The sequence below is a fragment of the Perissodus microlepis genome, chromosome 10, assembly GCF_051167445.1.
Source record: "Perissodus microlepis isolate ML-2025 ecotype Zambia chromosome 10, ASM5116744v1, whole genome shotgun sequence".
NCBI classification, from domain to species: Eukaryota; Metazoa; Chordata; class Actinopteri; order Cichliformes; family Cichlidae; genus Perissodus; species Perissodus microlepis.
This window is the reverse complement of record NC_140470.1, coordinates 32,467,491-32,536,436: the sequence shown is the minus strand read 5'-3', so window position 1 is coordinate 32,536,436 and position 68,946 is coordinate 32,467,491. Positions and strand designations below refer to the sequence as shown.

Below are 68,946 nucleotides of genomic sequence, written 5' to 3'. Positions count from 1 at the left end.
GATGAGGCTGAAATCGCTCGTAAACTGAACAAAATAATAAATAAATAAATAAATAAATAAATAAAGGTGCCAACTGGAACCAAAAGTAGTTCTTTAGACTGATGCCATAGAAGAACCGTTTTTGGTGCCACAAAGAACCTTTCAAACAATGGTTCTTTGAAGAACCATTTCTTTCAGTGATTCATTGAAGAACCATTAAAGGTGCCCCAAAGAACCATCAAGAAATGGTTCTTTGGGGCACCTTTAATGGTTTTTCAAAGAACCTTTTTAAAAATGGTTCTTTAAAGAACCATTTTAAATCTTTCAAAATAAAATGTATCCTATATTGAATTTGGGTAGGGTAAAATAAATACGAGCACATAGACATATATTAATGGTTTATTGTCATTTCGTAGTTACCAAAAGACAAAAAGGCATTTTAACCCTCAGCACAACATCACTACTAATACATGTCACATATTAGTCATTTAAACAGAAATAATTAAACATTTTTACTATACTATAAATAAATATATATAAATACTATATCTATAGATAACACAATTAATACATGTATTGTTTAATTAATAAAACATCAGAAAGATAAAAACACATTAGAAATAGCAATAGCTTCATAACAGACCAATAAATCAAGACATTTTCATCAGCAGATGTTTGCATGTTCAGTAAAAATATTTCAACAAGTTTTTGATTAAAATGATCAATGAACTTCAGCGTTATATTAGGTAAGTTTCATGTTGGACTCATGGTTCTTTGTTAGTCCAGTTTAGGATGATGTCTCTGACGTATGTTTCATATCAAATATATGTCATATCAAAACAACCCCACACCTGCAGTTGTTTCAGTTTTTCACTGGTGTTTCCTGTCAGCTGGTCAACCTCACTCAGGTGGACATCTATATCAGCCAACCAAACGACAAGCTCCTCCCTTTGTGCTTCAAATCCCTCCCACTCTGAGACAAGGAGCTGAGAGAGAGAAAACAAGGGTCAATTATAAAGAAGAGAGAGAAGTGAAACCCTCCTCAGAAGGTCTGACTCGCATACCTGCAGTCGACCTGTGATGGACTCCAGTTTGGCGTTCACGTCATCCCAGTGGCGGCCTCCCTCGCTGTTGCCAGCAGCCGAGTCTGCAGGGTGCCCTGGAAGAGCCGAGTTAATGTTCGACTCCTCCTGGTCAGGCTCTCCAGCTGGATGAGCCGAGGTCTCCCCTCTCGCTGCTGCCTCTGAACACAGAAACACAAATTGCATGTGAAGCAGGAGGTGCAGATTTTTTTGGAGGTATTTAGAAAACTTTTTTGGCCAGCGGACGACTGTTGTCTTGCAGAAAGTCAAATCAAATGTATGCGATACACAATCAATTCCCAAGAACACATTATAAAAAATAAGTCCAGTTCTTGCCTGATTTCAACTGAATTCTGCATCAAAACAGGGTAAAACGAGTGTTTGCAGCAAATGTGAGCACAAAGCCTCACTTTGTACCAGCCTGCTATTAAAGTTCTCCTCTATGCAGACGACTTTCCTGTTTTCAAGGCACAACTTGGATCTGCTGTACAAATCTTATGGATACACGCTAAATGAAACAGTAGTGTGCACGACTCCAGATTCTGATCCCTCATCCTAATATGGTCCCAAAAGGCTCACAACAACCCACATAGCAATAAAGCAAATGTTGAGGCTTCAAAATACAAAGTCCATAAACCAATGGCTGACATAGGTTTTATCATAACGGTGATAAATGTACAACATATGTTCTTAAGACTAAAAGTATAACACAGATTTTAGTCTGAGAGATGTGATGTTCATTTACCTGCAGATGCACTATACGTGCCTGCTCCATGGATTTGAAAGATCCCCGTGGGGAAATTCCTCTCTGCATTTAACCCATTCACTCGGTGAAGCAGTGAGCAGCCATTGGGCGCCCGGGGAGCAGTGTGTAAGGACGGTACCTTGCTCAGGGGTACCTCAGGGTAGCTGTTCAGGGGAATCGAACCCCCGACCTTCCGATCATGGGGCCACCACTCTACCTACTGAGCTATCCCTGCCCCTGCATCCCTGATGCTTTGCACATCACTATTTAATACACGAAGTAAGTGAACTAAAACAAGTCATCTTTCTTTGTGAGAGGACCACATTAATGAAACAAACCTCAATGACATCATAGAGATCCCTAAAGATGCTCCTGCTGCTTCTCTTCCTCCTCATCCTAAGCTTCCTTCTCCTTGTCCTCGACTTCCATCCAATTGTAATTCAATCTAATTGTGTTTCTCCCTCCTCTTCCTCATTTTGTTGGAGCTGTGAACAGAATTAGTGTGAATCTGGATTAATTTGTGCAAACAAGAAAAATCTACAGCTTTTTGGTCAGAGGTGCTCTTGTGATTTAAGCCGGGTAGATTTATGTGTTGATGCTGCCTGCTTCAGCTCTACGACTGGCTGCTGAGTGATATTTACACCCCGGCTGGATTACAAACTTTAACCACGTGCTGAACTTTGGCCCAGCGTTGATACGACTTGTTAGTATAATGACCTCTTCTTGGCTTAATGTATGATGGTGGATAAATGTAATGTACAAAGAAAATTTAACTATATTACAAAAGAACATCTATCTTGGTAACATCAAATGACCGGAGCATAATTTTCAACTAGTCTGAAAATAAGTTATACAGGAACAGTCACAGACACACCTTCTCATGTGTCACATTTCTATTCATTCAAAACACTTATGCATAGCTGTGTTTTATACAGCTCTTACAGACTGCAAAGTACAGGCTGATGTGAGTATTTAATGTACGGCTCAGCTCTACTGAATTTCAGAGTTTCTAGAGCAGACACAGAGCTCATGTCAGGCTTCAGGTGATTTTAACAATATTATAAATTTTAATTTCGGTCTAGCTGACATTACGTTATGTACGCAGCTCGCAATAGAACCACGTATTTTAGAAGCCAGAGGTTCAAATTAGTTGGTAGCATCTTCACTTAATTATAACAGAGGTTCTGTTAGGAAAACAGTTCTGTATACCGGTGTTGTGCCAAAAAGTGATTGTCTGCAAACGTAGTACGCGTACTTCAAGCGTGCAGACCCTGAATTGGGATACAGCCATGCATACATGTTTTGGTTCGTGCAACTGGTCCGTCGGGTTATTGTCTCCCCAGAAACATTTCCGTTGTGTCTTGTGTGCTTTTGCAGCGTTTTTCTTTTTGCAGCATTTTTCTTTTTGCAGCATTTTTCTTTTTGCAAGTGTTTTCTGAAGTTGCAGTCCGTTTGGCCTCTCAGGGCCACCGTACATTAACATTAAAAATGTCTTTTGTAAGAGTAAGCTGGCCAAGAGGACAGAAGAAATGGCAGCAAATATTACAATAGTTCAGTAAAAATATTTTAAGTGGGGATAAAGGACCGGATTGGTTATAATGTAAGTACAATAACACAGAGTTGTAAAGATACTTGAAAAACAGATAAGTTTTTAATTCTGTATATAACCCCTTTGTAAACTCTGTTCATCGAAGTCTATTTACGAAGATACATAAAGATATTACACATAAAAAATACACAGAAACATTGGAAATCACTTTTTGGCACAACACCAGATACTAACTTGCGTTAATGTCAACGGCTAACATAGCTAACCGTTATTGTTAGCACAACATTAACAGCAAGCTACGATGACGAGTAACAAAAACAAAACAGTAAAAAGGTTCTAATGAAAATGTTTTACCTTTTCAGTACCTGCCGGTCTTTGAAGCTCTGGATTCTGGGACTGTTGGAAGACTGTTCTCCGTTTCGCTGTCACCGTCAGTGAGAAAATGTTTTCTCCCTTAGAAAGTTCAAGTCCCGCCGGACGGGCAATCTGTCTGCGCGTGCGCATCCCAACGACTGACCCCCTCCGTCCGCTGCCTTTGGCGAGGTTGCCATAGTACCACGTGTTCTAACGTCTCTCTCTCTCTCTCTCTCTCTCTCTGTCATTTATTTGGCTCGAAACACATATTAACAAATTGCTCAGTGATAAACAAGTACTGAGATCATTTACCTAAGCAGTGCGCTTTGTCAAAACTAAGTAAGTGTGTCGGTGTGTTCATTACACATACGTGTGTTCATTACATTGACATTCTGTTGTGCAATTGTTATTTACTTGTATTTTATAATTTGACTTTACATACTGCTGGGTGGTTTGTAAAGGTTACAGTAACTAGTATTATCATTATGCTATATTTTCTAATATATATAATAATCTCAAAAGTATGCCTTGAAGCAGAAAATAGTAATACTTCATTAAAATTTAAAACAGTACAGTATTTGGATGTGTGTATTGTGTCTACTGTTTGTTAACTCACCATATTCATAAATGTCTTAATAATAAATTCCATATTCTATCACCACATTATTTGTGATCAGTGGGTTTGCGGGGTTAGGGGTGTTGGGGGTAGGGTCTTTAGGCTTTGGCCCCCACCCCTGCCACCAGTATATTTTTAAGCATTTCTAATTTTTATTTGAATATTCAGTTTCCTACCATCTGCTCTTAAAGGGTAATCACCAGGTAACCCGCCCTCCCCCTTCGCACACACATGCACACAAAGAAAACACACAGTATAATTCACAGCCTCATTATAGTGAATAAATATTTATGCCATTTACACTATCAAACTTAGATTGCTAAGGATGAAGAACCTTTTGTTCTTTAAAGAACCATTTGTAATAGCTGAAGAACCATCCACAAAATAAAAAGGTTCTATGATATATGATGGTTCTTTAAAGAACCATGAAGACATCTGAAGAGCCATTTAAGAACCATAATTTTTCTGAGAGTGGGACCAGAATCACTAAGAAAACAATTGGTAACACGCTACGCCGTGAAGGACTGAAATCCTGCAGTGCCTGCAAAGTCCATCTGCACATGTACAGGCCTGTCTGAACTCGCCATGTTTGGAGGAGGAATGCTACCTATGACTCCAAGAACACCATCCCCACTGTCAACATGGACATGGAAACATTATGCATTGGGGGTGTTTTTCTGCCAAGGGGACAGGACAGCTGCACTGCATCAAAGAGGAATTGATGGGGGCCATGTATCGTCAAATCTTGGGTGAGAACCTCCTTCCCTCAGTCAGAGCATTGAAAATGGGTCGTGGGTGTGTATTCAAGCACGACAACGATCCAAAAGACACGGCCAAGACAATAAAGTATTGGCTCAAGAAGAAGCATGTTCATTTATTTATTTTTCTGGCAGACTTACAAAATCATCAGGGGTTCAAATCATGTTTCACTTACTGTATATTTATTGAAAACAAAACACCCTAAAAATGTTTGGGGACCAAGTGGGAAATGTTATATATTTGGATCAGTCAGTGTCAGTCTGAATAGATTTGTACTTTATCCAGCAACCAGTTTTTCACATGCTTATATTCAGTTTTTCAGTTTGTCAAGTAATGGAGTCAAAGAAGTCTGCTTCCTCAATCATTCACCAGCACCTGTAGGTGTGATCCTGTGGCTCTGCACTGTGTGAGGTGGATGATGAGGATACCAACGCTCATGGTGGCTTTAGCAGAATGCGAGTTTATTCATTTAAATTTTTACAGTTACAGAAGCATATTTATGGTTCGTTGTATCCCTTTGTTGTTGGACGTAGGGTTTTGCGTTTTGGGATGATTAGGAGTTTCTAGTTTGCATTTTTGATAATCTGGTATTTTGGTCATTTATTCTGTATAGATATTTCACCTTCTGGTTATGGTGTTATTCTTGCTTTCCTGGTGCTTATTATTCAATGTCTTTACTTCCCTGACTGCTTTTGTTAACAGATGGATTAATCCTGTTGTATTCCCATTCTTTTGCTCTGTCTTGTTTACCTTTTTGTCTCCTGTGGCTTGTGTGTCCTGAGCCCAAGTCTGCACTGTCTACACTGCCATCACATTTCACATGACCAGCAGATTCCACGCAGCCCGTGCCATGTTATAAAAAGCTTGAGTTAGGAGATGACGCTTATACAGCAGATGTCTGGGGACAGTATGGAGAAAGTGAAAGAGCAGATCAAAGACCTACAGAAGGCCAGTGAAGGTAGAGGATGATGCCAGGTGAGGGACGTACCAGCAACAGGAACAGGAAGCCTCCTTCAGGTTAAATTATTTCCAGAACAGAAATGAGAAACGAACACTATTCATGGTGATGTTTTTGTTTGTTTATTTATTTATTGACAATTATTTTTAATATTACTTTCTCTCTATTTAATGTCACTTCTCAGCTGTGTTGATGTCAGGCTGATGTTCCAGATGTTCTAACAGCTGTTTTTTCCATTTAACAAAAACAAATATCCCACAGGTATTTTCACTGCACCAGTGAGAGGAGCCTACCACTTTGAGTGGCACATATACGTTGCTTCGGGTGCTGTGTTGTACAAGAGTGGAAAGAAGATTTTCATTGCATATGAACACCTGCGATCTGGGGCTGGAAGTTCCTCTAATTTTGCCTCACTACTTCTGGAGGTTGGAGATCAGGTGTTTTTGCGTCTCATTGCTGACACAAGAGTGTTATTATATTATTGTCTAAAGGCGAAGAAAGATGCCCAACGGATTTACTTTCCATCATAAAAACCATCATACTACCTTCAGTGGTCATCTGCTTTTCACCATGTGAGAGGTGTGACAGCTGCAACACGTCCTATTTGGGTTGTTTGGAGCTTTGCCTTTTCTATAAATAAAACAGGAAGTAAATCAGTCTCTTGCACTTTCTGGGATGTTGGAATGACTTGTTTTATTTGGTCATTTTCATTTTCTACTTCTCCTCTGATAACACTCAATCAGAGCATAATACCCACACAGGTAATGGTCTTTTTATGGATGCTGCACAAACATTTCATTATGTGTAGACTTGTTTTACAAAGTTGAACTGTGGACAGATGCTATCAGGGAAAGTTTGATGAATACAAAGTGGAATTGGTCAGTTTACATTTGTTGTTTAATAAAGCTTTATGAAGCTGAAGTGGCATTTGGTTCACACGAGACAGTCTGAAGAATTAAAAAGTATTATTTCTGTAAAATTACAGTAGCTGACTGACATACCAAGACCTGTGTGATCAAGACCTGCGGCAACACATCACTGCGCTAAGGTGAATTTGAGGTTCCTACAAAATGAGCTAGAGCATCATCAAAATCCACATACAGTAAATATAGTGATAACAGAAGCCCCTATGGTGCCAGCAAGAGAGCATCGAGGTCATATTCATCAAACTAACAGTTGGTTTTAAACTGCACGATAAAATTTCACTGTGAATCTGGAGCTCGAGAACAGTTCAATTCAATTCAATTCAATTCAATTCAATTCAATTCAATTCAATTGTATTTATATAGCGCCAAATCACAACAAAAGTCGCCTCAAGGCGCTTCATAGATACAGAGAAAAGCCCAACAATCATATGACCCCCTATGAGCAAGCACTTTGGCGACAGTGGGAAGGAAAAACTCCCTTTTAACAGGAAGAAACCTCCGGCAGAAGGGTAAGATCAGAATATCTCTTAGCTGCTGATATTAGTATTTAGATCAAAGTACAGCCTCACACAGCTGCTAGCACACCAGCTGTGCAGGCTTTCATCTCTGTACTATAACTGTGACCTGACGGTGATGTTTAAGGTGATTTGAGCTGGTTGTTGGAATTTGGTGCTATGTAAATAAAACTGAATTGAATTGCATTCATGTTCTGCTGTCAATATGTTGATATTTCTTTTGAATTATGAATTATTCATTGGTGCCTGGCTTCATTTGCATCTGTTCCAGGTTTTCCAGATGACAAACGTTCGGCTTCTTCCAGCTCTCAGACCTCTCTCCAGTCCTTTAGTCTACATTTCATTGGAACTTCAGCAGAGTGAGAAGAGGGAACCATGAGACAGAGAGCTCAGTTTGTATTCGCAATGTGTGTGTGTTATGAACACCACTGAACTATAACTTTATTAGTACTGTCATACATGAACAACAGGTGACCCCAGTTTAAGGAAAACACTGGAAATCACATCATAAATTAACAATTAAACAACAACATAAGCGTGTGGGACAGCAGGAGGCTGAAAAACTCCTAAGTTGACTTCTATAACTAGCCTTGTGAGGGCGCTACTGGCAACATGTTTTAATAGGTTACATAACTCTTCCATGCACAGAGATACCTGAAGGTGCTTTTGTCATACAACACACGGCAGCTGCAGTCCTGACCCACTGAAACTAATCATGTGAATCATTAAAAGTTGACGTAATCACACTTTTCTGAAACATTTAATAGAATGTAAGCAGAGGTGGAAAGCATTCTCAGACGGGCGATTATAATGTTCACAGGGAGTGTGGGTCACACATCAGTTTGGTGCACACATGTGGTCTCAATTACCCAGTCTGAGATTCCTGAAACACTTCCCAGATGGAGGAAAAAGGACAGAAAGTTTGTGAGCAAAGCTTGAATCAGAAGTCCTCGTTGTGTGTGATGTCCTTGTTGTTCTGGACTAAAGTTTCTTAGGCTACGTCCACACTAATGCGTTTTCGTTTGAGGTTGCAGGTTGAATCGTCTTGTGTTTCACGCATGTGCAGGACTGGAACGTAAGCGTTTCAATGTGGATGCGCAACTCTGTGAAAACGACTGAAAATGCTAGTGTGGACGTGGAGTTTTCAAATCTATCCGAGCTAGTGTGGACGTAGACTTAAAGCTGCAGGATGCTGAGGAGAAACACTGACATGACTCCATCAGCTCAGTTCACAACATTTTAAATGCAGTAATGTAAATGAGTACATTTGTACTTTAATGAAATGCTGATAATTACTCTGCAGTCCAGACTCACCAGCCAACACCTCTGAGTGTCCATCAGAGGGCGACAAACACTCAGTGATATCCGCCAGAGGCAGCAGAGAAACTTCAGCTCACATGTGGTGTAACAGCAAAGCGCACACGATCACTTTAAATGCAGCTGCAGACGGTCTAATTGTAATCTGATTACATATCATGTTGAAATTCAGATTGATGTCAAACAACATTTTAAATGTTTACATTCTGAGCCTCAATATTTTTCTACTGAAAATCAGCTAAATCAGTCTCAGTGGGTGGAGCCAGAACCAGATTCCCCTGAAGGAATCCGAGGCTCTGTAACAGGGCAGTTCCCAGATGGATCAAGGATTCACACTGGATCCGGTTTAGCGTGAGTCATTTTCCAGATTACCCCGGATAAACCCCCGTATCATAGCTGCTGATTTTGTCCACAGTCTAAAATTAAACTGAAATATGTCAAATCTATCTGTCCAACATACAGACAGCTCTATAGTTCAATGTTTATTTTAACATGTTTGCTTTTACTTAAGTCTTGAAAAAAATTCTGCTTCTTTCTTCCATCAGTGTGAAACGGTCACTATCATTGACCTGGTGTGTCCGTATCAGTGAAGACTGAGATTAGATTAAAGATGAAATCAGATTTATCTTCTAAATCTTACTAATTGTTTCCATAATGGCAGAAATAACAGAGTGCGATAAAAAAAAGAAGAAGACCTTTTTGCAGTTCATTCTTTCTCCCCTCCTAGTATCACGAGCATATTCATATTCCTCAATCCAGTGGATTAAAATGGACGTTCTGGCCTTTACTTATCTGTTGCCATGGTGAGTCATGCTCTTCTGATGATGGCTAATTGTCAAACTAACTCTGACCGGCCTTTCTGGAACTAAAAACACTGACTTGGCGATCTCAGATATAATAAACTTGAGTTTGTGAACCTGCTTCCTGGAGCAGAGCCCTGATTATTCTGTCAGTTTGCTTCATTTTGAAATGATTGTCTGTCCTTTTGTGTGTATTTAACTCTTAATTGTCATTTTTTCCAAATGTAAAATTAAAAGAATTTAATGTTTTTCCATGATATTTTCTGTAAATTGAAAGTAAAAATTCAGCACAAGACAGAAGTAAGCAGAGTCCTTCATGAGACTGATGAATGAAGCGACTGCATAAACGATCGCTGTGACAGAGAACAACGTCGGATTAATGTTACATACTGTTTACTCAGGAAGTCAAAGGGAGCCGACACGTTACAACATCAGCGTGAGAACAGAACAGGCGCTTTGGCAAAGCACACGGCAGGTGGATGTACCCACGAGCTGATTGCAGGCGAGGGTTCAGGTCTGCTGACACCTGGGATCTAGATAGATATCAGATAATGTGGGAAAAGACGTGGCAGTGAAATTAATTTGTGTTGTTAAAACATGTTGGACACAAAGATCCGAGATGTTTTTTTTTGGTAAATCCTGATATCCTGAAAAGTTTTTTTATGATAGAAAGCTTGAATTTTGTTGTCCTGACAAACAGTCTTTGGGAGTCTTTGCAGCCTTTGAACCCATCTGTCACTTTCTGTGAATTTGAAGCTCGTGTTTTGGTTCAAAGACCTCATGGAAGAATTCAGGAGGAAACGTCACCTGACAGGAAATCTGCTGAAGTCAGCAGTAAGAAGGAGGTTGGAGGTCATGTTTATACTCGAGTGAAAGCTGCCACGTCTTTTTTATTGCTAAGGGACAAAAGTTCGGATGGAGGGGTAGATTGTCTTTTCTACAACCAGGAAGCTGCAGCTGTGACATTCCCGATACTGGCATAAAACTATAATAAGCAGCTGTGCCTCCTGTCTCGACCCCTTCTTCCTTTAAAAGGCTCCGTTTATTCCAAAAAGTGGGAATGCTGAACTACAAGTTAAGTATATAAATAAATAATCAGAAAAAAGTCAAAACAACTGGAGAAAAGCAAAGGTACTCATGGTGAAGGTAGCAGAGCATCCCAGGATTAGAAGAACCCAAAGATCCGACAGAGACAAAGAGAAATACTGAATCCAAAAGTAAAACAAACAGTATTAAAATGCTACAAAGTCCCCGATCAGTGAAAATGAAAATAAAAGCCTTTAAAATAGTTCCATTTAAAAACAAAAAAGTTAGATTTCACATGAACAAACTGAAAATGAAAAAGGTATTAAGATATTAAATTCAAATTAAATTTGACCGCAAAACAAAAGAAAAAAATCAACTGCCTAGATAAAGTTGATTTAATAATACATGTATAATACATAACAACCTGTTTTGTAAAGAATATAAGGAGGCTCACATAACACAGATCAAAAATGCTGATCCAGCAGTTTGAAATCGTCACTGTTCAAAAAGTTTGTATTTCTTTTTTTAGCGTGTGGTGAGCACGTTCTGCTGAGCCTTCATGAATGTCTACGATATGAGCCGTGGTTCAAATGACAATTTGCTTTCTCAAAATCTACAAAACCAACAGAGCCCAGATGAAGATGAGTTTTTTGGAGCTGTCGGTGCAGTTTTGTGGTGGTGCTTTAGCTCTGACAGCACAATGTCTGTAGGAGAAAGCTCACTTCCTCCTCTGTGTCACAACATCATGATGAAACAGACCTTTAGCCTGAAAAACTGTTTCCTTTTTGTACAGCGCTACAATGTAAGAGGATGAAAGCATGCTGCATCAGTTTAAAAGAAAAAAGAGTCACTCTGATCCTCTTTAGGTTTGGCATCGTTTCTCTGTTCTGGGACCCGTCTGTGCTCTAACTCGTCATTAGGAGTGAGAACGTGTTGGTCTGTGCTTCACATCTAAGCCTAGAGCAATAAGACGAGCAGCGAGACCCCCCACAGGCCAGGCCCACCACATTTCTACTTTACTGATGATATTCATGGAGATTAAGCAGGAGAGATGTTCTCCTCTTGTCTTTCATACTTCCCACACAGAACTGGGGCTCACAGACTGACTTTAAGTTTTTACATTTGAAAGAGTTGAGATGTTACCAGTTAGTCGGCGCTATAAAAAAACATATATTTTGCTATTGATGTAAAGGATGTCTCATCATATCTGTGATGGCTCTGCAACTTCATTAGCATTAGGAAAAATACTACCTACTAACAAAACTAGCTAATAATGATGATGCTTGTTTAGTTCAGTGACAGCATGGAAGGAGGAGCTAGGGTAGAAGGGGGTTGCAAAGGGGCTTGCAGATGTAAAAAAGCTGAAGAAGTTTAAATATGGAGGAGATTTTATACTGCTGCTGAGGTCTATCAGCTGAAACACTACTGAAGACTGTTAACACACGAATACAGCCTGGACTTCACTGTTGGGCTTTTTCTCCTTCTTTGGTTTCTTTTCTTGAGCTCACTGTTGGTCACACAGATGAAACTTGGATGGATTTTTTCAACATGCTTTTTTCTGGTGCTGAACCAAGTTTGCCTTTGAATGTATGAATCACATTGCACTTCCTGGAGAGCCTTACATTGAAATGGGAGCTATCACAGAGCTTTGATTGTTCCTGTTTCCAGGAGTATGTCTGTGTAGGTTCTCAGGCATCCAGGTCATAGTAATCTAAGGAACTTGGAAAGGAAAGCGACTGAAACGTAATTTTCTTGAAGACGTTTCATCTGAGAAGCGTCTTCAGTTCTAAGATGAAATGGTGGAGAGTCCCAGATATTAAAGCCTGGTGGGAGTTGCCACTTAAAATGGTTGTTGATCCACCATTGATCATAGAATAGAATAGGATAGAATAGCCCTTTATTGTTATTGTACATGTACAACACAATTATGCATGCCCCGGGCAAACTCTGCAGGAGTAAAAAACAGAATATAAATAATAAAGACATCTGGAATAAATTGCAAAAAGAAGAGAGATGTACAGTCAAGACGAATACATACAAAACAAGAGAAAGGCACACAATGGAGAACAAAGTGTTTGGAAGCAGTGCAAAAAGACTTAGCCTGAGTATAGAGTCAGTGTGTGAGTGGCCTGAGTGACGAGGGTTACTCAGACCATGGCTCAGATAGTGTGGGACCTGATTGATCTGCGGTGCTGTCCAGAGGGCAGCGGGTCAAACGAGTGGCGGCCGGGGTGCGAGGGGTCACCTGCGATGGCCCTGGTTTACCTGAGACAGGAGGATCTGGCGATGGCCTTCAGGGGTGGCAGCCATTGAGTTTTTAGGTGGTGTTAATGACCCTCTGCCCGGCCTTACTGTTCTCAGTCATGGCCTCAGAGGTCTGGGCATTCCTCGCTGCACTGTACAGCAGACACCACATTGTTAAGTTTGTGTTTAGGAGTTTTGTCTTTGGGATGAACCAGTTTTTGTCTGAGCGTGTGGCTGGATCTGAAGTACACTGTGATGTCGTGCTTGGAGAAGAGTCTCCTGGGTTTGTCTGACAAACTTGCTGCATAAGGGATAACAGTGTTGTTCACTTTGTCCTTCTTTTTTGCTGCTCCTTATCTCATTGTGTTTTTGTGGTTTTCTTGCTTATTCATGTTTCTTTTCTTATTTTTCTCTTATGGGACATTTTTCGCCCGTTTAGCCATTTTCGATCTCCTTTTGTTGAATTTGTATCGTGTTGTTCTGGCTTTGCGTCTCTTTTTTAATGGTTTTTTTTTTTCAGGTTTATATGTTTTTCTGTGGTCGGGTGACTCACCAGCTGTGTTCAGGCCAAACTGTTGCAGGCATTTTAGATAAACTTTTAAAAACATGCCGCAGAGTCTGCATTTCTTCTTTGTTGTTTTTGGACTTTTTGTATATTTTTGTCCATTTTTAGTATCTTTTCTTGGTTTTCTTCCTGAATTTCTTCACAGCTGTTTTTAGTCATTTCTCACGTCTCAGTTAGTGTTCATGTTTCTTTGAGTTTATTGACATTTCGATGTGAAATATTTACCCTGTATTGTGAATTGCTGCACTGAAGTGTGATGCCGCATGCTACGCCTTTGCACATACCTGTTGTGTGTTGAAGCAGGAGCAGCGCACATGTTTGAGCCTGCAGCAGATACACCATCAGTGCTCCAACTGTCACAGACTTTCAGCCAATGACATCTTAAAGCTTCTGCCTGAACTTGCCTGTTTGTGCAGGTGGTCCGACCTCAACGCTGGAATGTTTCATGAAAACTTGACAAGGAGCTCGATAAATCTGTCAGTTGGAAAGAATGCCTGTTTAGGCTTCAGGAAATTCGGTCGCATTTTGACAGATCTGCTAGTGTGTGTGTGCGCGCGAGCGACATTTTTGTTTTAATCTGAATTTAAGATCACCTCCTGTGTTTAATGGTGGCATCTGTGGTGCAGTGATCTGGATCCAAACACTGAAAATGCTGAAAGCATTAATGTGAAATGTTTAAACCGAGTTTTCATATATACATTACATATAGATACCACATTTAGTTTGATTTTCTTTTCTCTATAACACTGTCTTCATGTCTTCAACATATTTTTTTTAATACGGAAGAAGCTGAGTGCGGGTATTTTACTTCTTTTCTATGAATCTAAAAAATAAAAGGTGACACTAATATTAAGATCTTCTGTTTAATTTACTGAAATTATGCTGTTACTCCCAATGCTGTCACATATAAAATACAATGAAAACTACAGTTATTCATAAATATTTCTAACAAACGAACTACGTAAAAAAAAATCCCCAAGGTGTTAGGACATTAAAAACAAAAAAATCAATAAATTTTGAAACTTTAAACTGGATTTAAAAATGGAAGAAACAAAAACAAATCAAAAGTAAATGCTCAGAAAAACCGAGTTGCTTTTTATTTGCCAATTTATCTTTTACATAAAAAGCAGTAAACAATGTACACATGTGCACAAATCACATGTGGAAAAATAAACACAATAAACACACTTCAACATTAAATGTGTCAATTAGTTTTATTTAAAAACATACAAAACAAAATTATGAATTTTGATGATATTTTATGATATGATATTTTGTCCATCACATTTCGATTAGTGCTTTAGTGATACTGCTCCACTTTATTCTAAAATGTTATATATTTCATATATTTTTTATAAAGCCAGTGTCCTTTATTCACTGTTCAATTGGATATAAATATTTACAGAACGTTTCGAGTATGAAAGGTTATCATACAAACACTTAAACATTCAGCACAATATAATTTTATCAAACTTGTAGAAAACAGTTTATAAAAAAGTGACAAAACACTGATTAAATTCATCAAAACTCGGAAAATGTCCACGGGATCCGTTTGTGCCGGAAGAATTAAGTTCATGAATTCACATTTTCATATAAAAAGAGTGTTGTGGTGCCTTTTTGTACTTTCTGTTTGTTTGCCATCCCTCTGTCTTTTTTAGTTTCCCTTCTTTAATCTCTTTGAAGTCTTTTCGTGACTCCAGAATCCTGTCACAGTGTTCTGGTAAAGTTGTAGTTCCCCCATATAGAAAACCTTTTCTGCTCAATATAGCTCCATATTTTTTTTCTTGAGCTCCACTAGAGTAGCATTGCATGGTTCACAGTTGACAATAATTGTTATTCACCTCATCCTGGGCTCTGGTTCAGCCCTCAGTCCACCCTCTGTCTGAAACAAGCTGGCCTAGCTGCTTTCTCTCTTCAAGATCACAGCATAAACACATTCACTGTGCAGAGGGATGTTTCTCTTTTATTTCATTTCCAGTGAAAATGATGGTACACTAAAAATATTCATTGATGAAAGCTGATGGCTTCCTCATTAGTGTGATGTTGAAATAAGAATTCTTTCGACACATTTAAATGTGAAAGTAAAAGTGAACATGAGAATTAAAGGAATCTGTGCTGGATGTAATTTAACTGATGTACAGGAAATGATATAATGACCACATTTTTCACACCTGAAACTTGTTCCTATAGCGATGCTTTTGCAGATGTATTATCTTTAAGACCACAATCACATTGATCTGTCAGAGGTAACAACTGTATTCCAATTGTGTGCACGATTCACAGTTCAAAATAAACTTTCGTTGTCTCATACTCGGTTGTCGTGCAGCCACCTTACTGAGCTGTTTTAGCCCCTCCCCCTTTAAGACAGCTTCAACTGCTCCTTGTAAACAGAAAGTTTGACTAGCAGGTAGGCGGAGCTTAAGTGCCTGAGATGACCATGTTAGGGATATCGCCTAATGGCGATGTCACACAGATCCAAGAGTAGAAAAAACTGTAATAAAGTGAGTATTTAGAGCAGTGTACAGCCTGAGCGTTAGAGTCACAGGGATCACTGTGAGTACACTGAGCTCATTATTAGAGAGTTTACAGGTACAGGTACTTTTGATAATTACATCTAAAAAATGTAACTAAGCCTTCCACCACCAGAGGCACCATTTTACCAATGGGTCTATTAACATGTCTTTGGAAGTCTGCTGTGCTTTTAATGTTTGATTTTCCTTGTTATGCCTTTGCTTTAATGGTTAAATAAAGCATGTGTTTGCGAGACAATTTTTTGTATATCAGGCAGGTGCACATATACTGCAAAGGTCTACTTTTACAATGTGAGTATTTTTAAGCAGCACCTGAGGGTGTCAGTAACTTACTTCACCCCAGTCCCACAGGCCTAAAGACTGCTTGGCAACTGCCTGGCAACCACCGTTTGGCTGTGATTCATTGCTGGAGTTTGCTATCAGTCAGTGAAATTTTTCACAAACAGGTGTAGCGTGCTGTACTACTGCAAAACGTTCGTTGCAGTAGCAAGGGTTGTATGAAATTTCTATGAAAGGTTCCGACTTGTTTGCAAACACTCTGCAGCTACTCGCTAAGTGTTTGTTAAGCAGGGACATGTGTGAAGAAACTGGAAACTGATGTTCACGTTAATGTTCACGTTAATGTTCACGTTAATGTGAACATTAACATGAACATTAACGTGAACATTAACGTGAACATTCTCTTTCTCTTAGTGAAAGGACGCTGACTAAATCCAGATGATCTTCATTCCGCACTGCAGTCTTGCTATATCTAAAACTATAAATTATGAGCTTCCTGTCTGACCTTATGCTAACATGGAAAATTTCTGCTTGGACATAACAGTTCTTTGACATATTGGTAAAGATTTATGGGTTTGATTAGATAAGTCATCTTACTGATTATTCAATAAAGAAGATAAACCTTTTTTTCACAGAGCTTGTTGGTTGTGAAATGTGCATTTAGATGTCTGTTTGCATTTACAGGACATAGGCTCATCTCAAATTGTTAGCTCAATGTTATTATGCTGAGAAGTGTTTGTTCCTTTGTTTCTGTGTTTAAACCAAGGTCCATTCTCAGATTCTGGAAAATAAGACCATATCAGTTTTTCTGCACTTCATTGCTGGCTTCATTTCATTTTCTCTAATGGCCACTTGAGACTGGCTGACTCTGTAATTACAGAAGCAGCTGGAAAGAGACTGATGTGCACAATCTTCCACATAATTTATATATAGTCATCAAACAGGAAATATTATACATGCAGAAGAAGTGGAATTTGGTACAGTGGTGTCCCACAGTGTAGTGCTAAACATATCATTAAATGTTGCCAATGGCAACTCATGTGTCTCTATAACGTGATATTTTTTCCTTATTTCCATGCCAAGCAAGTGTTACTTTAACTAAATTTCTATAGCAAGACAACATTATATTTTGATCATTTACCTTATGCTATATATATATAGATGTGCTTAAGTATATGATTGCATATATTATGTGCATCCTCACTTCTGGCTACAAAAACCCAACAAGGGGGAAGCCAAAACACTAAAGTTGGATAGTCAAAATGTGAGGGGTGACGTCACAGTAGTTAGGGCGATCTTTTTATGCAGTTTATGACTTCATCAAAGACAAATAAAAAAAATCTTGAAAAACAGAGTTCCGTGTTACTCAGGTTATTAGTTTTGGCACGCAGTTTGGGACTGATATACTGCTCAATGGCCAAAAACTAAACATCGTAAGTGAAACTTTACATAAGTATATATTGTCAGTCACATTAAGAAGTTCTATCTAAAAACAAGAAAACCATTCTGAAATGTTAGCCATGATGTATAAACAAAACAGTGATAAAAAAAATTCTTTTTGCCTTATAATGCAAGAACATTGCTCCGTTATAAGTGAAGCATCCACCACACCGAGTAATTCACTGCTTAGTGGCAGTGTTCTTTCAACCAGCATAGAAAAAAGCTACCTATGCAGTCTCAGTGAAAAGTGTTTTCTCAGAATCCTCTTCATGTTATCAGTTCTTTTTCTTTGCCATTCTCTGATATTTTCTGATTCACCATCTGGTAATCACTTTCCTGATACCTGTCTCTTTTCCGCAGGACGACGATTGTCAGCAGGTAGCAGAGCAACCCCCCACACACAAAGACCACCTGCAGTCCCAGAAACCTGAATACACAAACAGGTGGTTATGGTTTTTTTATCATTGTTTTGATGGTTGGGGGCTAGTCCGGGATGCAATCAGATGACAGAACGCTTTACAAAGCAAGAAATCTCTACTGAGAATGAGAAAAGTGTGATTCTGTGGTGGCAGTGAAATTTTTAGTCTTTATAGCTGCACAAAATGTGTTCATTTCAGTTGTTGTTGTTTTTATAAGGATTATGACATTTTTTAACTCTTTTAAAAAGAATTTACAGCCTGTCTCACAAAATGCATCACAATATTTATATAAATGACAATTTAATCTTTCCTACTATGAGAAGGAATGATTGCTGCATTCATTTCAATAGTCAAATAAACTTAATGACCACTTTTTGTATTTTGTTAGTATCTTTAAATGTTCCTTTTACCTGCTTCTGAAGCGCTCTAAGTTGTAGTATTGACAGGAGGTCTGCTTGCCACATTTCTTGCCCCATAAGATGCAGGTGGTGTCGATGACACTGCCGTACAACACTGGACCGGGCATGAATGCTGTAAACAGACCAAGATGAATACTCAGTTAAAATCATAATTTTGGCCCCAAATTATTTTTTTTTTTAAAGTAATTCATTTGGATTTATTTATGTCAAAAAGTAAACAGTGCAGCCTCTATGACAGGTGGATGGTGACACAGGTGGCTGTAGCTGTTAGCTGTCTGCTTGGCTTCACTTTGGCTAACTGGAGTCCGTGACCATGTTTGTGCTGTTGGAGCCGTTTCGAGCATTTTTAATTTCTTATCTGACCAGTAAAATGGCCACTGTGGTAATTGTACGAAGAGCTTGTCCAGTGGGTCTCAGCACTAGTTTTGGTGGCTGAAGTTTGAGGATTTTTATCTGAATGTTTCTTTGCACTATACTGTCTTGTGCAAATATAATCATATCTGGCTCCAAAAAATAAAAAATAAATAAGATGGTAAAACTGATTCTTAACATTGCCAGAAACCAGTGTATGAAACTGCATCTAAGCATATAAGCATCAAAGAAAATGCCTTGAGCAGGTCTTTAAACACAGTTTAAACACAGACCTCGTGTCACTGGAGAACGTATGTGATGACTTACCGAGGACTCTGAACAGCATGTACTGAACTCCCACTGCGAAAGACTTATCCTCTGGAGGTACCTCCCTGCAGCAGAGACATCACATTCATGATAACGAAAAACAGGCTTCCAGTAGCTGTTATTTAATGGAGTAGGCAATCTGCAGAGAAATCTCTAGATTCTTCACATGTTTAGAAAAGAAAGTAGTACCTGACTGGAATGTGAAAATATTTGTCTAAAGGCTAAAGATTGTGTTAAAACAACAACAATTTGTCATGTGACTCTGTAGGGAATGAAAGGCAGCTTTACAAGTTTTTCTTTTTTTTTCATAAAACTTTTGTTTTGGTGTCCGTCCTTTAAATTACTTAAAATTGTTGCTAATGAAAAGACTCCGACTTAAGCATTCCCCATTATTTGACATTATATTATCTTTTCCATACCTGAGTATCATCATGCATGATGGTGTCTGGGAAAAGGCGGCGATGAAGGCAGTGAGACCCAGCAGGACCACGAAGGGTAGGAGGAGATGCTCACACCCACTGCCACAGCTCCGAGGTAGGGCGAAGCTGAGACCACCGACACACCGGCATTCAGTGTAGTTCTACAGAAACACACATGCAAATAGATCTGTTATTTGTACAGCTTTTTTTTAAGTAAACCTGTTTGGCTTTTATTTCCTCTCTTGTACAAAGTAATTTTTAAATAATGAAGTCGGTGTATATATAAGTATTGCCGGTGCCAGTTTCATCATAAAGTCAGAAACGGTGCTTGGATTAGAAATTGATTCATTCTGTCAGTGAATAACTGAGTTCACAAAATCATGGGAGGTCAAAGGTTGTTAGACCATTAGGGTCTGTCAAACCTACAAAAAAATGTTCCTACAGTGGGAGAGGTTTGGGAGAGTTCTGCAACATCTGGATGTAGAATTTCTTGCACATCTGGCCAATTACTCAAGGTCCCAGTTTAGATTCTTTAAAACCAGTATTTTTACTTTCACTTTCATAGGTAAATCCACAGACAGACTGGTAAAATGAAAAGTGGGACACTCATACCATCGCAGTGACACAAACACATGACACTCCTTAAGATACCACCCCGAGTGGGCCCCTAATCCTTTCTGGCAGCACACACTGAATTTAAGCTTAACATCTGTAATAGTGAGACCACCTTGGAACAGCTGTAAGCTATTAAGACTCAAGGACACAAATGAAATAATAATAACGATAAACTGGCAGCTAAATCTGCTTCTCAGTGCAGTTTATTGTGGTCTGTTTTCTTTCAGGGCCTTTTCCACAGAATGTTCAGGCTACACAAATATCAACAAGATGATGGTGTGTGTGTAAGAGTCTGAAATAAAGCCAGCGTATATCTAAGACTGATAGAGAAAACGAAACGTTTCTGCTGCCTCCACGTCTCAATGGCTCATATTCTCAAGGAATGTGATGTCAATGATTTCCTAAGAGCACAAACAAATGAAATGGGAACTGGCAGCAAACCACCAGAGAAAGCATGCCAGTTCCTTGTGACTACACACCACTTGAATTTAAATTTGAATAGCAAACGGAGCTGAGCCTTAGTCACAATGTGAGATAACAGATCGGTTCACAGGAAAAAAATTCTGGAAAGAGGATTAACTGAGTCTTACCACGACTTTGCTGAAGTTGTCTGTTTCTACAGATTGACAGCCAGCATGGCAAGGAGACCTGAACTCCATGCCGTCTGAACCACAGACCGGGTTAAACGCCTCCTCAGAACAGTGACAGCTAGAACTGCACTGCAACAAATCATAGCTGAAAATACGAACACACATTTTTATTAACATTTCAAAGGTGAATAAAGAAGCTGTAGATGCCTACAATAAGCATTATTAACATATATTCTGAATCATTTTATCAAGTTCATCTGGATTTTTATCAAAATGAGATGTCAAAGGCTTTACTAAGTATCAGTTACACAAAGGTCTCATCACCAACAAAAGAAAGGAACCTGTAAATCACGCCTTTTGCACTGTAGCAGTTACAGCAGTGAAGTAAACTGGTGCCAAAGGTAAAATTGGTTGCCACCAGTGGTCAGCTGAACCATTTAACTGATGGTTGATCAGTGGTATCCTTTCCCTGAAACTATATAAATAAGCGTATGGGGTTTCTGCTCTTGCTCTTGACGAAGGCGGTTGCACTTTTCTCCTCTCCTCCTCCTCCTCCTCTTCTCCCTTAGCTTCCCTGCTTAGCCTCTTGTGTCCTTGTCTAGTCTCGTGTTTTTTGTATTACTTTTCCCTGAACACTCTCTCACAGTCTGTTCTCTAAAACCTAAAAGAGGAATTATGGATTTGATCAACTGGTCCCTAAATGCAATTGACACCCCTTTCTCAATGAGAAGTCTGGGCTCGGGTGAGCCTGAGTGCTGAAGATATCTACCTATTCGGAACCATGGTAACAGGGTTCTTGCTGATCGGAGCTGAGACAGTGAAGGACACTGTCTCAGCTGAACTCTGGACACGCACACACACACACACACACACATACATATACACTGATATGCACACACTCATCCCCCCTCCCTTTCCAAATGCCTTCGACACTTATTCCCCTCCGATGCTGACGGGGATCAAGGAGACCAGCGCACGCAGGCCCGGATGTACTGTCTAAATCGGCTGTCTCTCACCCTTTACCCACCCCTGTGGCTTGTCATGTGTTTCTTTGGTGTATTAAGAGTTTTTTTTTCATGTGCAGAGGTGTTTTTTTCTGTTCTCAAACTGATCTCCCTGTTGGAGCTCAGCCTGGGGGGAGTTATTTTTTTCTCCTTATCTTTCCTCATGTGGTGCATTTTTCCATTGTTATCCCTCTCTGACCTGTCTTCCCCATGTGATGTTTTGTGTAATGTATGTATGGTCGGAGGGTAAGATGGCGCCGCCATTGCGTGCAATAGGTCGGCAGCCTTATGAAATTTCCCCTTGTGGGACTAATAAAGGTATATCAAATCAAATCAAATTAGTTTCTGCCATTGCTGGTAAAACAACTTCACAGTCAGGAGTGAAATAAGTTTTCCACCATAGTACATTTCCCTGACATTAGTGCCCTAACAGTGGGCAACTTAGTTGTTTTATTTAATCAGTAATTTAGTTTTATTAGTTCGAGTTTTCACGAGTTTGTGATATTATAATAAACAAGTGAGAACATTTGTTTGCCATCTATGGTACACTTAGCTCCCTGTTAAGGTGAATTTGTTCTGAATATACAATAAAAAATATAAATCATGGATTTACATGGTAACGGGACAAGTACCTGTTGTTAGAGACCCCAGCAATGTTCTGTGTGGGACAGCCGAGGAACAGCATTGGTAGGGCAGTCAGAATGCAGAGAAGGATGGCTATTGTGCACAATTTGCTGGCGCCATTGACTGAAAGACTGAACCGTCGCATCAGAGCTCCACCCAGGACGGTCCCCAGTACCGCCATTGGGATCCCGACTCCTCCTGCGAGAAATCAATAATTCAGAAAACAGAAGCTTCATTTTTATGTCCACAGCTTGATTCCGCTGTAACGACTTTCATGGCACTATTCAGGTCCTCTCACCTATCATCATGGTGGAGAAAGAGGCACTCTGGCTGAACTGTTTCTCAATGAACTTGGCCATAAAGGTGGCGAGGCCGGACAGCAGAGCTGACAAGTTCACCAGAGCCAGAACCACCAGCAGGTAGATAGGATTTCGCAGCGTTCGCAGAGCGATTTTAGGAAAACCTGAGGGAGGTGTACAGTATGACTGAGGATTAATATACATTACTAAGTTTCTAATGGACAAAAAATAGCATTTAGACTAATAGGTACATAGACTAAAGAGCATAAAATGCTGGATGGAGCAGCTGGATGAAGTATGAAGATGTGACGCTTGGCATAGCCCTTGTTGCTGTTGACCTCTTTTAAATTGGTTGACACCCTTCAGTCACCTCAGCTGGACAGGAAACAGAAGTGGAAAAAGGACTCTTACTTTTGAGGAACTGAATGAGGGTAGGTTCCTGTCGTGTGTCTGTCTGCTGCTGCTGCTCCTTACTTTCTGGTTCGGGGTCAATGTCTTCTGGATCTTCCTGCACAAATATGGAAAGAATATCACATGGCAGCCTTGTTTTTCCACTGTGAGATTTGAAACCAGTAAATGGAAGTTTACATTCATGAATCTGTCTGAGGCTTTGGATAAATGTGTCCTGGCTGGTTCCCGGGAAATGCGAGTTACTCACAGGCATGAATTATTTAATCTAAAATCTTGACAAATGCCAAGATTATTTGAAGAATGGTTTTTGGAATGGAGACTATTTTATCCTGTGGCAGATAAAGAAGGCGTTTGAACCTTGAGATAAATCTACATTCCGACTGTAACCACAGGCCAGGACTGGATAGTGGAGCAACAGTAGGGTGATGTGTACTTTGAAAATGTACCATTACTGCCTAACCAGCTGTGACTGATACTATTTATTGACCCTGTGGTGGTCATTTTACAATGTGACGGACCCTAAACCTGGACCAGTGTGATTTAGTAGTTAGTTGTTCCCCTCCAGTCTGTTAGACTGCAGACGGTTTTGTGTCAGAGAGCACAATGACTCATGGGTGTGTTAATGTTCAAGCTGTCAGATTAGCAGCAGTATTATCATTGCATGTGTTTATTCCTGCACAGTGCTGAGCATAGCACACTGTTCAAAAACAAGAAGTGAAAGTGCAGCTGTGCAGTCTGTGAAGCGCATGCTGCACAGGTAAGAAAGAAAAACTGTCGCGAGTCTTTTTGCCACACAAATTTGCTACAAAATGTTTTATTCACCAAGAACCTTGTTTGGATAAAATCGGAAAGCTTAAATACTCTTCTCAACTTCACAAATGTCTTTGTGTGGGCGGGAAGGATCCAAACTGGATACTGTCCAAAATATCTGGGTCAGGGCTGAGCTTCCAGCTCCCTCCAGCTAAGTAATGAGGTGAAAATAGTTGGCCATAACACACACACAATATATATATATATATATATATATATATATATATATATATATATATATATATATACATACATGTGATACATGTGAGTAATTATTAGCCAGTTTAGTCAGTAATTCTTCACCAAACTCAGCAGAGAAACCTGGTTCAGTTCATGGAGTCGTCACAAAAGCCTTTCACTGCTGCAGCTTTTCAAACAAATGACCGAGTCTGTTCCAGACTGTTGCTCAACAGTGATTTATCTCACAGAGCTCACGGATGTCCACTAACTGCAAAGGTTTTATTTAAGCATGGAAATACTTTCAGTTTAAAATCTAGTCAGAGTTGTGCTACAGAGAGTTATGTTTCATGAACAATAACATAATTAAACAATGAAATATGTGAGAAAGACTCCATCACAAAACTGAAATAAGTTTCATCATTTAACCCTTTAAAGGTTAAAAAAATGCTTTCTTATGTGGGGACAAGATTAGGATGCAGCAGTGCGCAGTGTGACGTCTAAAAATTAAAATTTACTTAAAGCAGCTGTGAAGATAGAAAAGTTTCCTGCTGTATAGTCAAAACTATTCTGATTGGTCTGTTCTGGCTGGTTTATGGTTCTTACCTTGGATCTGATGGACAGATCCCTGCTTTAATCTATAGACAGTAATCTGTATCTTAGGTTTGACAGATTGGTTACCAGCTGTTAGTTTGTGGATATTACCCTCATTCCTGCAGCATGTGGACTTTGTTAGTTCGTGTGATGTGATGTGATGTAAGTCTAACAGTGGAAAACTTCCAAGGCATCAACTTGAAGTTTTCATAAAACACCCTACTGACATTAACACAGTTATTACATCTTCAGTTTTAGAGTGATCTGATTTGCTATCTCAGAAGAGTCTCTTGGCTGACCACTTCTATGTAAGGTTTAGGTAGCATGAGCAGCAGGAAATGTACGGTACTGTTGGGTGTATTTTTCTAATGGACTGAAATTTAATGTCTCTATATATAAAACATACAGATTTTGTTTCAATTTGTTAGATATTTTGCTTTGTTCTGCATTCTTGGACAGTCCAGGTCATCTCGAACCAGCTTGATCTGTTTGATTTTCCTGCAGTTGGATGAACTCCTGACCTATCAGTCCAACTCCCTTTGCCTTTCTACAGACAGGCAGTTTGTCAGTAGATCAACTTTCAACAGCTAAGAAAAGATTTTTAATTCAATAATTGAAATAATTAAAATCTCAAAATTTAGCCCAAAAAGTTATTTTTATTTCATCATTTATCTTTCTACCAAAACATCCTGGACTGGAACTGTCCAGATCCCTTCTTTTCCCTGACTGACTAGTCTGCTTTCCTTTTTTCGTTTTTTCTCACAGCTCTGAGAGTACAGCATTAGTACTGTGTGCAGTACTGCAATAACAATGAATCAATCATTTTTTTCACCAGCTTCATACAGACAGAGTTCGTCAGTCATCAGCAAAACCTGGTTGGATCAATCTTCAAGGCTTGATTTTGTTTCTGTTTCTTATGAAATTCACATGATTTCTTGTTGACTGCATTTTCCCCTCTTTACCTTATTTGTGAAATGACTTCACTCGAACTAAATTGCTCAAATTTCAAAAGACCAGTCTTTTAGCTTCAAATAAACCACAGACCCCCTCTGAGTCTAAACTGCCAAATGGAAAAAAGTCCTTTTCCCCATCAACAAAAACAAAGCAAAACAAAAGAAACCATCCAACATTAGATAACTTACGGTTTGAAATCCATTCACAGGGCTCTAGAGTGCGACCAATTTGGTCGCAAATGCGACCAAATTTTTCAGTGGCGCGACTTAAAAAAAAAAATTTGGTTGCACCTGTGCGACCAACTGTTCGGGTAGCAAAAAAAAAAAAAAATCTGCAACCTTCCCTGTGGTCAACAACAGACACATTTTGCCCCTATCGTGGACTAAACCAATCAGAGATAGTAAGGGGCGGGACCTCTCTGATTGGCCGTGGTCCAGTTGAAAGTGCAGGTGGAAGTGGGAGGTGAGTAGCTTGAATAAAGCGATATCAATTCATTAAATCCTGAATCGACTTTTAAATATAACTGTGTTTTGCCAGAAATGCCAGATTCTCAGATTAAAGCTCACGAAACCATTTCAGCAACAACCAAACAGCAAATGAGAGCAGGTACACGGATTCCACACAAAGACGTAAACACGGAGCGGAACCGACGCATCAGAATCAACTTTGTCTTTCTCGGCTTTCTCACCCGACGGCCCGTAGACGGACACGCTGTCGGAGCTCAGCGATTCTGATGCGTCCGGTCCGCGCTGTGATTACGTCTTTTTGCGCTGATTCTGAGCTGCAGGTTTTGTCTCTCTCCAACCAAAATTCACCGAGCCAGCAGCAAAAGAAGCAGCAAACTGCGCTTCACATTTGATCAATGTCGTCATGAATTTTGCTGTTTTGCTTCCACGACTATTAAAATCACACTTCATACACAGCTCTCTCTCTCTCTATCTCTCTCTGTACTTCAAGAACAGTTTCCCGTCTCCAATCTCTGTTTTCTGTATTATTCGTTCACTTATTACCCACCAGTCTACCGTTGTTTACAGCGCTGTCGGCTGCTGTCTTTTTCTTTTCTTTTTCTTTTTTTCACTTAAATGACCTCGGACAAGAAAGCCTATTTTTCTGTTGTTCAATACTGAAGAAATTTAAACTTTATATGCAGAACATTGTAGAATATTTTTAAGGTTATCTGCTATAAAAAGCCAGACCAGGAAAATCTCCTTCATGTTTTTCTGTGTTTTATTCTCAGTTACTTTCACACAGAGGCATCTGCTGTGATGTTCACAATTCTGATGAAGTCAGTACTGATAAATGATCAGAATTATAATATTTCTGACTGTCTGAGGCTAAGTTGAATCGAATCAGGACTTTGAAAACCGGAATCGAATGGATTATAGAAATCAGTGATGATACCCAGCCCTAGTGAGCAGCCTAGGCACGACAGAAGTGGATGTAGCTGTAATAGGAAAAGAACTATTGCTAACTTTTCTGTTAAGTTAAGGCCTGATCCTTCTGAAATTCATAGCCAGTGCTCTGACACGGTGTCATCAATCTTTGAATGCTGAAAAAGCACAGTGTATCCAGAAAAACACATTATATTATATAAATTATTATAAAATTTGTGTGCGCCTAACTTTTGTGCCGGTACGCCTAACTTTTTAAAGTTAGGCGTACCTGTACGCCCATGGCAAAAAGTTAGTCTAGAGCCCTGATTCACATCAAGGTAGCCAGATTTCAAATGACATGGCTCTATTTTTGTCCGCTCAGAAACTCACTTTTAATGAGTCCGACCCTGAACGGTTAGAGCTAACATTTCAGATGGTAGATCTCTGCAAATACCTCTGACCTGACGGAATGAAAACAGGCTAAAAAATGTGACTGGGAGGCTTTCAGGCAAACATCTGGTCAAGCACTGATGTTTGGCAGCATGCTCAGGGAGTCTTATTCCAAGAAACTCTGTTGGGCAATTGGATAGTTTGTCTCATTTAATTGATAAAACATGTGCAGAAGCTGAACTTTCTCTTTTGTGTTGGGACTGAGCCAAAACACACAAAAGCAGTTTCACGTTTGCACTGGTTGAAGTGAAATAAGTTCAGCTTCACCAACAAAGCCTCATCTTATCCTGTCATTTTGTGTTCCTGTGGTTTAGAAGCAGAAAGTTTCTCTATCATAAAACATAATAACAGCATTGTGAGCTATTTGCTTTCTTTAGTTAGTGACAGCTGTATTTTGCTGCATTGCAATTACAGATATTTTTAAATTGATTTAACTAAACGACTCATTTACCTCATGCAGTTTCTGACAAACAAACAAAGTAACCCCCCCCCCCCCCACACACACACACACACACACACACACACATACATACTTACTCCCTATAATGACGACCATTAAAACCTCTTTGGATTGCAGGTCGGCTTCAGTTGATCATTATCGCATCGAGATAATTAAGATAATCACTTGATTTTGGCTGCTGCCATTAAGATGTTTGAGTGAAGAAACCACAAAGGGCTTCTTGAATTGATGAAAAGTACTGTGATATATTGGCTACAAGCCATTTCATTTCCTAGTTTTGATTATCAACCTTCACTCCTTCCTTCAGTGGTGCTTGTGTTTGCTGTGAGGAGAGAAGACAGATCTCCTCCTCTATCCCTGTATAGAAAACTTCATCCCACATCTGTGCAGATTATTTAAACTAAAATTCATATTCATCTTTTAGATAACAATAGCAGCTCTTGGGTGGTCTGATAAACTATCGTAAAATAAAAGTTTTAAAACTTTCCCACTGGAAAATAAGCAATTATAAAAGGTCTTTAAAGATCCATTCATTGTCTTCTTGTTAAAAGTCAGTCACAGCTAAGCAGTGATTCCAAATGTTCGGCCGATCGTGGCTCAAGAGTTGGGAGTTCGCCTTGTAATCGGAAGGTTGCCGGTTTGAGCCCCGGCTTGGGGCTCTCGGTCGTTGTGTCCTTGGGCAAGACACTTCACCCGTTGCCTACTGGTGGTGGTCAGAGGGCCCGGTGGCGCCAGTGTCCGGCAGCCTCGCCTCTGTCAGTGCGCCCCAGGGTGGCTGTGGCTACAATGTAGCTGCCATCACCAGTGTGTGAATGTGTGGGTGGATGTGTGGGTGGATGACTGGACGTGTAAAGCGCTTTGGGGTCCTTAGGGACTAGTAAAAGCGCTATACAAATACAGGCCATTTACCATGTTCGAACTCCTCACCAGCTTTGAAGCTAAGCCCAGCCCACCTGAGAAAGAAACCTATTTTGGTTGCTTTTATTCACTACATTGGTCTTTCAGTCATGACTCGAGGTGAGGGCCGGAAGCCAGTCTGGCCATTTAAATCTGTGACCTGGTACCACATGTCAGGCTGCCAAACATAGCTTTGCCACACCTAGAAGCTGAATACCACTCATCATGAAACATAATTCAAAAAAAAATTCAAGCATATAGAGAGGAGCTGGCAAAATAACCAAAATAGAAGATAAAGAACAATGCATTTAAGTACCAATAGAAAGTATGCAAGATTAGCTACTGGTGTATAGCTGGCGAAAGATGGAAAGCCACAGACAACTGGGGCGACCGTGGCTCAGGGGGTTGGGAAGCTCATCTGTAACCAGAAGGTTGCCGGTTTGATTCCCTCAGCTCTCTCTGTCCTGGTCGTTTTGTCCTTGGGCAAGACACTTCACCTACCGCCTACTGGTGTTGGCCAGAGGGGCCGATGGTGCAATATGGCAGCCTCGCTTCTGTCAGTCACAGGGCAGCTGTGGCTACAACTGTGGTTTGCTTGCACTAGTGTGTGAATGAATAGTAGAATTGTAAAGCGCTTTGGGTGCCTAGAAAAGCTCTGTATAAATGCAATCCGATATTAACTACAGATAATAAAACATTATGAAATGTTTAATAAAATGTTTACTTGAAAAGCCAATCTCCAGCAGAAAAGTTCTATGAAAGACCTGTCAGGTGTATTAATGATTAATCAGATTGATATCTATTTTGTTGGTGGAACAAATGTACAAGTTTTACAGTCTTGCTATTTACGCTCTACTCAACTGTTTTTCTTCCCTAGAATAGAGTTCATCAACCTGTCAGAGAACATGAGTCACTGTGAGCCCCCTGTAAGTATCTTGAATTACACCTGCTACACATGCGCACATCTTGGATCTGTCTGGATTAATCACTAAGCTAGGGCGAGGCGATTATAGGTGTGTAAAGAAAAACAAAGTCAATGCATCTGATGTGTTTCCAACATTAGCCCTTGAGTGGTGCTGGATTAAATGTTACAAATAACGTGATCTGGGATATTAAGGCCCATAACAGATGCTGACTATGCCCATGAACATTTTCTGGACATGTAAGTTCAATTACACCAACAACAACTCTTCTGTATTAGATAGGACTGACTCACCTCTTTGGGCATGTTTCTGGGGAAGAAGAGGTAAGGTAGTGCAGTGAGAAAGAGGACGCACGAGGCTACCAGGAAGCCAAGCCACCATGCTCCCACCCAGCGCAGGTCTTTAGTGTCCAACTCGATCTCCTCTGGAAACAGAAGAGAACACAAATCATGAAATCCATGCAAAGAATCCATCCATCTATTGTCTTCCACTTATCAGGGTCAGGGGGGCCAAGAGGCGAGGTAAACCCTGGAAAGGTCGCCAGTCTGTCGCAGGGCTAACACAGAGAGACAGATAACCATTCGCACTAACATTCATGCCTATGGGCAATTTAGAATAATCAATTAACCTAACCCCACTACATGCATGTCTTCGGACTGTGGGAGGAAGCGGGAGCACCCGGAGAGAACCCACGCAAACTTAACACAGAGAGGCCAGATGGTGAGTCAAAGTTGCTGTTAGGCAACAGAACTAACCACTGCACCACTGTGTTGCCACATGCAAAGAATACGACTCTTTTTTTCATTTTATTTGCAGCTGTTTATTGCCTTATATCAGCCAATAAATTATCAATGCATGTAATCCAACATAGGGTTAATTCACTGCCAGCCCATAAGCCTATCATTCATCCAAGTACATATCCAAAAATTCTTATATAGGGTGCAATATTTACGCTGCTTTAACCTTTAAACTCCAAACCAATTTGCAACCCACCTCCACTGCAGCTCCCCCTTTTCATTATACCTCCAAAGTAATCATGTGATATTAGTTCTCAGTGATGCCTGCTCTGTTGTGAAATACAACCAGGTGGAAGTAATCTTTTGACTCCAGTAGTTCTGCCTAAAATAATAATAAAACATGTATACAAAGACTGAATTTGCTTAAATTCATGAATCTTCTGATAGAAATACGTCTGCAGGTTTGACTTATAACTTGTTCTTCACATTTGTAATATACAGTCGATAATTTAAACGCATACTGGGACCTAAATGGTGAAACAACTGCCCCCAAAATAACTTACTGAGCCAGTTAAGGGAAAAACCTACTGTACACATACTGTACGCTTTATGGTATAACAACAAGTCATCATTCCTCCTTTGTTTGAAAGATGTGTCATTTACACAAAAAACAGAAGTCAGATGAAGCCTACGCTGGTGGAGTTTCATGTTTGGACAGCCATTGCTGTTATTTATAGTTAGGGTTGGTCATGGAGTCATTCCTAACAAAGAACTAAAACTGAATGCTTTTACAGTACAAGCTGAAATCTTATTCCCTGTCAGAGGTTGTTCTGGATGAAACACAAACTACTTTCTTTTGCTTGGTAAAAGTGAGCTTCCCATAACTCGATCATGCAAGAACCTACAGGTCCCTGGTTCTAGTGTTTTCACTGTGTGCAACTTGACATTCAGTACTGTGTGAACGTTCTAAGCAAAATCTGACGAAAATTTAGATGCTAGCTGCCTGGTCAGCTTCACCTCAGCTAATTGGATTCCTTCACGTCAACCTCTGGCTCATGTTTGTGCTTTTGGACCCTTTAGGAGCATTTTTAATTATCTGAGCTATAATATGGCTGCTAAGCATTTAATTGTACTAACAGACCATCCAAGAAGTCTCAGCACCAGTTTTAGAACTTAGCATTTTTTTTCTTTGTTACTAGAGGGGATCTGTGCATTTGTGTAGTCTGCAGGTGCAAGAAGAACTTAGCAGTCCTAGAAATAAACTTTTTATCCAAATATAAACCAGCAGCCAACATAACATCAGCCAAATGTATAATTGGAGGTTTCAAAATGCACACTAAAGAAAAAAAATGGACGCTGTAATTGTGTCTACATCCTAAAATTTATAGATATCAAGACACAACCTGTAGTCTGTAAACACAACTTTCCACTAATTTAACTGTGCACCAATGACATGCTGCCGATCTGAAACAAACGTCACTGCCCATCTAAAAATGTTCACTTGTTTTCCTTGATTTATTAAACCAGTTATGGCTTTGCTTATCGAGGGACACCAATGAAAATGGTACTACCTATCTGTTTGTGGCTGCACCCATGACGACGAAGAACCTCTGCAGATTTTAGTGACATTCATGTTTGAATCGCCAAACAATGAAGGCTAATCCCAGTGGAACCTGATCATTGAAAAACTCCGTGGGAACTTTGCAAGGCTGTAATTACTGAAGATCAGGAATGAGTAACTCTCTTGGTCCTGCTCTGACAACAACAACATTCCAAAAATCTTGCAATGGACATCTTAACCCACTTTACCTGTTTACTATATTAACCTCATTACACTGCTCAGTGTGCAGTTACTGTGATGTTAAGACTGCTCTGCTTTTATCTATTCTCTGACATTAGCACTGGTTCCAGTGGTGAAGGTTTCAAATAAGGTGAGTGTGACAGCTCTTATGCAACAGCAACCAAGAGAAGAATTCCAAAATAAAATCCATTAATTGTAGAAAAACAAAGACAAATGTTTTTGTTTCCAAAACAAAAACAATGCTTTACAAATTTTAATATCAGTTCCTTTCTCTGATTTAGGCTTAATCTATTGTCCAATTACTGTCCTCACTATCAATCCAGCTGTTATTATTGGAAAACCTTCCCAGATATTTCACAGAGTAGCTGACTCTGTGTAAAACTAAAGAAGAAAGGATGGATAAACATTAAAACTTAAAATACTTTAGTTATCAGAAAAATCTGTTGGTTCCTTAATTTCATATCTATTCATTACATCTCCTGTGATCCTAAATGAGTGAAAGAAAAAGGAGGAATGGATCATCAAAACTGCATAAACGCATTTAAAGTTGAGCTTTTAAGCTGATAAAAATAGTTATTGCTAATGAAGCACATGACTGCTGGTTAAAATCTATAATTGGTGATTTTGGTGTTTTATTGACAAAACTTTATAGAAAAACAGGGACAATTTGTAGTGTGTGCAGTAAATGTTTTTTTTTAATATTGTTTCATCGAACATATTTGTCCTTAAACTCTCCTCGGAACATATTTAGTGCTTACTCAGTGCTAAGTTGCCTGAAGGCTCAGTGTAAGCCAATAAACCTACATGCCAACTGTGTTACAAATCAAACCACATCAAAAAAAGATTTTAATTTACTAGCCCACCAACCACCACCAAAGTCTAACTCAGTGACATTTAAGTGTGTCAATCCCTAATACACAAAGCTCCTCATACAAACGTGTTTGTACATCTATAGATGTGGGGACCAAGCTGGCATACAGATTACGAGGTGACAGCTTCAACTTGCGTGTGTGCTGTTTTTTTTTTTTTTTCAAGGAAATTAAATTTAAACATAACTCTCCAACCTTAGCACCACAAATTAAACCTCAAACATACATTCATGAAGCAAAAGAAAAGCGTCCTCAATTTTCCACGTCCCATCCTGCTCAGAGTCCCTGGTCCCCACAAAATAAGATATACACACTCGCACACATTCTCCTCGGTATGTTTTTACTTACAAACACAGAATTGATGCAACATTTTACATTTTTTCTAAACATGCAAATTGTTAAACATGTTATGTGACGGCACATTCACTTTCACAATCTGTTGGCCCATGTACGCATTCCACTGGGAATGTTGAAACAAGCAAGTTATTGTTTCAACAAGTCTGTAAAGAAACTGTAACATCATTAATCATGCAGACGTCAAATGACTGCAATGCCTGATTGAATGTCACGAAACTCTCACTCAACTTAGATCAGAAACGAAACCTGAAATATGAGCAGATGTAGCAGAACTATTGATCCCAGAAATGGTGGGAGTTAGCCTCTTAGCATCCAGCACATTACCAGTCAGCCACTTAAGGTTAGGGTCACACGTTAAAGCAAGAAGCTTGGAAATGCAATGTCACAAACAAAGTAATCCCGTTTCTTTTCTCATTACTAGTTTTCAAAAGTAATTAGTTGCTTTGTTACTTAGTTACTTTTTAAAAACATGATACGCAACCTGAATATGTATTAAAGCGATAGACCTTCCAGCCCAATTTTATTGTTTCTGCATAATCCATCATATAACATTGAATCAAATGAAAATGTTTGTTTTTAAAAAACTTGTTTTATGAGTTTTAATCTTTTAACTTTATGCATCAAGCAAAAATGAAATCATATATAACAATCTTTGACTTGAAGAAATGTTTTTAACATTTAAAACTATTTTCTGCATATTCTAGCATATAAAATAAAATAATGTTTCGTGTTTACACTCTTTCAAACAGATGCAAGTAAAACACAATTGGTTAGCAGGAGTGGGGCCGGTGACTGATAATTAGTATGACTAGTTCAAAGAGCTGACTGTGGAGTATTTAATGAAATAAATATAATAGTTTCACTGAAAACACCTCAGATTCTTGTCTGAACATATTTCTAATCTGGATATCTGCCCTAAGGCTGAAACTTTCAATATAACATCAACAGCAAATAATCTACTACTTCAGCTACAAAATACCAGCTTACACCTCCAATTACGTCTGGCTGAGTGAGAAGAAAGAAGAGGCAGCAGGAAATCAGCCAAAACACGAGAAATGCTCATTCACGAAAGGCTTCACAGCTTGATCATTTGTTGGATATCAGAGTTTTGAGTTCAGTTCATTTCTATTATTTGCACCAAATATTGACAGTAATGATGATGCTTCGTTATATAAGCTAAAAACATAACAATGCATTGGTCCAAGAGACCAATGCCTCCAGTAGAGTCGGGTTCAGTATCTCCACAGCAGTAACTGCATAAAGTGTGCAAACATTGACAATCTCCCGGTGTGTTGAACCCAAATATTAATCTTTAAATATCATTCTTTGTTTCAGCATTGCTTTCTCATGAGTAAAACAGGATAAACTAGAACACTTGTTTTTAAACCGCCACCCTTTTGTAGAAATGTTGGCACAGCATAAACAGCCCGAGGACTGAGCGCTGCTGCAGCGTTTCCAGTTAGCACATACACAAAAAGAGGTCATTAGGGTGTGTATCTGACCCACATTAGTCAGCTTTACACTGTTTTTATTAACACCATGTTGAGTGCTCACATGCAGGAAGTCCTCCTTTCCTTTTAAAAATGAGTAAGATAAATTTTCTTTAAACAGCTGTATAGCATTAGGACAGTGTGTCTCCTCACCTTTGGGTACCTTGTCAAAGTCAACATAGAAGCGTAGCATGAGGGCCCCAGTGATGAATCCGAAGGCCGGGCCAATCGAGGTCATAGCAAGGAGGATGCCTGGAAGACACGATAAAAAAACCCTGAGAAGATGAAAGAGACGCCTGCTGGCCAACGGGTTGACCCTGACCTTTCACCTCAAACATCACTTTGGAATACTTTACCTGCTTTTTTCAGGCGCCTCCATCAAACACAAAAAAGATTCTGCTAACCAAACATTTCCTACCTCCTCACCATCACATAGACAGATTCATTATGAGGTTACAACAGAAAACATTATACATATGGAACAAGAAGCAGCGGCGAGGTCTGTGAGGTGTTACAAAGAGCTGCATGTGGCTGCTTTGTCGCTGTCCTGCAGTTCTTCTTACACTCAGAGGCCTCAACAAACTTGAAAATGAGATAAAACAGCAAATTTGTTGTATGAAGCAATCTCACATTTAAAGAAAAGGTTTTAACATCTGAGCATGCCCAGCTTTCCTTACACCAGCGTGACAGAAAACAAAAGCAAAAGGAGAAGAAATCACACCGTGTCTACAAAATATGCAGCAAGGGCAGCATTTGTGCTGAATTTAGGACAACAATGGAGCTATAGTGAAGTCACATCATTATTAAAGACTTCCTGCCTGCGGGTCCCAGGATCCTAATTAAAACAGGTTTGTTGTATAAGCAGAGACGCCGCAGGCTAATGTAACTACAATGCAGCACTACAATCACGTCTGTTGTCACAGTGACCGTGTTCTGTAACAGGTCAGGTGAGCTTCTTGGACTTTGATGACCTCGGTCTCTGCTGTTATCGCCTTCTCATATTTTTATAACGCCCAGTTAAAGTTCTGTAATGTGAGTTGACCTGAGCAGAAAATCTTTCATAGCCTCAAGTGATCTGCCTTCAGTCTGTTAAATACAACTCTTGCCAATGTTTGCCTGATAGTTATGAGGAACAAAGGTATTTGTTACACAGCTATCATATAACAGTGGGTGGTAAAAGAAATGCAGTCATGCTGAAGAGAAATAACTGTTGTGTCTCTCTGGGTCATTCTGGCTTTGTCTTTGAATTAGAGGAAACTTCCCTATTGTTCATTTTCTTTCTTCAAAAAAAAAAAAAAAGTCCACCACAGAGACCAGAAATCTGTTTCAGCGATTGGGGAAAGTCTTCTGATTCTTTTCGTGTCCTGTCTCCGCCTCAAACATTCAACCCAACAACGGTTTGAAGCTGGAAGTGCGTTTGGACCCTTTTTCTTCGGATCAAAGACTCAACACTCCAGCCAATTAGAGAGTTTATTTTCCTCCTGATCTGCATCACAGTTGGCAGTTCAGCGGGAATTACATTTATCAGAGTGTTCATCCAGACCAGCCAATCAAAATCTTCTATGAGATCAAATTTCAGCAATCAGTTATGACCAGTGTTGGTATATGAGCTGTGTCTTAGATTGCAGTCATCCGTACTTCAACAACAGTTTCAAGTTTATCAGCTATGAATTCTTTGAAAGTAAAACGTTTTTCAACACTTCAGAAAGTATAAGCTCATAGATGGAGGATACTCCTTAGTGGAAAATACCTGGTACAGATGTTAAGTCATAGAAAATGTTATTTTGTGTGCTCAGAGGCTCAAACGTGAGAAACATTCATAAAATGCAGTACTCACTTAATGTGTATAATGTTCTTCTCTCCCCTTTTGCACAGTCGGGGAGTGTGTCAGGATACATTTCACTGCATGTTGTACTTGTATAAGTATGTATGTGGCAAATAAAGAATCTTCAATCTAATCAGCAACAGTTGGTTAAATGCAGTGTACTAACACTGATGAGACACTGAGACACTGATGGACTTGGGACTTCACTTTGAGGAAACCCCCTCAAAAGACTTCTTGACGTCTTCATCTCAGGTGTTTTGAACCTCTAAACTACTTAATCTCCCAGAACGTGACATCGGGACCAAATTGCGAGTTAAAATATCATTCTCTGCTTCCTACCGAGGTAGAGCGGGGAATTCCTTTTGCTGGCGTAGTCGTCGATGTAGGAGATGCCAAAGGGCTGGATGGGGACAGCTCCGACGCCCAACAGCAGCTGACCCAGGAGCAGCATGGGGTAGATCCCCTGCTGGGCAGGGGTCTCCTGTTTCAGGCAGGTCTGATTGTAGGATGAGGTGGTTACTGAGCTTTCTGATTGGCAGAGGTTGGCACTTTTTTCATTGGAGGCTGTTTGGAAAACAGAGAGACACTTTTAAGATTGTCTGAATTCAACACACAGATTTCGTTCTGTGCAAATAAAACTGAAAGGGAGAAGATTCAGTCTGAACTCAATCTATTTCTAATATACTGGCACATCAGCTAATTAACATCCCTTAACTGGACCTGTGAACTGTGTTTGTGCTGTTGGAGCATTAATAATCTGACCAATAATATAACTGCTGTAAGGTTACTGTGCTAACAGAGCGTCAGAGAAGGCTGAGCTCCAGTTAACCAGGAAGTATGTAAACCAGGGACAGTTGATAACTTACTCCACAAAATAAAGAACTTTCAAAAAACTCAGGAGGTTCGATGTGTGCATGTGTTTGTGTGTGTGTGTGTTCTCACCGATGATGCTCTTCGTGTAGTGGTACGGTTCACTCATGAAGTGCGTTACCCCCATCAGCAGAGAGGCCAGGCAAGCGAGCAGAGCTCCAGCGCCGATGTACCGTGGCCGATGGACTCGACTCCCAAAGAAGCTCACAAAGATGATGAGGATGGTGTTTCCCACCTGTACTCAGACACACACATCCGTAATGTAAGACTAACATCAAAGATTTCCAATCCTGTCACCTTCAGGTTCATATTGAGGTTTTTGTTTGTTTTCATCAAAAGGACAACTAAAACATCTCAAACATAAAGCTTAGACCTCGTTCCGATTATCATTCATTTATCGCCATCTTGTATCGTATACTGGACTGTATTCTCAAACCAAAAACAAACTTGTGACTTTCTGAAGAGCCATGAATTCATTAAGCAGGAGTTCAGAGTCCTAGCTGAACTGACCTCGTTGAAGGAGGCCAGGAGCCCAGACTTCTGGCTGGATAGGCCATAGCGCCTCTCGATGGTGGAGATGGAGCTCTTCATGTAGCCCGACACCAAAAGCTGGGCCAGCTGCAGCAAACTGTGGCAAAACACAAAGAACTGAAGAAGAAGAAGACAGAAAGTCAGAAAACATATTTTAACACAAGCTGCAGTTCCCCTTACGTCCACACGAGGCAACAAACTGACAAACAGACTGACAGGCTGTGTTAAAACCTCCGAAGTCCAACTTTGCCGACTTAAATTCTGACATTTTATTTGGCTTTACTTCACACTAGCTACCAAACCTGCTAACATTAGCATTTGAGAATCTATAGGTGGTAACTTGTAGCTCCACCCACAGTGCAGAAGTAACCTGAGGGTGGTTACATCCATCGTGCATACTGTGAGAGAACAGTCTGTTTCTGGCTCAATTTCAGCACAACGTGAAAGGTACAGACAAGAAACAGTATTTTTCTTTGCCCTGAGCTCGTCCTGGGATCATGTGACTGGAGAACAATTCCAGGATGAAGCTCAGGATGTGAAGCTTCAGTCCCACAGGTTCCAGTGTTTAGACAGGCGAGTGTCTGAGGCCAGCTTTTAAATCTCTCCGCTGCCTGAAGGGATCTGACCTCTGACCTTGCCCACTTCTGATTTTACTGTCACAGGCAGCGCCATGTGATCCTGTGATCAAGTCATTGTGTTTCATTTGTTTTTCAAGACACTCTTGGAGAGCAGACTAACGAACCCAGCTGAGCGTTCTTCTTCATCACTTTAACCCTGGAGAACCCATGGGGTCAAATTTGACCCCATGGTTTCCCTAGTAAACCAATGGGGTCGGATCTGACCCCATGGGTTCTCCAGGGTTAAGCACTGAAATCAGATCTTTGTGGGACGAGCTGTTAGAGACAAGCCTTAACTACTGGAACATCTGTCTGACACAACATCGGCCTTTAACCGTTTACTGTCCACCGTTTTTACCCAGCAGGCCTCATACGAGCCCGGACAGGTCCGAGCACCACTCCCACTTTTTCAGCTCTAAGTTTGAAATAAACAATAAATGTTACAAATTTCCTTCAACTCATCTTTTCTTTCCCTCCTTTGTTGTATTCCCTTCCTTTCTCCCTCAGTCCCTTCCTTCTTTCCTTCCATCCTATCTTTGCTGTGGCGCTGCAGACAAACCTTGATGCTGTTGAAGAGACTCCTGGATCGAGCAGGAGCTCGTAGGCTTCTGGGGTCAGAGGTCATGTTGAGGCTGTTGACTCACACGGAGACTGAAGAGTGACCCTGTGAACCACAAACATGGGTGAACCTGCCATTCATCTCTTTTATTCAGCAGAAAGTCCAGCACAAACAGCCCAGCACACTCATGCTGAGCAAACACTACCTTCTAGAAGTACTGAGTGCACACACACACACACACACACAAAAAAAAACACACCTACACACACGCACACACACAAACACACCTACACACACACACACAACCCCGTTCAGCTATCTTAGTGAGGACCTTCATTGACATAATGCTTTCCCTAGCCCCTGACCCTAAACCTAACCATAACCTAATTGTAACCCTGACACTAAAACCACAAATTTGAAGGCATTTAAAGGCTTCAAATTTGCGAGGACTGGGTTGTGTGTCCTCACAAGTGACTGTTGGTTCTCACAAGTATAGCAGAATGCAGATTTTGGTCCTCACATACACATACAGGGCGTGTGAGTGTTTGGATATAGAGCTGCTGAGAAAAACGTTGATCGTTCTGAGGGTGATTTGACACGGCGTCACAGAGCAGCCAGGTCAGCACCTCTGCGACGGACAGGTGGATGGTGACACAGGTTGCTGTAGCTGCTAGCTTCACCTGCACTGGACCTCTGGATGTGTTTGTGCTGTTTGAGCCTTCTGCAGCATTTTTAAAGAAGAATGATAAAAGCTTTGGTCGGAGTGTTTTCACTATCTTCAGCACTGAATGCTCATTGGCTCAGTTAGTAGCCAGAGTGCATACTTTGGATTTTCTTCATGTTGACAAATATGAATTTGCAAAATTAACTTCATTTTTTATTAAAAATGACCTGAAAAGGCTGTTTTCCCATTGGCTTCTGTCCAACTAGCTCTTAAACTGTCAGTGTTTCGTAGGACGCTTCAAGCACAGAAACTGCATTCACCAGTTGATGGCACATTAGCATTCACCCTCTGGGCACCATGAATGTCTGCGAAAAAGTCATCACTTCATCCTGGACCAGTACGGTGGACTGACTGATGTTGGCACAGCGATCATGGCGAAGAGCATCAGGAGTCTGGTTGGAGGCTTTTATTGCGAAGGGCAAAGGACCAGAAGACAAATGTTGATGTTTACCAAGAAGGTCAAAGCTTTTTTTTCCTTTGAAAGAGTTTGTTTCCCCTAAAACAGAACTGAATGTGAACAAAATTCACAAGAATGTGTTTGATTTGATTTGTGCTGTGTGACGTATTTCCATAATCAGGCTAAAATACAAAGACAACAACAACAGGAAACAGAGAAAGTGTGGTAGAAGGAGGTGGAGATGACAGGAAGTAGCTTCTTATCTTAGACTTCAACCGATTCTGTGACAGATTTTATCTGTCAGAGCCACAAACAGACGACCTTCATGTGTGAAGATAAAACCGATGACCACCACCTCCACCCTCTGCCTCCACACAGACTTCACGGAGTGAGGTGAGCAATCATCACCATCGGCTGCATTTCCTGATGGTTGGAATAATCTGAATGTTTGTAATGAAGGAAACATTTTCCTTTGGCCAGTTTTTCAGGTCTTCCGTGTTGCCAGTTTTCCTCATCACTGTTCGTGAACATGCTCGATCTGAAGATTGCTGATGGTTTCCCCGGTGCCTCTCCAACCAAAGCCTGCTAAAATGGGATTGGTTGGTTTTTGTTGGACTACTGAAAGAAGAAAAATCCTTGAAGGTGTCAGGAAACGATTTCCAGCAGATGTCCTACAAGTCGGGTCAAAGACAAGTTCTTTTTTTCAGTAGATTAAATGTTTGACAGCCAGCACAGTGTTTGGAAACAAGCAGCATGGGATAATGAGTAACCAGGATACTGATAGCTTATCACACAATCAGGCCCACTCATGGCTCTGTGTACAGGCTCCTCACATCGTCACCACGTCCCTGAAGAACGAGCAAACTAAACCTGGGAATAACTAATGCCATGCAGGTCATGACATCATTGTTAACTTTATAATCAAGATTTAAATTAATATTTAAACACATTTTATGATTTCTGTTAATATAATATTAGTGCTATTGGAACTCTGTGAAACCTCAGACTGAGCCTGGCTGCTGAGCTCATTATGCTGGTCTCAGACCAGAACACATCTGATCATGTTTAGCTCCTCGTGATCGCCATGACTGTAAAGGCCGTGTCACACACCAAACAGCTTAAAAATCCAGCTCCAAGCTCGGATTTATTTATTCCAACTAACAGCACAAAGAGTCTGCAGCCAGCTTTTCTCTGTCTGAAGCAACGTCAAGTTACACTCCTGCAACGCGACGGCTGAGCTGTCACACACACACACACACACACACACACACACACACACGTGGTCACTCACACACACACACTCGCGTACTCACAGCTTTAGTGAAAAGTCCCAGCTGTCCCACTAAAAGCCTGAAACCTCCCACAGAGAAAAAACTCAGACTCACTGTGTAGCTCGTCTCTCTGCTGCTCTCACTTCGCTGCAGCTCCGACTTTCTGTTCCACTCAAGCTGCCAACACACCTCCAACTCACTGAGGAATAGGAGGAGACAACAGGAGCGAGGAGAGTGGTAGAGTTTGAACCCTCCTTCTCTGTTAAGACAGTCTGTGAAAAAAGGGAAAAAAGCCGTGTGTGTGTGTGTGTGTGTGTGTGTGTGTGTCTGGGGGGATTTCTTCTCTTCAGGACTAAAAACCTAAATAAAAAAAATAACACAAAAGGTGCAGTTCCTCCAACGTCCAGCAGAGGCAGTAGAGACTCCCACAAATGTTTACATTGCTCTAAAATTTAAAGTCTGCATTATTAGGGGCGTGGCCTCTGGTATTGACAGGTAGATGGCGACACAGGCGGCTGTAGCTGATAGCTGTCTGCTAGCTAACTGGAGTCCCTGGACTGGACTTCTGGACCACATTTGTGCTGTTGGAATTGGAGTATTTTGATGACATCTTCTGACCAATCACATGGCAGAGGGTGGGTGTGACAGAGTAGTTTGATGCTCCAATGCAGTGCATGAATGCAGCTGGAATCAGCTGATAACTCTGCCCTCCACCCTCTCCGCCCATTATTCCTACTTCTGGTTCCAAACAGATCAAGACAAAAGGACCATAAAATGTCCCACCTTGCCCTAAAAGCACTGTTAGAGAGTAAGGACAGGATACGCGGGGGTTTACTTGAAGTCTGAAAGTATGAAGCATGAAATCTCAGTAAGACCTTTAAATTTCTACCCTCAGACCTGCTGTCCAGCAGTCACATGACTGATTTAAATTAAGGAAATTGAACACATATAGAAAGTTTAACTTAAATATATTTCAGCAGTTTCACTGAAAGTCCACACGGACGGCACGGAAGTCAGAAATAGAGTCAGAAATAACATGTATGTTGAATGAAGAACACTTACCTCTTCATGTTCCCCGCAGAGAGAAGAAGGAATAATTAAAAAATGAAAAGTACAAGTACAAGTACAGACAGGAAGTCTCTGGATTAACTCAGAAAGTCGCCAGACTAAAAAAAAAGTTTTTCCTCAAACAACATGTGACTTTCTCAGATATGCCATTTCAAATGTTCTGTTTAGTTTGGCATCAGCGGTGCTTTGAAGGCAATGAATCTAATTTCTTTCTTTGCTTCATTTCTAGAGCACATGTGAAGCTGTTGGATTTGCTGCTGAATGTGGTTTTCTTCTGGTTGTGTTTGGCAGGTTGGACGATTTAAATTCTTGAGCTGTCTGTTTCCTGTTATTGATCACCTCTGACTGCACACTGTTAAGCTGTAATTTTAGGTTTCTGGTTCTTGCTAACATCTGTATCCTCAGACTGACAGGAGCCGGGACTCCTCCACTTATCTGTCGTCATCTGTCACACTCCAACCTTAACTGCTGGGGACGTCTGAACCTGCAGACTCTTTATCTAAAATCTATTAAGGTAAATATTTAAGAAGGGATTTATAAACAGTGATAAAACGTCATGCAGGAATATTTATTACTGATTGAACAAAAAAATTGAAGTTTTATGAACATAAATGGAACCTGGGGCATCCACTGTAACATCACTGATTGGCTTGTGGAGTCCTATTTATGAGACCTCAAAATGTCTTCATCACCGCCATATTAACTTTTCTCTTATTCTCTAACAACTTTTCATTGACAGCTCATGGCCCACTGAGCGTGCTCTGATTGCCCCATTAGAGTCAATAAGAGCCATAAACAAGTCACTGGAACCGTAAACTCCTCAGGAAAGTCTTTACTAAGTCCTTTTTTTCAAAGACGTCTATACAATTTAACTTCTTTCCTGAAAACATTAACAAAACATTTATATAGTAACACCCGTGGACTGACCTGTCTCACAGATCAACACTGAAAATATGCCAGTGAGCGGTTTCTGCTCACAGATTACACCCAATGACTAGTTTTACAAATGAATTTTGCTCTAATGAGCTTAAATTCAGGAGTTGTAGTTTTAGAGTAGTTCCTTGTTTTCACCTAAAGCTGTTAAGTATTTGGAGGTCTAAATGCTCCTTCAGTTACTGAAAGAAAAAAAACACTGAGGCACCGCTGAGAGTTAAAAATGGTCCAGAAAGGATCTTCACATCAGCAAGGAAAGAATGTTGAGGGTCCCCAGTGGGAAGAGATAAATTCCTTTGGTTCATTTCCAGCTTCTTCTTCCTGCAATTCAAACTTTAGCTGAGATAACTGTAATGATCAGAAGCTGTTGCTGTGCTGTAAAGTTAATACAGTTCCATGCCAGACCACAAGGTGGCACTATCTGTGTGGACACTAAGATGTGAGCTTACAGGGTAGAAGAAGAAAACGTACGTGGGTATCCGGTCGTTAAGTGATGACGTGACGAATCCTACTTCCGGGCCTAAAGTAGTCTGCGTTTAATATGGCTTTTGTGTTGTTAACGTGTTTAATGTTTTGTATTTTCTTCTATTTAATCTCAAAAAGCTCCTAAAACAGTCAGTGATCACTGTTGACCTCCCTCAGCTTTTATTACCGCTAATCATTTATTTAAGCTCAGTTTTTAAAACCTTAGGATGTAACTACAGCCCAGCCCCTGCAGCAGTATATAATAATGGATTGGATTTATATAGTGCTTTTCAAGGCACCCAAAGCGCTTTACAATGCCACTATTCATTCACTCTCACATTCACACACTGGTGAAGGCAAACTACAGTTGCAGCCACAGCTGCCCTGGGGCAGACTGACAGAAGCGAGGCTGCTATATCGCGCCATCGGCCCCTTTGGCCATCACCAGTAGGCAGTAGGGTAAAGTGTAAAGGACAGAGAGTCCAGGGATCGAACCGGCGACCTTCCGGTTACAGATGCGCTTCCCAAACTCCTGCGCCACAGTGCGCCAAGTCTGAAGTTTAGTCCTTTTACAGCATCCTGCCATGCGATTACATTTGTTCCTGACCACCGAGAACACACGTTAACTTTTATCAGTGGAAAAAAAGTTAGCTTGTTTATATTATGCTAACATAGCTGTGTCGCTAGCGGTCACGTAGCACATCATTATATACCAGCTAGCCAAACTTCAGTAACTCTACAAACGTCACTGCTGTTTAGTTTTCTGTCTTCATTTATGTTGGAAGTGATAACAGAGCTGTACGTTTGAATTTGTTTCCAAAACCCCGCAGTCAGGACATGCTATATTGTATTTAGATAGAAGCTAGCGAGCTAACTTCCTGCTAACTTCCTGCTAACTTCTAACTCCGTTAAATGTCATAAATTCCGTTTTCATGGATGCCTGGATGTTAAACTCAATTGTTACACCTGGTAGAGCAGAACGCTGATCATTTTGTCAAAGATGAAAGACTTTAGACAGTTTTTCAACTCTCAGTAATGCCACAGTGATCGTTTGATATATGGACCTGCAGCGGAGTTTAGGCACAGACACGGCTAGTGACGTCAGATTTAACGACCGGATAGGGCTTTGGAGTTGACGTAACGCCTCAATGCATTGTGGGAGCGCGGCACCATTTTAGCAGGCCACGAATCAAGACAAACACAGATTTCAGCACAAGAACCCTTCTTGGTTTTGCTGCCGTGCAGGGAGTCACATCTTTGGTGATCTCCAAAAGTTGATTCTGTTCATCTGGACGTAGCGTTTTGTGGGAGAAATGTTTTGTCACTCAGCCAAGTGACTTCTTCAGTCTCAGCTGACTGCAGGTTTCCCCAAATTTTATAAACAGTACATTTGCATAATGACTGAAACCAGCCCACTGAAGGAACAATGGGCTGGGAGGTCAGTTCCTTAATCTTAATTATGCAAATTCTCATGACCATTGATCAACAACCACTGATCAAAGCCCACTGATCAATGTCCATGAGTCCCATTCACAGAGAGTTGGAGAATGGCTGCAATCACAGCATTGTAAGATGGCGAAAGATGTACCCTTAGGCCTCCTCCTCGATTCAGAGATGGTCTTTCAGGAAGAGGGTGACAGACTGATTGAAGCAGTTAGAACAAGACAAGGCTATTGACTGGACCTCATACCACAGCGAAGCGGAGAAGTGTGTGATAGCTTGGGTATGCATGGCTGCCAGTGGCACTGGAACACTAGTATTTATTGATGATGTGACAGGACAGAAGCAGCAAAATGAACTCTGAGGTGTCAGGGACATACTGTCTACTCATTTTCAGCTACACGCAGTCAAACTGATTTCATAATACAGATGGACAATGACCCAAAACATACAGCCAAAGCAACCCAGGAGTTTATTAAAGCAAAGAAGTGGAATATTCTTGAATGGCCAAGCCAGTCAGCTGATCTTAACCTATCTGAGCATTTCACTTATTGAAGACTAAACTTCGGACAGAAAGCCCCACAAACAAAAAGCAACTTAAAGCTGCTGCAGTAAAAGTCTGCAGAGCATTAAAAAGGACGAAAACAGCAGTCACGTCCAATGCTCCCTCTAAGCTGCGCGCGTGCGCAATTGCACACTGCTGGCACGGTCTCTGCGCACAGAAAATCTGCATTGCAAAAAAAAAAAAATCTAACCTGAATTGAAATTAAAATTAATACCTTAACAATTCTGTTTTGTAGTGTTAGTCAGTCAGTGACTGGCTGCTCCCGCATGGATTAGAACGATGCCACCTTATCCCATAGTCCAGCCAATGATGCGATTCACATTCGTATATACACAGCTAATCAACGTGGTTGACAGGTTATGACAGCGTCCTTATGTGCCGACACCGGTGTTTTAGCGAGCAAAGCGGCTGATGTGGAGTGAAGCCACGTTAATGACACGTGTACAACCATTGGAGATGTGAGCAGGACAGACGGAACAACTGACGGACAAAGTGTTATGATAGAGTTATGATAAAAATATCTGCAATGTTTGGTTTTCTTCCTGAATACTGTCGTTGTTCATATTTACTGCAGGAAGAAACGGTAAAAACGGCGTTTTATAAGGAAAACGTTCAAAAGCCTGTGAGCAAAAACAACACAAAACCCCCCTCCCAGCCTTTCCTATTGGTGGAAAAATGTACCATATCGACCAATCAAAAATGATATGGCAACTTGGCATTTAGTTGTTTAGGAAGGAGGGAAGTTTTAGGAGTGACAGCAGTGTTTTGAGATGTGAGAGATTTATGACGTAGAGCGCAAATCTTGTGTAGTTGTGGTTTGCAGTGTTTTGTGTTGTTTCACTTTAAATTTGTTTAAAAGGAAAAAGCTGAAAATTTAAATAGTTAAAAGTTGAAATGTGAATAGTTGGTTTTTGTATTATATGATTTATTTATTACATTTTATGTGGAGTGAATAAATAAAGTATATTTACGGTGGCCCCTAGAGACAAAGCACATACAAACTCCGAAGCACGTAAAAACTCTAAAACACGTACAAAATACAACAGAAGTGCTCCAGCATGCTAGGCACAGTGTTGAGCTTTTGTTACCTCGTGGCTACACAAGCCAGCAAGTACCAACGACCGGATTTGGTGTGTGGCAGTAACAGGTAAATGAACATTTTTTTTAAACTATTTGAATATATATGAGTGCTTGTGTATAAATACACAAACAATACACATACGCTTTCAATTGTGTAATTTAAGTGATCTAGGTAGCTCTGTTTTGGAAGTTCAGTTAACGCTAGAAATGTGTTTTGGAGTTTGTACGTGCTTTGTCTCTGGGGGCCACCGCATATATTTATATATAAACATATATAAATAAAACCACTTTTTTTTTACATTAGTAATTCTTTTTGTGCATAATTCTATATTATTGTTAATAATAAATTAATTAAAGGAACAAAACAACCTGAAGAGCCGGTTCTCTAAAAAGAGCCGGAAATCCCATCACTAGCGACTGCTGAATGTTACAGGTGTTACAGCAGTGATACATCTGCTGCTGTCAGGCCTGCAGGTATCAGGCTGTTGTTCTCCTTCATCTCATAGTGGACAGAAATTATTTTTTGGAGTGGCACATATAATTTGTGTGGCATCAGATTTGATGCAGAACAGCTGATTGTTCTGTAAATAGTGTGAAATGTTTATTTTTAAAAATCGCCTTGGCTGCATTTTTAGGTAAACAGCTGCAAAAAACTTTGTTGTTTGCATAACTCAGTTACTCTTTTAAAGAAGTAACTATATAATTAACTGCCCAACATTGGTCATTATATACTGTATTTTGCAGACAGAGAGTTACAGACTCTCTCCCAGACCACAGACTCACAATACAAATCAGAGCTTTATTTGAAAAAAAAAAGGAAGTTGTTTTTTTGAAAATTGGAGTTCAAGTTATTTTTCCTTCCAATAGTTAATTAAAAGTAGTCTAACATAAATGTAAATGCTGTAATTTGATTATTTTAATAAACCATGTAACTTGGATGGATTCGATGCTGGCGTGACCACAGTGCACACGTCTGCTGTTGCTCAGTGGTCCAAGGGACGCTCAGGGAGTTTGTGTGTTCGCTCAGACACATGAAACATTAGAGGGAACATTGCTCATGTTCATGAGTTGAAGACTTCAGGCTGTCATTGCCAGCAAAGGGTTCACAACCAAGTATTAGAAATGTACATTTTATTTTTAGTTATTTCATTTGTCCATTTACGTCATGGACCTAACTGTATGTATCTGTTCTTATGTAGTGCTGGCATTGCAGCACCGCCTGTGTATTTACTGCTTCTCTGCATTTCTTTACACTTCAGCTGATTTAACTGAAAGAAACGGAACAAACTGGACACATCACAAAGCCACCTCTGATATCCACTGAGCGCCAGTGATTTCACAACCCTGCTAAATGTGCCTGATCAGTCAGAGAACTGCTGACGTCAATAAATACATTACTTGGAATATAACTAACATCAGAAATAATAAATATCTATCATAAGATTTTTAAATGCTGCCTGTAAATGTGATGGAAAAGCTCTTCTTCTTTTCTGTGGAAGGCACTTTGCTGTCAGACTTCCTCAAAATATACCCAAAAAAATAAAAACAGCTTCAATGAGTCCTTTGTTTTTTGCTGCAATCATTTCTTGACAGTTTCCCAACAACAAGAGAAAACTTTCACAATCAATTCAGCCTCCAAAACAAACGGAAAACACCCCAAAGCAGGAATTAGAGAATGTTACTGTCATTTTGCAATAAATACATAAATCCATAGCAGCACTGCACAAAGCAGAAAACACTGTACATGGGATTATAAGTCTTGGGTATGCAAACACAAGGTGAACAAAACATCGCATCTACTATCTTCAAAACCTGGATTTTAAGCCGACAAAAGCAGAAGGTCTCACAAACGCTCACAAAGCTGAATGTTTGTTTGAACCAATTAAATATTAAAAAAGCTAAAATAGGTGTGGTGGTAATTTTCATTAGTCACAGCATTCAAACAAACAGTTCATTAATATTCAGTAATGTTTTCTACGATGAAGCAATGATCTTACCAGCAGCATGAGATAAAGTCCAGTCAAATGTTCCTTTACCTGATGGACTTTTTATCATTCAAAAAATCACATGGCTCCAACTGAGTCCAAGGACCAGTGAAAAATTACATGATCACTTGGCTATCATGCATTGATGCATTGATTGAGCTCATTTTTGCACAGGCCTCCAGAAAGAGTCAGAGCACAATAATATCATTGTGTTTCTAAAAGAAATGACATTATAAGTGAAAAATGTTAAATGTGATCCTTGAGCTTTTCATGTTGTGACCTTTGGTCTTAAATTTCGAATGTCACATACATGAAAAGGCAAATATGACTGTACAGATCCTCCCTTTATATTTAGAAGGACAAGAACTGACGTCAGGCTGTAAGCAGAAAAATGCTCAGCAGAGCAGAAATAAAACCAAACAGGAGCTTGAAGCAGAGCACTTCCACATGGCCACGTGAGGGAGGCTCCAACGTGTCCAGCTGGGTACAAAACACTTTTGATTTAAAGCCAAATATCTAACAGCACATGAAGAATCTGTTTCAGTTCAAGTCTGAGACAAAGAAGCTTTTATCTGATATTCCATAATCCTGCAAAAAGAAATACAAAGAGTGGAACATCTTTCTGGAGGAGTCATCGCTAGGTTTGTGTGTTAGTGTGTCACTCTATTTGCTTCCAGCCAAACACCAACAATGTTCAACATGAAGCCCTCAAAGACACCAGGCAGTTTTGTGGGAGTTCAGTAGTAACAAAATCCCTCTGGTTGTGGTTCTTCTGTTTGGAACATCATCCAAAACCTCCAAGACTTCCCCGGCAGGAAGATTAAACTGGAGGTTTTTACTGCTGAGCATGTGGTGCCACATCTGCTGAGCAACTACCAAAAGTCCCACAAATGTTGTGCCGTCATTGGGTGACTCCACCTGGTTGTTTAACCATTTAGAGTTTTGAAGATGAGTAGCTTGTGTGGTTTTTCCTTCTGGCTTTTTGTACATGTGTCAGTTTATGGTGTAGATTCTCCTTGTATTGTGCGATTGGTGCTGGAACATTTTGAATCTGGTCAATTTTTAACATTTACCTGTGTTTTTCTCATTGTGGATGAAGCCTCAGCTTGTTCCACAGTCTGTTCAGTAATCTTGTACAGTAAAAGTTGTCGTGAACCAGAAACAGAGACTGTTGCCTTCAAACTTCTGAAATGTGTTGGCTGAGGCACAAAAATCTAAGCAGAGCAATAACAATCGAATAATAAAGAAGAAAATTATTCTTCATGCACTGAATTGTGTTGCAAGAGCTGCAGTGAAAACCCAGCAGAAGCTTCCATGTGTGTGTGTAGAAACACACATGGATCACATTTCACCATTCATTAACCGCACAGAGAAGGCATCGTTTAAATGCATTAAAAATTTCTTTAAACAAACAGCTTAAAGAACATTTATTCAGTCATTAAAGTTCTTCATGACTGGGCCAAGTGTCCTCTTTTTTGGAAGCCAAAATATGGTCACCCTATCTCACAGAAAGGTGTTTTATAACCAGAGAAACCAAAACTTTGTACTTTTGGCTCAGAACAGCACCACGGTGGATTGTAAATCAAACGATCAACATGTGATTGCAGACTTTTAGCTTTAATTCAATGACTCAAAACATTTTTGCATTAACTTTATAAGAATTAAACAGTTCAGGCAAAAACCAAAAACTGCTTTTAGTCCCATTATCAGAGGTTTAACCCTCCTGTTATGTTGCGGGTCAGATTGACTCAGAACAGAAGAGATGTCACATGTCATCTGCATCACTACAGAAAACGAAAAAAATCTAAATTATAAAAGAAAATTGTAAAATAATCAATACCAGTGTTTCTGACCCGGGTCAAATTAACCGAGGAGCATAATTGGTGTTCCTGGAAACCAACATAACAGGAGTTTTAAAATGATTGGAACACACAATTATTCATTTAAAACTTTGCAGCAGGTCTGCCCGACGTCAGGTTTGTTTCCTCTGTTAGACTGTAGACCAGGGCTGTCGAACTCTAGGCCCTGAGGGCCGGTGTCCTGCAGGTTTTAGATGTGTCCTTGATCCAACACAGCTGATTTAAATGGCTAAATGACCTCATCAACATGCCTTGACGTTCTCCAGAGGCCTATCAATGAACTAATCATGTGATTCAGGTGTGGTGGCCCAGGGTGAGATCTAAAACCTGCAGGACACCGGCCCTCGAGGCCTGGAGTTCGACACCCCTGCTATAGACTGTTACTGTAGCTATTTTAAGTGGGTACTTCCAAAAGTACTCTACTTTTCCACAGTACTTACTAGTACTTACTTTCGACACTTTCTATCATATGACTGGATGTGGATTTAAATGAAGTTTTTCAAACAGAGGAAAAGGTTAACTGTACCAAAAAACTGATATTTCTCTTTTTATGAGAAAAGGCCATTACACATGTTACTTAATAATTGATTTTAGTGCACTCATGTTCTTATTGTTCTCAAATCTCAAAGATTGCATTTGTCATCATTTTTCATGCATTTTAACTTATTCATGTCTGAACACACAGTAAAATAAAAGTAGATATAGTTCCTCCCACATGTGGAAACTGTGTGACTTCTTCATTAGAAAGGACAGATCTGCAGGGAGAGTCAAACATTTTTCTTCTTTGTATTTTTAGGACCACTGGGAGCCTATGCTGCCCCCTGGTGGTTCCCGTGTTTCATCATAGTATTTGCTGCTAAGGTAATGAGCATCAGTGTTTTTGAGAGAAAGGTGGTCATTAATGAGCTCCTCTGTGAGCTGGATCTTAACAAAACACTTATTAACAATTTCTGATTGTAATTAGTCCTCTGAGAGACAGACAGGCTAATGGGGCTCAGAGGACAACACTGATTATAACAGGTGGTAATGAAAGCTCTACAGGGGCTAATAATCACCTTCTGCCTGCTGAGTTTCAAGTGTACTCTGGGAAACTGACATTTAAAAAAAGAAATACCAAAAAAGCAGTGAAACACACTAAAACGTGCAAATGAATGTAAACATATGAGAAGTTTGGGAGAACTCACTTCAGTTTCAGTTTGATCACAATCAGAAATAAGTCTTGTCATTCAGTGTAATCTCATTTACAGAAATGTAATAATGGCATGTTTGAATAAGGTCTATTTAACTGGAGAATTTATTAATCTTGAATTAAAAAACAAAAAAAGAACCAGTGGAGCCGTGGGTGGTAAAGACTCAGAGAATATCTGTACTGTAATGTGTGAGATATATTCGACCATAACCTTTATCGCAAGATATCTATGGGTTCTGTTGATCTACTGGGTCTACTAACACCTCATTCACATGGCACTGAAAGCAGGCCAGGTGAGACACTAACAGCTGCAACTGTAAATGACCCAGGTTGACCCAGGTTTACCTGCAAAAAGACTTCTCACATTTCTTTTGTTTGCATATAGTCATTTGAAAAATAAGGTTTTCTTAGTCCACACAACTAGAGCTTTCTTAAGCAGTAATAGCTGGAAATTTTGGTTTTCTTCATCAGTCTCTCATATTGTTGTGGAAGAGTTATGCTCCACTCTTCATTTCACTGAGGTTTGCAGCATTGATTCGTGCACAGCTCTCTGAGCTCTGGACTCTGACTGGACAGATGGCCTCACAGAGGAGTCCACGTCCACTCAGATCGTCACCCCTCCACCACAGCTGAGGTGCTTGTGCTGATGTGCACAAGTGAATTTTAAAGAAGTGAAACTTGGAGCCATTATCATTAAAAAGATAAGATTCAAAGTATCTGAAGTAATCAGTAATGCACAGATGCACATGATCAGATCCCAAGAAAGAATATGAAAGAATATGAAAGAATATGAAAACAAAAGGCCAGTCTGCCAGTTCCCCAGATTTCTCAAGAGAGAAACTGTTACTGCAACCTTTAATTCAATTAACCTGCTGGTCACTGAGACTCCTGGGAACTATAAGGCCTCCAGAACACTCATTGATGGCACGAAGATGAGAGCACACACTCAGGCCGACTGCAGGAACAAGCCAGATTAAAGTTCAAATACTAAGATTACAAAGGTCAAATGGTCTATTGTGTGACCACTATTTTTTATTTTTCTGTACCACAGTTTGTTGCAAGTTTTCAACCTTAAAAAACAGATTTTTACAAACACTTCTTGTCCTTTATTCTGAAAAACCCTCATTCTGATGGGGCAGTTAACAAGAAGGATTAGAAGCTTGTTTTTTTATGTTTGAGTAAAAGACTTGAACTACAAACTGCAACTATCCTTAATTTTTAAACTGCTGTTTTTCTTTCACGTTATCCCAGGTGTTACTTTAAGCGAAAGCTAATGTATGGTTGGTCAGTATGCCCCAATGCACCAGATGTGATCAAATTCACATTTTAGTCACCTACAATTTCCACGTTAAGAGGCTGAAGAGGTGGGAGAAGTCTGCAGTCTATATTTCATTTGGACTTTTCTATTATGCACTTTGCATCCCGATCAGGATGCATAGCAGAAACTCAGTTTGCTTTATCACAAATTTAGTTGTCTTGTCCTTCCATATGATGCCACATAATCTATCCTTGCAGATCTGTTCGTTAAACTATTTGAGTTTAATTCTGACTTACTGAATTTGGACTAAAGTGGAGAGAAAAAACCCCCACACATACAAAAAACAAGAAATACAGTAATGTACTGTTTCAACAAGTTTTATGCCATTTTCACTCATGGGCACAATGAAGTCCAAAAATAAACATCTGGAGATGTTAATGTTTGGGTTTGAGGTCGGGGTGGGGTGGGGCAGGGTTGCACGGCGACACAGTTTTTTATCTTAAAATGTCTTTTAATTTAGACTCATGACATCTTATTCCTGAACAATTCATCTGATTGTTTCAGCTGAACATCCAGTACTACAGGCAGGAAAGTCAAAATTAAAACTCATGTCAAACTTACTTTTAGAAATGAAAGGACCAGTTGACTGAAGTGAGCTGTTAACCGACCGTGGCTCAGGGGGTTGGGAAGCGCATCTGTAACCGGTTCGATCCCCGGCCTCTCTGTCCTGGTCGTTGTGTTCTTGGGCAAGGCACTTCACCTACCGCCTACTGGTGATGACCAGAGGGGCCGATGGCGCGATATGGCAGCCTCGCTTCTGTCAGTCTGCCCCAGGGCAGCTGTGGCTACAACTGTGGCTGCCTCCACCAGTGTGTGAATGTGAGAGTGAATGAATAGTGGCATTGTAAAAGCGCTTTGGGTGCCTTGAAAAGCGCTATATAAATCCAATCCATTATTATTGTTATTGTTAAAGAGTCATAATGCAAGAAAAATGGGTTTTTAGATTTGTTTATTTGTCTAAAAGTTTCGAGTGTGAGCAAATCTCTGGGAGCCAACTAGTGACTTTGTTCACATCTGAAGTTTAATGGAAACTTTCTGCAACAAACACGCAGGACCTTGATGATTCAGTTCAGCTGGTGCTAGTGTGGGAGGTTGGGGTTAGCTGAATCCTCCTTGGAGAGTTTTCGGTCTCGTGGTACTAATTAACAAATTGTTGCTGTAACAATAGCAACAAAACATGAGGCACTGAGATACATTAAATTACTCAGCAGGGGATACCTCGTGGGTCTAATGCAAATGTGGAAAGTCTTTTGTTGTTTATGATCTTTAACTATCCTCAAGTCCATTTGTTTGTTTTCATTTTGTAAGATCGTATATGAGCATCTAATGAGGAAAATCTGTATCACCTGCTGTTAAAAAGTTTATAATCTTTTTCCTTTCTTTCTCTTCTTGTCAAAACAGAAATAAGTCTTGACTTGTTTGTTTTTACAGTCTGCTGGATAATTTTGTCATAGCTCTATATTTACCGCATAAGACATAAACAGAACCGCCTGCTGACCATTTAAAAAAATGATGTGTGACAATATATGAGCACTGATCAGTGTCATGGCCCCAGAAAGAACTGATCACCATGGTAATGATGTTCTTGCCTAAAAACCAACAGCCAAATTAACAGGATTATCAGGATGCCACCACAGAGTCAAAGAAGGTCTTTAAAAGCGCTCCCTGGACTCCAAATGACCTCAGCCGCCTCAGCAGGCAGAGTCTGCTCTGACCCTTCCTGTACAGAGCATCAGTGTTGTGGCTCCAGTCTAGCTTATTATTCAGGTGAACACCCACTATCTCAATGTCCACTCCCTGGATGTTCACCGGTGTCAGTGTGGTGGGTCTGCGACTCTGAAAATCCACCACCAACTCCTTGGTTTTCCCGGCGTTGATTAGCAGGTGGTTCTGCTGACACCAGTCCACAAAGTCCAGAGTCCACTGTCTGTACTCTGAGTCGTCCTCACCTGTGATGAGGCCGACTATGGCAGAGTCGTCAGAGAACTTCTGTAGGTGGCAGCGTGGGGAGTTGATGGAGAAGTCTGCAGTGTAGAGGGTGAAGAGGAACGCCAGCACAGTTCCCTGTGGGGCCCCCGTACTGCAGACCAGCATGTCAGAGACACAGCCCTGTGTCCTCACATACTGTGGGCGTTCTGTGAGGTAGTCCAGTGTCCACTGGGACATGTGGTGGTCCACTCCCGATAGCTCCAGCTTGTCCCTCAGAAATCGTGGCTGGATGGTGTTGAGAGCACTGGAGAAATCAAAGAACATGATCCTCACAGTGCTTCCAGGCTTCTCCAGGTGAGTCAGAGCTCGGTGCAGGAGGTAGATGATGGTGTCCTCCACCCTGATGCCAGGCTGGTAAGCAAACTGCAGCAGATCTAATGAAGGCCGCAGATTTCATTTCATTTATTTATTTATTTGTTTCAAGCATGGTTCAACAGTATTTCATTTCCTACATAAAAATCCTCCTTCCCATTAATATAGCACTGCACCCATGGGTGAAAAGGAGCAGGAACTCTTATTAGCACCCGCTGTCATGGCTGCGGCAGCAGTCGTGTGGTGATGAGGAGGAGGATCCAAGCAGCAGACAGCGGCGGTAATGTAAGTGAGTTTATTTACAGTGCACAATACATAATAAAAGCGAGGGCTGAACTAAACATAAAACTAAACTGGAAAAACTAATAAACAAGGAAACTCACAAACTGTTTTACAAACACAAACTCAGGGACACGAACAGAGCACGGGGGGAAGAACACAGGAAGGAATAATAAAACACCAAACACCAGAACCAAAACCCTAAGAACTAATACAAAATCAGAAATAACACAAAACACAATAATGAAACAGAAAAGGCTAGGTCGAATGAGCCAGGACCATGACACCTGCCCTCGACTCCAGTAGTATTATCTCTTATAAATATCCAAATCCTCTACATCCTTAGTCGTGATAAACTTAGCTTCTTCTGGTGTTCCATTAAGCTTTATCAACACTTTACAATTTCTCGTCCAAGTTAGTTGGATTTTTTTTCCTTTTGTAGTATGCGAGCTTATCAGGCGATGTCTGCATTCTTTTTTGTAAGATGTTCATTGAAGTTTACTCCGCTTCCTCCCAGCTGTCTGGACTGCCTCATTAGGTCATTTTTGTGTTTTCAATTTACAAAGCCCACTACTATTGCTGGAGGTGCTTAAGCATTCTTTCTGGGAAGGGCATAGCACTCCGCGATGTTGTTACTGTGCAGGGGCAGTTTTTTGCCTGCAAAAAACTCCACAACTTGATGCTCTCGAGGGTCTTCATCAGATGTGATCTCAGGGCTACCGGCTTGTAGCTGCTGAGATTTTTGGGATGGGAGGTCTTTGGTACCGGTACCACGCAGGAGGTCTTCCACAGCTGTAGTACTTTCCCCAGTGACAGGCTCAGGTTGAATAGACATCCTAGGATGCAAAAAGGTGTGACAAAGAAGGGAGCTAAGAAGTACAGCAAGCTGTCCATATGTGAGGCCTTGGAAACTGCAGAGCAAAGAATCACAGGCTTGGTCAGCCGCTTGAAGAGATACACCAGAGAGATCAAAGACAGGAGAATAAACCAGCTGTTCTCCATGGAACCAACCAAGGTGTACTCTCAGTGGCAGGGGAACAATATGAGAACAGCACCACCAAGGCTAGAGACGGAACAATACTGGAATAGCATATGGGAGAAGGACACAACCCATAACGGCAATGCTCAGTGGCTAGTGGATCTGAGGGCAGACCACAGCAACCCCCTCGAACAGGGACCAGTGACCATCACAGTGGCAGACATCCAAGAAAGGGTCTCCAGTATGAAGAGTTGGACAGCACCAGGCCCTGACATGGTTTACGCCTACAGACTGAAGAAGCGGTTCTACATGAGGAAGAAGGAACATGAGAAGCTCGGGAAATACCAAGGGCTCAAAGAAGAGCTCGAGAAGATGTGGAGGTTGAAGGTAACAGTGGTGCCAGTGGTAATCAGAGCACTAGGTGCGGTGACTAAAACCCTTTGAGGTCGTAGGAACAGCTAAGATACTGCACAGGATCCTCAAGCTCCCAGGCTTCTTGCACCTGAGCTTAAAATCTTAAAAGCTGCCACTCTTACCTGAATTTTTGGTTCCTGACGTGTCTCATTTATTCTGGAAAAAAGCCATAAATGTGACAAATATGCCATTTTTATTTGGATACTTTCTGATGGAAAACTACACATTCAACAGCTTTACTCTGCAGCTGGAGGGATTAAAGGTCTCAGAGGTTTCCAAATATCCAATCTTTTTCTTTTTCCTTTTCCTTTTCTCCTACATACTTATTATGACATCCAATATCGGAATCGTAGTCCTGGTTTTCATCGACAAAAATCTTCATCATCATCTATCATGATGCCCCGTTTGCTTTCAGATATTCTGCTGCCTCCATCTGAGCGCCTCACCAGTTATCATGAGTGTCTTATTCAGGCTTTTACCACACATATGTATGTCACCACTTCCCACACTGTGCTTATGATTATGGCTTTTGACAGATATGTGGCCATCTGTAATCCTCTGCGATATGCTTCCATAATGACCAACAAAATGATGATCGAGCTGACGGTTCTGGCCTGGGGAGTGGCCTTCGTTTTGGTCGGGGTTCTGCTCGGACTGACCATACGGCTAAGTCGATGCAGGACCTTGATCACAAACCCTTCTTGTGACCCTCATTGTTTAAGCTGTCCTGTGACAGTGTGGTCATTAACAATGTCTATGGGCTCACCTTCACTGTGATCCTGTTCACGGGTTCTATAGGTACAATAGTGCTGACCTATACTCAGATTACGGTGGTCTGTGTGACCAGCAAGAATAAGTCTTTGAACAGTAAAGCCTTAAAGACCTGCAGCACCTACCTCTTTGTCTACATGATTATGTTATTTACTGGGATTCTTGATATTACTCTGCATCGCTTCCTCGATATACTCAGTTGTATCTCTTTTGACTGGTGTGCAGTCAAAAGAGATACAACAATTCCTGTCAAAGCTGTTGCACTTTAGAAAGATTTTGCTATCTAAATAAATATTTAAGTAAGAAGAAATATGCTTATTTAAATATAATTATAGTTCACATCCACCAGGTGACCATACCTCGAGATTAGGATTAGGTTGTATTTAAGTCACATCCATGCATCAGTTGTCATGAAGCCTGGTGGATATTAAAAGATGAAAAGGTGCCTAATGTAAGAACTACGGTGGCCCCTAGAGACAAAGCAGGTACAAACTCCAAAACACATGCAAATTCTAAAACACAACGGAAGTGCTCCAGGACGCTAGGGGCAGTGTTGAGCTTGTTACCTAGTAACTACACAAGCCAGGAAGTACCAATGACCGGATTTGGGGTCTGCAGCCTCAAAGGCCGCATTTTAAGGCCGATTACGTCACAGCGACACGACGAAGGCTGTCCCAATTCAAAGGCTGCTCGAAATGCGGCCCTCAAATGCGTCCTTAATTTCCCTGAATTTTAAGGATGGGTCGGTGTAGCCTTCATGGCCCAACATATCCCAGACTTCATAGCGCGCCGGTGGTGTGGATAATTTTGCCGGAAAAAAAACGGCGGAAGCGGAGCGGACGAAGAGTAAACTTTCAGAAGTAAGTACTGAATATTATGTCACTTATTTATGCGCAAATGTTTTTATAATGAAGAACATTAAAACATTACTGTTGGCCACATGTCGGGAAAGTTATGTGACATTAGCGATGTTTGTACTAACTTGGTTTTAAAGCCTTTACTTCAAAATATACGCCGTTCAATAGTTGACTTTAATCTTACAGAGAATCTGATGATTTTATGGATAATTAAAGTCAGTCATATATCCACAAACACAACAAGCTGAAAGTCAGTGATGCTGCTCGGTTTGCAGTCCTGAATATCACGGCACAAGCAGGATTCACTGCACTGTTAATGTTAGCTATGTTATATTGCTGCCTCTGTTCGGTGGTGTCGAGCCAAACGGACTTTAACGTGTGTTTGAACGAGCTGACGGTTCACTCGTTAAGCTGAAAGAAAGATGCTTTAATCACAGCAGTCACACATGTGTCCACTGTACCATCTGGGAACTCTTCTTGTTCAGCACTCGTAATAACACAAACACTAAATCCTCCTTCTCTGCTGCTGTTGTGTAGCAGTGTGTACACCTGAGACTGTCACCTGTCTGTCTGTCCTGCACTCTCTCTCTGTTTCTTTCTCTCTGATTGTGGAATAAAAGTATGAACATGTGTTTATAAGTTACACTTGTGTTTGAATCCTGCAGCTTATCACACATTTGATTTCCATGTGTGACGACTGCAAGTGTCCAGAGTGAGGACAGACTGAGGGACCCACTGCTGCACATCATCTGTGAGGCTTTGCACCCCTGATGATCCACCAGGACAAACTCAGCAGTGTGTGAGGAAGAGGAGGAGGAAGAGCCAGCAGCAGCTGACAGATGGAGAGAATAGACAGACTGTTCCCTGTTTGTGAAGGACTGCTAGGAAAGTTTAACATAACTGTCTGTCCTGAATCAGTCTTATTAGGTAATGTTCAAATAATGTTATCATCCAGTGTTTTCAGTGTGGGAGAAAGTACTCAGGGCCTTCAAGTTACACACTATGAAAGGCAGCAACAAGTTTAATGTTCAGAAACCTAAAGTATGTATCAGCAGCAGAATGGATAAATGTTTGTTTCAGTTCTATGAAGCTTTGAGTATTTTGGATCAGTAGCTGCTGTGTTTGTTGCATCATATTGCTGTAATTGTTTATATGCTTTATATATTCTGAGCTAAGTTGATCTATAGTGTTACATCATATTCTATAAGGATGTTATGTGTTTGTAGACTTTCTGCCCAGTTTGACCCATTTAGCAGAAGTCAGCCTGTTTAAGGCTCTGATATCTATTCTGTATGACTTAAAGCAGTTATGACATGGTCTGATTTTCTCACCCAATAAAGGAATATTTCATATATCAGTCTACTCTTCATTCTATCAGACACAGTTATCACAGCTTGTACATTTTCTTTTTATAAATATATGTAAGCAATGAGCCAAATTTAGTAATGCCAACATACTGAAGGAACAATATTTGTCTCTTATATATGATACATCTGTATATACACTGTCAAAGATACTTGAGTGTCTTTGAGTGGAGATTTAAGGTGATAGGACATATAAATAACTGCAACTTGAATCTGTACTGAAGGTCAGTATTTGACACAGAGTTCGTGTTCACTGCTGTAATAGCTAATAATGATTAATATAATAACTATAATATTGGCCATATTATATTTACATGACTTTAGTCTCATGAACAACATCAGCTAATTGTTATTTACTAACTAATCTTAAATGACTGTTCAGTACAGAAATGAAGCCCAAAAATCATGTTTTACTGTCCTGTGGTCTCAGCCTCAGATACTTATCAAATCACACAAAGCTCATGTAGAAACAAACAAACAAATGAACAAAATATGTTCTCCTTCATTTCTGTCAAACAAAGTTGTATGACACGTTTCCAGTGGTTAGTATCATGGTTGCTAGGCAACCTGGGAAGCGCGACGGAGACTAGACCGTCCCATACAGACAAACTTGACGTTTATTTTGCAAATCGACCTCAACACTGCCCCTAGCGTCCTGGAGCACTTCCGTTGTGTTTTGGGGTTTGCAAGTGACCAACAAAATGATGATCGAGCTGACGGTTCTGGCCTGGGGAGTGGCCTTCGTTTTGGTCGGGGTTCTGCTCGGACTGACCATACGGCTAAGTCGATGCAGGACCTTGATCACAAACCCTTCTTGTGACCCTCATTGTTTAAGCTGTCCTGTGACAGTGTGGTCATTAACAATGTCTATGGGCTCACCTTCACTGTGATCCTGTTCACGGGTTCTATAGGTACAATAGTGCTGACCTATACTCAGATTACGGTGGTCTGTGTGACCAGCAAGAATAAGTCTTTGAACAGTAAAGCCTTAAAGACCTGCAGCACCTACCTCTTTGTCTACATGATTATGTTATTTACTGGGATTCTTGATATTACTCTGCATCGCTTCCTCGATATACTCAGTTGTATCTCTTTTGACTGGTGTGCAGTCAAAAGAGATACAACAATTCCTGTCAAAGCTGTTGCACTTTAGAAAGATTTTGCCATCTAAATAAATATTTAAGTAAGAAGAAATATGCTTATTTAAATATAATTATAGTTCACATCCACCAGGTGACCATACCTCGAGATTAGGATTAGGTTGTATTTAAGTCACATGCATGCATCAGTTGTCATGTAGCCTGGTGGATATTAAAAGATGAAAATGTGCCTAATGTAAGAACACCTGAAAACTGTTTCACTGATAAAGAAGTGAGTGTGATAAAATTGCAAAACATACACACAAACGTAGCATCAATCTGAGATTAACTGCAGGATTTTTGTTTAGGGTTATCCCTTGTAGTACAATGCCAAATAACCACAAATCGTGCACTGATGGTTACTAGTCTCTCCACAGAGCACACTAATGTATGTACATCACAGAGAAATAAGAGAGGGCTCTCGAGTATAAGAGCCAGAATGTGCCAGCTTTTAAAAGGAGTATTATATCAATTTGTCTAAAAGCTTTTTCAATGATAATTTTTAGAAAATAATTTTAGTCACAAAAGATCTTGGAAACATTCTACAAAACAGGTTTATGTAATCAGAATAAAAATAACAGTTGTACTATCATGGTTAACAATCCCAATAACATTCATTAGGAAAACCAAACTACCCATAAACACATGAGTGATGGTTGCTAAAAAATTTTATTTACGATAATACATGAAAAAAATACATTTCTTTAAAGATGATGAAATGTGTCTGTTCGCCTTTTTCTTCTTTCCTGTCATAAATCTCCTGTTACGATGGTGGTTGTTCACATTAAACATCTGAAACTCATATGGAAACATACATTTTAAAGGCGACCCACCCGAACCCATTGGGAAGATTTCCCTCCAATAGTGAATCTACATTGATCTTCACTAAAAACCTCTGAGTATAGGAATGGCTGTACTTTCTAATGCAATACTTTTGGTGAACCCTTTTAATTAAGACTGAACATCTGAGCTTTTAGAGGCAAAAACCATATATCAATAAGGATATGTGTCACATATAAAACACATCGTTCAGTGCATCATCGTCTTAACAGATCTGTCTTGGGAGGAGGTTGCTTAGTAACAGTTGACCTGCCAACATGTGAAGCTGCAGCTGATGACTACTGATGAAACACATAAAAGCGTCTGGGACTTTCTTCATGTTTAGGCATGGACGGTGGTTTATGGGAGGGTGGGAGAAATATGGATGTCTGCTGTCTCCTGCTTTTGTTCCAGTAGCTCTGAACTTTAGAAACTAAACTATCAGAGCGACGCTTTCAAAATGTCTTTCTTAATAATGCAGATGTGGAAAGAGACCAGTTTAAGAGTCTGGTAATCTTTATACAACTTTTAAATGTGACAAATATGATCGCCTCTGTTGTCTGATGCTGGATAAATTGCTGTTGATTGTCTGTGCATTGCTGCTGTCGTGTTTGTCGTTAATACTACAGGATGTACAGGATAAACTAGGAGTTACTACTGGATATTCACAGTAAAATATGGACAACCAGAGCTTAAATGCAGATATCCTGATCCTGGGGGGCTTAAAGGTCACCCCGAAGTCCTCTATTGCTGCCTTTATCTTCCTCCTCCTCGTGTACATTTTCATCATGGTGGCTAACATTGGCTTGGTGGTGTTGATCTTTATGGAAAGGAGCCTGCACCAGCCAATGTACTTGCTGTTCTGCAACATGAGTGTAAATGAAGTGTTTGGGTCCACCATAGTGGTTCCTCATATACTCAGAGATCTTTTTGTGTCTGACTCGGAGCGATACATTCATTACATCGTCTGTGTCGTTCAGGCCTTCTGTGTTAATCTCTATGGAGGCGTGTGTCACACTATACTCATGACCATGACTTTTGATCGATACATGGCCATTTGCAACCCGCTGCGCTACACCATCATAATGACCAACTGGATGGTGGTAAAGCTGTCGGTGGCAGCGTGGGCGGTGGTGTTTGTCATGGTGTCGATCCTCCTCAGTCTCACGATCCGCCTGTCACGCTGCAGGAGATTCATAGACAACGTGCACTGCGACAACGCCTCCCTTTTCAAACTCTCCTGTGAGGATGTCGTCATCAACCACGCGTTTGGCCTGAGCTACAGCGTGCTCCTGCTGGGCTCCTCCATTGGCAGCGTGACTCTCACCTACATTAAAATTGCCACTGTGTGTTTGCGGAGCAAAACCAAGACAATAAATAGCAAGGCTCTGCAGACCTGTGCCACCCACCTCACTCTGTACATCATCTTAATGTTCTCAGCCTTCATCATCATCATCCTGCACCGTTTCCCTCATCTTTCCGACCACAGGAAGATGGTGAGCACTGTGGGTGAAGTAGCCCTGCCGGCACTCAATGCTGTCATCTATGGGCTGCAGATTAAAGAGGTTAGACAGAAGATTGTGGCCTTGTTTCAGAGGAAAGGGCATTTACAATGATACGGGAGCAAAACATGTACATAATGTATCTTCAGTGATGTGTACATAGTTTTTAATTACATCAGTGAAATTATGGACATATAGCTGTACTCACAGCAGTGAACACCAGTTAAAACACTTTGAGGTCTAAATCATCAACAACAGCTTAATATTTATGTGTGATTGTGAGAACAGTTTACAAAAGCCAAATATTACACATTTTCATATTAAAGAATGATTAGTGTAATCAGAGGATGCCATAACCACCTACATTACCTAATATTGACCTGTGTTGTGAATAAAAAAGAACTACTGTGCTTCTTTTCCTTTCCTTTTTTTTAACCAAAAATTCCCATAAAGTTTTTTGAGCATAGGGTTCACATCCACACCACTGTAACATGTTCAACATAAATATAAATGCCTGTCAGTATAAACTGCACGTTTTTGTATTTTATATAAACTGAAGAGTTGGCTTTTAATATGCACTGTTGTTAAAAACAGTTTGCTTTAAATTGTGTGGGAAAGTGTAAGTGATTATCAATAACATAGTGAACAGGAGAGTTTAGCCTAAGTTAAAACGAAAGGTTGACATCCACTAAACATGTAGATAATGTTATTTCAATGTATCACTGAAGCTATTTCTTCTCTGAAAAATGGTTGGTTGTAGGACGAGCCTTACTCAAGGCAAATACACATGGAGACACAACCAGGGCTTAGGTGTCTAGGCGAGAAAGTTGAGTGCAAGAGGAAATACATCAATGCTCAACCTTTCACGAACCAAGAGGAGCATCAGTATCCATCAGCATTTTTCCGAGAGGGGGACAAGCCAAGGACCAGCCCCTCAACCCCAGACCTGGGCCCGCTGAAGGTTGCCAGGGATTGGCAGATGCCAGTGGACTTGGATCAGAGGCTAAATTTTCCCACAGAGATCGTAACAAGTACTCTGTTACCAGACCTTGTCTTCCCCAAAACTTGCTGATGTCATTGAGCTGATGGTACCATAGGAGGATGCAATTGAGGAAGCATTTGAGTGTGAGAAACTGCAGTATGCCAATTTGGGAGCTGAGTTATAGGACAGAGGCTGGAAGATCAAGGTGTGCCCGGTGGAAGTGGGGTGCAGGGGCTTTGTTGCCAGTACAACAGCAAAACTGCTTAGAGAGATTGGAGTCAGAGGACAGGTGCATCGGCTGACTAGATTTAGCTAACACTGCTGAGAGGACCAGTCACTGGCTATGGTTAAAGAGGGCTGACATCACATGGGCAGCTAAGGCAGTTAGCTAACCCTGAGAAACATGCCCATGATTGATCAACCTGTGGTAGGTCTGCGTCACTAGAGGGTGTCAAAAGGGTAGAAAACCTAACATTAGAAATTTTGCAGCTTGACTGATGTGGCTGTCTCAGAGCCTCCTGGGGGCTGTGCAGCTAACCTCGTGGTAGTGCAACTTAATTGAGGAATGGAAGAAAAAAAAGAAAAGAAAACATTTCCAGCACTCCTCACCTCTGCTCTGTTCCCCTTTTCTGGGACGCAGTGGGGAGGTAGAACACACAGTCCAATCGGGTGGGAACGTGTGGGATGCCAGATCAGGCGGCCCCCCTTCCAGCTCTCCTCTCTGCTCTCTCCTATCTTGTCTCTTTTGCCTTACTTCTCTCTATCACCTTTTCTATCCCTTTGAAGAAGTGAGGCTTCTTAAATATTAAAGAGATAAGTATTACATCTCAGTTGCAGTGAATTGATAGAAGAAAATAAATTGTGGAAAAATAAATAGAAGGAAGTAGAAGAGAAATAACCATTTAACATAAACCTGTGACAGACTCCGGGGCCTGATCTACCATGGCAGGGCCTCGTTGGATGAGGGTGTCTAGTGATAAAGGCAGAAACACGCAACTGATCCAAGATCCACTACTGAGTCCCAAAATTTTAATATTATAATCAAGATCAGATCTCTAATCCATAAACCCAACCAAGGAAGACAAATAATTGCAGATTAGCTTGTTATAAAAGACCAAAACACCCTGTGAAGTTGAGGCACACAACGATGTGTCCTGCTGGTAAAGTTTCTGGTCTGTCTTTCCTCATAGCAGCCATCTCTCAAAACTTTCTCCATTTGAAACAATGCAATATCAGGGATTGTAACATCTAGTCCTTTTATTGGATCAGAATGATTCAACAAATCAATATACTGCATGCCAACTCATGTATCTGGACACTTAATGACAGGAAATGGACATGGCATCTTTGCAGGAAAGCAAAATTACAGAAACCTTCAAATAATGTAAAGATAATGTATAAGTAGATCAATTCTTGAATGTCTCATGGTTGCTAAATTGTGACCAAAAATATTTTGCAAATCTTATTTTTAACAGTCACACTAGAGAAAGATGCATTCTCAAATATTTATGAGGTCAAAATATCCTAACGCTTAATCCTAGAAATTTGTTTTTTTCTCCTTTTTTGCCTCTTAAGAATTACTTTCCCAGTGTTTTAAAATCTGAGGACAAAAGAATTAAATATCAAGTATCACACCCTTTTTCACCAGAGCAGGTCTTTTTAAGTTACGTAATCCTCCATGCCGTGACGCCTTTAATGCAAATATCAACATGTATAGTATCCACTGCATGTGGACCAGAAACTCCGGGAAGAACAAGCTGGATTTCGCAGTGGCCAATCATACATAGAACAGATTTTCATCTTGCGTACCATCATCGAACAGAGTTTAATGCCTCTCAATTACTTTTGTCGATTTCACAAAGGCGTTGATAGTGTCCATTTAGATTCCCTCTGGAATATTGCCCGGTCATATGGCATCGCTGAGGAGTTTGTCAAAATATTCCAAACTCTCTACCTTCATTCCAGTTGCTGCATCCGCACAGAAGACGGCTATACGGATTTCTTCACCATCAAGACCGGTGTGAGGCAAGGGTGTATCCTCTCTCCCTTCCTGTTCCTTCTTGTCATCGACTTTGTTATGTGGAGTGCCATGGACCAAGATGGCTTTGGGATACCCTGGCAACCACCAACACGCCTGAAGGACCTCGACTTTGCAGACGACATCACTTTGTTGGCCGATGTCCAGAAAAACATGACTACTATGACATCATGCTTGGAGCAAGAGGCAGCCAAGGTGGGCTTACGGATCAGTAGAAACAAGACCAAGGTCATGAGGATAGGTTACATGACGACACAGGAACCCATTACGGTAGGACTGCAGGCACTCGAGGATATGAATCACGGTCGACCCCAAAAGATCGATCTGGTGATGAAGATTCGCCTGCTCAACTCCATCGTTATACCTACTGCGATCTACGCTTGTGAGACGTGGAAAATATCAGCCAGAATCACCAAAAGACTCAATGTGGCCCAGCAGTGATGGCTAAAACGAATCCTGGAGGTCTCCTACCACAACCACGTCACCAACAAAGAAGTACACCGTCGAACTGCCACACGTCCCCTCCAGGACATTGTGACTGAGTGGCGTGTGCTCTTTGGAGGTCATCTTCTATGTCAACCCCCACATCGACTGCCTAAGCTCGTCATCACATGGAACCCACCCCATGGAAGACGCAAACCAGGCTGCCCCCATACAACATGGCGGAGGACCTTCATCGATGACTTACGTGCCATAGACATTGCATAGGATGAGGCCAAAGCAGCCGCAGCTGATCGAGTATGTTGGCGGACACTTGCCGCTCAATGTGCCAAATGGCGCAGGAGGACCTAAGTCTAAGTCCTAAGACCCAAATATGGTGTCCAATGTGTGCCACAATTGAACAGGCCTGTGCAACACCTTAACATTCATGGATTAACAGTGCTGTAAGTTTTTGCTGTTTCATTTTAGAATCATAAATCTTTGCACAGATGATGTTTATATGTTGAAGACTAAATTTCTGAATTAAAATGTGAACCAAAGCATATTTTCAAAAAGGTTATGTGCTAAAAAATAAATAAATAACTACTATTCTACTTACTTTTTCTGTGTTCTAGCTTCAGTAACTTTGACACAGTAAGATCTGCTGCAATATTTACACCTGTGAAGAAATCTCAAAAGTGTTAACTTTATTTTGAAACCAAGATTGTTTATATAACCCAGTGTTTCTTTAGTTATTTGATATTGTGTGATATTCAGTATATATGTATATCGCTATATTGGTGTTCTGTTATAAAATGTTCTGCAATGATTTTTCGTTTTTTTTAATTGCTATTGATTTGCAGCTGCTTTACGACAGTCGACTGGGGTAGTACACTCTAGCGGGAGGGGCTATGAACTCACATGGCTTGTAGCTGTGCCAGAGAGCAACTAAGGTGAGCTAGTGGGGAATGTTTACATCTGCAGTAGCCTTAAAAGACTATTGTTCGTTCTCCTGCCAGGTGAAAATTTGTTTCGTATGTATATACTCACTTCCGACGCCCCCCGTGTGTGACAGCCTGTTACAGCAGCTCTGCTCATTCTGAGTTTCTGTCTTTCTCATTTTTATAACTAAAGTATTAGCAATTAGACTCTGCAATCATGTTCTACTGTTTTGTGCTAGTTTTGGTCGTTTTTCTCTGTTTTTTTCCACTTTTTTCACCTGTGTTTTGGGACCCAGCACATGGATCCTTTGTTTACAGTAGGGATCAGGTGTTAGCGCTGCGTCCCGCAGCGGTACTGCTGGCGGATAGACTCGAAATTCCCAGCGAGC

General features: G+C 40.6%; 2 protein-coding genes and 1 pseudogene across 3 annotated transcripts; 2 read left to right on the top strand and 1 right to left on the bottom strand.

Moving 5' to 3' along the window:
- Positions 1 to 14,630: 14,630 nt before the first annotated feature.
- On the bottom strand, positions 14,631 to 42,159 carry slco2b1 (solute carrier organic anion transporter family, member 2B1). 2 transcript variants are annotated; one of them, XM_084941044.1, is made up of 15 exons: positions 41,892 to 42,159; positions 39,458 to 39,562; positions 38,261 to 38,398; positions 37,823 to 37,985; positions 37,220 to 37,444; positions 35,209 to 35,307; positions 30,095 to 30,225; positions 23,164 to 23,260; positions 22,752 to 22,916; positions 22,462 to 22,651; positions 20,826 to 20,970; positions 19,621 to 19,781; positions 19,202 to 19,266; positions 18,515 to 18,635; positions 14,631 to 18,112 (listed from the first exon to the last, which is right to left on the bottom strand). In XM_084941044.1, the coding sequence occupies exons 2-15, from the start codon at positions 39,521 to 39,523 to the stop codon at positions 17,953 to 17,955; spliced, it is 1,926 nt and encodes a 641-aa protein (XP_084797170.1). In that variant the 5' UTR covers positions 39,524 to 39,562; positions 41,892 to 42,159; the 3' UTR covers positions 14,631 to 17,952. The 2 variants fall into 2 exon arrangements, with proteins under 2 accessions (XP_084797170.1, XP_084797169.1); XM_084941043.1 differs by having other exon boundaries at positions 41,964 to 42,158.
- A 15,749-nt stretch (positions 42,160 to 57,908) lies between these two features.
- On the top strand, positions 57,909 to 58,786 carry LOC146379724 (olfactory receptor 52N4-like; annotated as a pseudogene).
- Positions 58,787 to 63,351: 4,565 nt separating this feature from the next.
- LOC146379723 (olfactory receptor 4E1-like) lies at positions 63,352 to 64,290 on the top strand. The gene has a single exon (XM_084941316.1). The coding sequence runs from the start codon at positions 63,352 to 63,354 to the stop codon at positions 64,288 to 64,290; it is 939 nt and encodes a 312-aa protein (XP_084797442.1).
- The last annotated feature ends 4,656 nt before the right edge of the window (positions 64,291 to 68,946 follow it).

What these genes read in the sequence shown, in the direction of transcription:
- LOC146379723 (XM_084941316.1), top strand. Translation starts at nt 63,352, where the DNA reads ATGGACAACCAGAGCTTAAATGCAGATATCCTGATCCTGGGGGGCTTA.
- slco2b1 (XM_084941044.1), bottom strand. Translation starts at nt 39,523, where the DNA reads ATGACCTCTGACCCCAGAAGCCTACGAGCTCCTGCTCGATCCAGGAGT. An exon ending in CCTCATTCAGTTCCTCAAAA is followed by an intron (nt 22,917 to 23,163) that starts GTAAGAGTCCTT and finishes CACCTCCCTCAG; the next exon opens with GTTTTCCTAAAATCGCTCTG. An exon ending in CATGCTGTTCAGAGTCCTCG is followed by an intron (nt 18,636 to 19,201) that starts GTAAGTCATCAC and finishes GTCTGTTTACAG; the next exon opens with CATTCATGCCCGGTCCAGTG.